The following is a 70520-nucleotide window of genomic DNA, read 5'->3' as shown; positions in this document are numbered from 1 at the left end:
TCGAGGTTTAATATTATAATATTGGTAAGAATTCAACCAGGATACGAGGCCAAGTCGTGCGATCGCCACAGGTTTTGTACAAAAACAATAACATCGTGTACTACGATCACAAAGCGTGAACACTGATCGATCCACCAAGTGACGCAATACTGGAAATTCGATACGGTTGTTATTCAGGTCGTACGGCACATGAAAATTGCGATATCTTTTGTTACCGTTTTATGGCAAACCAAGCGAAAGAATCATACCTAAATAATCGAAAGAGAGGCTTTTTCGAATACGGTGCCTCGCAGGTATTGCCTCTTCTGTGAAAAGGAAGGATCTTAGAAAGACTACGGGATTAGAAATGTCGTTATAAGGAAAGAGGCAGAAACAGAGAAAACGCAGTATTTTATGACCATTACGCGCACAGCAAACTTCATTTCATTTCATGATTTTGATATTCATTGCCAACAGATGACCCCGCGTTAACTCGCACGCAATCGCGTATCTCTCGTGGATTCGTGGGCGCTAATCTGTGTAATTACATTGTGGTGTAATTAATGCGATGACATCCACCCAACACGAGTTTGACTAATGGTCGTGGGTCGTGGGTCGTGGGTGTGGGTGTGGGTGTGGGTAAAAGTCGTGGGTGTGGTTAATACTTAATAATAAAAATAACCATTTAAAATATCAAATATAACAATACATAAATATTATACAACCCTGTCATTCATTAATTTAACTGTACTTTCTTCAGTTACTTTATTTTGTTTATTCAATTTACCCTACTTTACGTCTATTTTTATCTGTTATCTCACTGTCAATGAAATTATTAGTTTCAGTTTCGAGACAGGAAGAGAGATAAATCTTGTAATTACATTAAATTAGTTTCACGACACGATAATTCCGGATCTGTCACAGCGCGATCGCCGACGAGCGTCCATTGGTCGGCTACTCTGGGATTTGATTATTCCCTTTTTCTGCTTTCTAGGGTGGTTGTCAAGGTAAATCCACATAATTTGTTCTCTTGCGGTTTTCAAGCCTCAGACGATAAAACTTTCCCGAGGTAATTTACTTAGGGAAAAAATCGGTCACACTTGCAAATTTGAGTTTCCCTAGGGAAACTGTCAAAAAGTCAAGTTTCCCTAGAACAAAACCCTGTAGTGTGACTACAGCTAATATTGCGTTTACGATCCTCCACTGTCGAGTTACCAGTCTGGCAGAGGTTATGTGTGTGCCTTTTGAGTCAGTCGACTTGTGCACAATCAGTTTTCCTTTGTGTATACAGTGTGTAATTACCAGATTTATCAATCATTCTTTTGTCATCGATGTTTTCAGACGAGATCTCGGAATTTCTGTTATTTGGCCCTGACTTTAGCCGCAAATATAGAATTCACGAGCGCTGTCGCAATTTTAACGTTATAGTACTTCTACTATATGAAATCATTTTTGGTACAATCGTACAAAGCAACTCAGGTGTCTCGTTAACACAGACCTCGAAAACGCAGAACGCAGACCGCAGACCGCAGACCGCACAGCTCGAAAAACGTGTATACAGTGTGTAATTACAAGATTTATCTCTCTTCCCTTTGTTATCAAACGAGATCTCGGAATGCGTCGCGAAACTGAAACTAATTTCATTGACAGTGAGATAACAGATAAAATAGACGTAAAGTAGGGTAAATTGAATAAACAAAATAAATAACTAGAAGAAAGAACAGTTAAATTAATGAATGACAGGGTTGTATAAAATTTATGTATTATTATATTTAATATTTTAAAGGGTTATTTTTATTATTAAGTATTAACCACACCCACGACTTTTACCCACACCCACACCCATGACCCACGACTTGAACCCACGACCCACGACCCACGACCATTAGTCAAACTCACCCAACACCTTCTTCCCCAAACCTCGGCATCAGTTTACGATGCCTGCTGAGAATTTTTTTCTTGAGCAAAGCTCGTCATGCGAACTTGTGGCAAGCACGTACCCTACCCGTTCCAGCGGCAAAAGTTTCCGAATTCCGCTGCATAGATACGAGAGCCGCTCCCTTTTACCACCTATTCTGGCAAAATCGCTTTGTAGGTACGTGTAATCCTTTTGCCCTTACGACGGGATTCAAATATCAAAGCGCATCTGACCAAATAAAAGACTCTCCAGGGGATCGATAGGAAGGTTGGTACCTTCGCCCTAATGTCAAACAACACCGTCTGGGGAGTAGTGCGTGTAATTCGACCGGATGCGCTTCGATATTTTTTTTATTTGGAAAGCTGTTTTGTTGTTTGCTCTAAGAATGTCATTTTCAATGAGAGAATACACATCTCAACGGAAAGACAAGTTCATAAAGCCTGGCCCGTCTCTAAATTTATATAAGAAAGGCACAACTGGATTTTTCACTATTAACTGTTCAAAATGTGACGTGTTGTTGATCCTAATTCGTTTACACCAGATTGTGAGTACCACTTATCTCTGTCAAAAAATGGTAGCTGCAAGAATCAAAAAGATATAATAGAGTTGATGTTAATTTAAACGAGCAAATAGGTAACTGATATAATGTACGTTAATCTGACAAACTCTCAAATACGTGGTGTCTATGATTCGTTTTACATAGTTGAATATTTAGAAATTCCAAAGCCTGGGTTACTCTTTTGTTCAATAGGTATTGTTTCTTGATTGCAATGTTTGGGATAAAAAGAGGAAGAAAAACACCATGTGTTTCTTCTCGAAAGGTATGCTAATGATTCTCGCTGATAATGACGACTGAAAACTTGAAATTATATGAAAAGTCCATCACCCTTTTTCGAAAACTAAATCACATACGGGTCTTCTGACGGTGAGTTTTCCTATAAGCAGGTTTTAATCCAAATTATACTGCACGGTACAAGACGATTTCATTGAATTTCCGCTTTCATAATAATCGATATTAGGCATTTAAACTCTTCCAGGTTAAAGTTCACCTCTTCGCAATCACCAAAACGCATGCACGGTCCTTTACACAGCATCGAAGTGACGAATTTAAAACTATATAAATGGAGAGGCAAAGTTAAACTATCGCTTGAAACTACGTAAAATTGCATCAGAAGAACATAATGGAGCTGCGGCAAGAAATCTATTGTTTCACGTTTTGATTGGATTCAAGAAAATCGAATTGTGTTTGTATTGATAATTTGTTACAATAAATACCAGCTTCATTAAAGCTTAGGGTGGGTGGGCCAAGCGAAATGATAGTAATAGTAATAATAATGATAATAATAATCGTTTTCATATTTTTTCTAAGTGCAACAATGTGTAGTTTCATAGGTTACGTTGTGCGCCCTATGAAACTTCTTTTCTTGGCATGCTGAAGTTTAAAAAACTGCGTCATAATAATAATAATAATAATAATAATAATAACTAATAACAAAATATATATAGCGCCATTTACATTTAGCTCAATGGCGAATGATGAATTTTTCATTGTAACATCGAAGATTTTTAATGCACTCTGTCCAAATATTTATATTTCCGAAGAAAACGTTAATTAACATCATTGTTTTTGAACTGAAGAAAATTAAGTTACCATAAGGGAGGAAAATGATTTCCTAGTCCCCTGCAGGCACAAGGGTTAAAGAACCGTTATCACTTCGAGGCCTGGCCAAGGCTGAAGCAATTCATCGGAAAATATATCCCTGGCGACTGAAGGGAAACAGAATTCAGTAGATAATTGAAGAGTTCACCGCGGTCGAAACTCACTAGATCTTGTTTATTTCTGGTTAATTACGAAAGTTCGACCTTTCAACCCTTACGATTTCGACCTAATTTTGATTTCTCAATTTTTCTGCACAAAGTCACGGGTCGAAACAAGTTGCTCACCAAAATTTCTTTCCCTTATATACCACTTACGTAAAATAAAGTTACGAGGTTAACGACACGTTAATGTGGCACCTTTTTGAAACAGATGTAGATCGTTCAAATATCTCCGTTCACTCCAATTTTTCCAGCTCCGTGTGGATCCCAGCTTGAATGTGATAACCAAAGAACTTGATTGCGATAACCGAAAAACCTCCAGGAAAGAAACAATATTTAATATTGACAGTAACACAATTCAAAACCGACATCGAAGAGGAACATAGAAGATCATTAATCAAAAACAGGTTTAATTTTTTTTTGTAACCTGAAAGTGGAGTCACTTACACACTAAGAGCTAGCAGAGGAAACCTCACGGAACTGAAGCTGAGGTAAGACCTTACAAAGCCGGTCCCTCTAGAACTTTCAGCATAAGCGAGTAATGACAGAAGAAAATTCCACTTTTCGGTTTGAAACGCAACACCTACATTGTACAGGTTTTTTTTCGTAGCATTTCAATGAATCGCTACGTTGAAAGGAAAAAACCTCCATAACAATATTTCCACTAAAGAAATTCTGTATTGGATTTTTCCCTCTCTTTCATTGCTAGTTTTGCACATTGTGATTTTTAAGCGCTACAAAAGTCTCACTGTTGACGTTTTGCTTTTAGGTAATCTGTTTTTTATTTAGGTAAGCATTGTAGACGTGCTACAAAAGATCACCTCGGAAAGTTAGTTCGTAAACAACAACAAAAAAACATCCTAGAACGTGCAATGAAATTTAATGACGCGGTGCGTCTTTCGAAACCTTCTTTAAAGCATAATGGTTCAGGGTAAGAATTTTGGCGAGAACAAATAAGCTTCATGAAACGATACCTGGCTAAATTCCCGGATGGGCGGTGGCGCGGAAGGTAACCACCGATTCAAAACCGTAGCGAGGTTAGTATCAAGTTCCTATTTAGAGTACATCACGTTACGTGTATGTTTATCAAACACTGTAAGAGGACTCAGTCGATGAAGTCAGCGAGGTAGACCCTTGTAAGTTAAAAAGTAGAAAATCATCTCTGCTAGGTTTTTATTTCATTTACGTGAACTGTAGACGACAGTTTATGGTTTTATTTCATCTGCAGTCAGTAAAGGCCGACATTATGACATAAGTGTAATGCGATTTTATCTCGAGGCCCGTCATAGTTAAGTATTTCGATGTGCCGTGCATTGGGCAAGGAGCGTTGTCAATCACAGATATTAAGCCAATCAAATGAGGTCAGATCAAATAGCAACCAAGGTTATAGGCAAGGTCAGTTTCTCTCCTGGTCCTTCTCGCCTTCATTGCCATGGTGTTAACATCCGAACAGGGATTTTCGGTACCGTAGAAGAAATTTTTTCAGGCAAGTCTAACTTTCTTCCTTTCTTGGTTTTTCTCTTCTACTTTTGTTTCTTTTTTACCGTTTGACCTCAGCTGCGCAGGTTTTTCGGCCAACAGTTGGGGTGTAAGAAATGTTTTGACTGCGTGACATGTTGTGTTACAGCTTTAAGAATCGTTACTTTTGCTTTCATGTTGCTAAGTGATTGAACTATCGAATTTTGAATCATGTGACAAGTAGATGGAACGTAGGGCGTAGCTGAGATCTTCTTTCGTTGCTTGTGACATATTCTGAGGTTTCAGAGTATTAAACATGTTGTTTCTACAACGCAAGTCTTCAGTGGTGTCACAGGGAATTGGGGCCAGCAATTAGATTCCTTACAGGGGCATGTCTACCTCCACCCCACGTGTGTTGATTCTTTTATCAAGCAATTAAAGCAGTTCATTACGAATCATTCTGACGATTTTGATCTTTATCATTTTATCTCCTGTCAATCTCGTTGGCAAACCAGTGCGACGTCAAGCAACTTGTTGTCGAAGAACAAGAAACTAAAACAGTTCGAAATGATTTCCCAGAGTTAAAAACCTTTTGGGATGAGCAGCTGTCAATCATAAGCCTAGTCGAGAGCTTAAGTTTCAGTTGATTGCGTAACAAATCGAACACTACCGAAAGCTACCACATACCACATGACTACTGTGTCAAGAGATTCAGTTACAAAAACGCTCAGAATCAATTACTGCTGCACGCTTGCTGTAGGGTCAAATTACATTTCATAGTAGTAGCTTTCAATCAACAATTTAAAGTGTAACACTTCAGTGCTTGAGTCTTCAAATAATATTGAAAGAAAAAATTCAACGCTAAAATTCAAAACCCGGTTCAGTTCAGGAAAAAGCTTCAAGTCTCGTATCGTCATTTCAACGAAAGTGGACGAAACCGAGAAACATTTAAAACTACGGATTAACTATTCTTGGATGCTGTTCAACAAGAACAAAAGTCAATCTAAGGGATGCTTTCGATTCCGCTTCTCTCTTATCTTTCGATTGCGTTCGTTTCTTGGCTCAAGTAATTGTCCTATCGAAATCATATCGTCGTCGCTTGCGGGAAGTTTTCCACACTTAAAAATTTAGCGATTCGAGAGTGATTGAGAGAATGATGGAGGGAAGTACAAATTTCATAAAACAAAGAAACATTTTGAATAAACATCGACGAATTTAACCGCCGACGTGCATACATGGCACATGAAATTTTTGTCGTCCACAAAGTTGACTTATGGACAAAATATTCCAGAAAAACGCAAATTACATAAAGAAATTATTGGAAAATTGCTATTCTAGGTGCAACTAGTCATGATAAGATCCAAGTAATCGTATCGCCAATGTAACGGAGGGGATCTTCCACCAAACACTTCGAGTCTCCGAAATTCGGGATAAAATAAACTCTAAAGAAGATAAAGACTTACTCAGCGCGTCATTTGCATAATAAGACGATCAGAACGTTTGCTTTGCACTCAACGAGGAATAAAGTTGGTTGGATCAGCTTTAAATTCCCTCTGGTGACAGGCGACATGAACCTGGTTATTTCAGGAAGCACATGCGTATTAAAAACGATCCTTCACTATCTTAATAAACTGATTAAACCAAAATCCAAGCGGTCTGTTCCCTTCTGTTTTGATATTGAAATGACAATTTACCATGAATTGTTATCTGGGTGTGAGCAACAAACCGAGATGAAATCATTAGCTAACGAGGCGTTCCACAAACGGGCTGTAATCATATTTCCTTTGGGTGGTATGGCAAAGGTTTGGCCACTTTTATTACGCCGTCAAACGATCTAGGCCACGCGAAAAAAAATGTCAACATTTGCAATCAAATATCGGCTAATTAGCTATGATAGTTTTCTTTTCTTCTGTTTATTCAAGAAAGTGAAGCACCCCCGCTATGGCAAACTTGAATTATTGGACTCTATTTGTGAAAGCTGAAGTCCTCGATCGTCAATTTTGGAATTTTTTTTTTTAACCAGGACCCAAGGCATTCAGTGAAACTCTTTGAAGGGACTGCCATTCTTAAGAGGTGCAAAAGCTGAAAACATCTTTAAACGCACAGCAATCCTTTCTTTTGGGACATCAGAACATCTAGAAAAACAAGTCCAGCTCTCTCCTTAAAAAAAAAACCTAATGCAAAAATAATTGTATCTAACTTGAGATTGTAATGACCTTTGAACGTCATCGTCGTGTTTTTTTTTATTACATAGGTCTCCAGTTATCATGGGAAAGAAATTTCGTCAAAGGCCCTTCAAGATCACTGATTTGTTTGGGAACGATTTCTCTATGTGCAAACAAATGGTCCCACTTCATCTCATCTTGTTGTGGGCGGCACTACAGTTTGAACCAGGTTCTTGTTACCCAAGGCGATTCCATCGACCCGGTAATGTAACATTGGGAGTCATCTTACCACTTCATGTGAAAAACTCAGAGGATAAATGCGGCGAATTTTATCCGCGTGGACTCGGTTTCATCGAGGCGATCACATTTGCAATCGACCGTATCAACAACGACACCAACCTACTCCCCAACGTCACACTAGGATTTGACATTCGAGACTATTGTGATACACCCGTTTTGGCCATGAGCACAGCATATGACTTCGTTAAAAGCAATTACTTGAATGAGTTGCCTGAAATAGGCTTAGATAATCTAACGGATCCCATATCAGCAGTTATTGGCGCCGAGGATTCCAGCAGTAGCACTCTGATTTCGAGTCTTCTTCAAGTGGTTGGTATACCAACAATGAGTCCGTTGTCGACCAGCGAGGAACTTAGTTCTCCTTACTTTAGCGCATTCTTTCGCACCATACCCCCTGACGGAGCGCAGGCAAAAGCCATGGTGGATATTATAGAACATTACGGGTGGACGTACATCGCAGCCGTCGCTATCGACAATTCGTACGGTCGATATGGGTTACGCGCTTTAGAGAGAGAAGCGTACGACCGCAGGACGTTTTGCGTCGCGTTTTCCGAGTACTTTACGTATTCCAGCGACAAAAGGAAAATAAAAACGATCGTGAGGAGGCTCAAAGCGGCCGAAAACATCAAAGTGGTCGTCTTATGGAGCAACTACGAGGCGGCCAAACGGTTTTTAGCAGAAGCGATCACACAAGGATTGGAAGGTCGAACGTTCCTCATTAGCGAGTCCATAGCAGTTTCAGAAGAGGTCCTGGAAGAAAACTCTGCCATCCTCAAGGGAGCTTTGGCAATACAGCCATATTTTTTTGCAGATGAGCCACTAGAGAAGCATCTCAGAGGAATAACAGTAAATGATACCAGATCTAGTGCTAACCCATGGTGGGAAGAGTTTTGGACAAACCACCTTAACTGTTCGTGGAAAACTGGTTCAACAGACGAGTGTAGAGGTGATACAAAGGTAGATCAGCGGGCCTTTTCTCAAATACACACTGCCTATTCTCCTTATGTAACCGACGCTGTGTACGCACTAGCCCATGCCATAGATTCAATGTACAAGTGTAAAGAGGCAAGTGGGCTGTTAGAGAATGGAAAATGTCCAAGCACACACTCTATAATCAAACCTGAAGACATCGTTGTGTATCTCAGGAATGTTTCATTTGATGGAATCACGGGACGGATACAGTTCACCAAAACCGGCGATCCTTTCTCTTCTTCGTACGACATCGTGAACCTTCAGAAACGAGGCTATCGCTACGCAACTGTTGAAGTGGGAACATGGATCGGAAGGAAACGTAATAAACTCACAATAAACAGCACACTAATCAAGTGGAGTGACCCGGAAGACACCGAGAAACCGGTGTCTGTATGCAGCCGAAGCTGTCCTCCAGGAACTAAGCAAACTGCGACTATATCTTGCTGCTGGGAGTGCATAAAATGTCCAGTCGGTAGCATCAGCACGGAGTATAGCTCCCAAAACTGCTCCCAATGTCCAGAGGAACACATGTCAAACGAAGAAAGTACGGCATGTCTTCCCTTACCGGTTATTAACATTAGATGGAGCGACACTTCAGCGGTGATATTCACGTTTCTAACAACGATTGGCCTATTTGGGACGTGCGTGACTTTCACTATTTTCCTGAAGAACCGCAATACCCCATTGGTGAAGGCTTCCAATCGAGAACTGAGCTTCTTCTTGTTGTTCGCCATCGCTTTGTGTTTCGTGTTGACTTTGCTTCATCTCGCACAACCCAGTACGGTTCTTTGTTGCATCGTGTATCCATGGAGATACTTCGTCAACACCGCGTGTGTATCAGTCTTGTTCCTCAAGACAAACCGTCTGGTGCAAGCATTCCAAGCGAAAGTTATCCCAAACTGGTTCAAGCGCTACGTCGTGGACCGCAAACGTCAATTCCTTGTCGTCTCCCTACTCAACATGGTCGAGGTTATCCTCACCGTCTTGTGGCTGGTGATAGATCCCCCACACGAACACCAGGAGGTGCGACCACAAACACACGTCTTCCATACTTGTCTGCCATTCCGCACAAAGGTCGGAATGGTCTTTAGAGCCGTCATGTTCTCGTATTTCATTTTCCTCTCTGTATTAGCCTCCATTTATGCCTTTAAAGCGAGGCATCTTCCCGAGAATTTCAACGAAGCCAGGTACATCGGCTTCGCCATGAACGTTTTACTAATATCCTGGGTCTCATTTTATCCAGTGGATTCGTCCTTGGAGGGATATTACACCACCATAGTTGCATGTGCCACAGCCCTGGTCACTGCATATGGACTTCTGCTGTGTATTTTCGCTCCTAAACTCTTTGTTATTGTTTTGCACCCAGAGCAAAACACACACGAGTTCATGAAAGCCCAAATTGATCAGTTTACGTCAAGCGTTTCGCAAGTTAAAATGACGGTCCAGCCCGCCAGTGGAATTGAAAATGACTCTTGTTGCTCTACGACATGAGCACTGTTGCGGTAAAACAAACCTTTGAAGTATACAAAGTAGATAAAGTGGACTGCAAAGTTTGGTCGTGGCACTTATTGGAGGAGAGCGTAAAATTAATCTTATTAATAAGCAGTTTAAAACAGGGAAGCTGTAGGTTTCTAAGAATTTTGTAAATACTCAACGAAAGAGTCACGATCTTCATTTCCTCTACGGCAAAAGTTTGCTTTACATATCCACAACTATATAGGTGCAACGGCTAAGATCATTCAAGTTCGTAAAGTAGTTTCCCCTCGGCAAACATGGGACAAACTCGTTTGCATTGTTTATGTTTGTTTGTTTGCTTTTACTATGCGATTTTTATTAAGACCGGACGACTGAAAGATAAGTACAGCCAGCGAAGTCATTAAGCTCTCGGTATTTTACCTTTTTGACACCTGAGGGCGACTAGAATCTCATTTTTTACTAAGGTATCACTGCTGAATCAAACAATAGGCTCGTGAGAACAAAGAAAATAACCGCAAACTTAAAAAGCTTTTGATTTTTAACAAAATTCTTCTCATCAGTGCTCTAGGAAATATACAACGAATAATATGGAGAATATACATGCTTATGTTAGGGCCGTAAATGGTCAATAGTATATAGAAAGAGCAGAATCTTCAAATTAAATCAAGAGAAATGAAAAATGGATGTGATAGGTCTAGTATGCAATTGAAATCATCCTTTCGTTTCTTAATGTACTGCACCTTACGGTCGTTTGATTTGAACTTGTTCATTTTCGACCGCAGAGAGTGATTTTCTCACAATGTCGGTGACAGGTTAACTTGGGATTGAATAAGGGGGGGTAAGTTTCTAAAGAGATTGTGGTGCTGTGTCAATGGGAGTAACCAGGTAACTTTGGTTTATCAACTGAGTTGATAAATGTAAATTGGCCACCGTAGAGGGTTTTAAAAGTTGACGTTTCGAGCGTTAGCCCTTTGCCATTCGCTCTGACGAAGGGCTAACGCTCGAAACATCAGCTTTGAAACTTTCTACGGTGGCCAATTTACATTATCAACTGATTTGATAAAACCAAAATTAACTTGGGGTTGATTAACCTTTTTTACACCCTAACATCAATATGCATATTCTCCATACTGTTCTCTATACATTTCCTAAGGTGCTGACAAGAAGAATTTGTTTGACTATTAAGAGCATCTTTAGTTGGTGATCATTTCCTTTATTCTCCTGACCTTAATGTGATTCAGGGGTGATACTGTAAGGAGAATTTAGATGCTAGTCACTTTTAGGGGTTTGAAAGGTTAACATTTGATTGACACTAAGTAAATATACGTCAATAGCCATTAACATTACACGTTATTAATGAGCCAGCACTCCTGATGAACAGCAGTATTCCATGTCAAAAAATAAAAGGAAATTTTACACTATAAAATTGCAATTTGCCGATACCTTCCAGACGCTTTATATGGGAAAGTTAAGACTAAAACGATTTCCAAATAACACCTTTATTTCTCTTTGAAAAAATTCTCTCTGAACGGTAAAATTATTAAATTATTAAAATTATTATTTTATTATTGGACTTCAATACGCTTTTTGTTAATTTTCTCGTGATATTTTCAGTTCGCTTAAGTAGAGGGAGCGATACCAAGAATCTTCATTTTCTAAATGTTTAAAGATACTGCTAAATCCTGCAAGGTTCACGGGGAAACGATTACTAAAGTGTTGTTGGTTTAAGTGGCTTCAGTTCTCAAAATATACTCGAGAATGGGTCAAGACGTTACGTACTCAAAATGTTCAATGCATAGCTGATAAAGTGAAATACTTAGCAGGCATAAGCGTTTTCGAATAACTTCTAAAGGAATTTTAAAACGATATCGTTGGCTTGCTAAAAACCGGACATGTTAGGTTTCATGGGCTGGAATCGAGAAGACAATTGCTTGTAAGATACCAGAATATCTCAGCCTTGTTGCGGATAAAGAAACTGTATGACAGCTACGAGAAAGACAGTCTTTAAAATTAATTATTTTCCTCGAGGAATTAGCCACATGGACTACAAAACATATAGAATTGAGAAGAAATTGGATTCAGTCAAGGTTATTCGAGATCTCTAAGGACATAAGTGACTCAGAAGGTGTTTCGGCGTTACTTTCGCTTTTCTCGCAAAAACTTCAACGACAAAACGAAATCTCAGTTATCAAAATGTTATGGTTTCGTTACAAATCCGGATTATATCCTTAAGTGTAAACATGGTCCGAGTGCTAAAACCAGCAAGCAAGTCGGGAGATTTTATTTCAAATGTCTAAAGAATCATAATAATGAAAAAAAAAAAAAACTTCCTTCATGAAGAAAACTTTTGTTAACTCATTAAGAAGTGGAACCAGAAATGAGTCAATTGCTGTAAAGAACATTCGCAAAAGAGAAAGTAATATTTAAAATGAATGATCACTAAGTCGAAATTATAATTAGCTCAGTAGCAGGTCAAATTCACTCTCAAACCGTTACCTGACAATCACCTTAAGAGAAAACATGGATGAATGAGTCCTTCTTTAGCCCCGCTCACTGCCGCTAATTTGGTTGAAGCCTTATTGTCGCTAATGAGACAGGGCTGGTCAATAACAAACGCAAAAACCACTCACCATTCTTCCTCCAATTTGATCTGTACGATTCTTCTCATTCAGGCAAATATGTTTCTTAAACTGCAGATGACAAATTCCCACTCACTCAAGTCTGGTCTTGTGTGGAACTTGCGCCAAAAGGAGACACTGGCCCACAAGGTTGCCATTGTGGCGACACATGATTAACTCCGTGTCACAATGGCCCGCCATTTTCTTCAATAATCCGAGTTTTTCTTTCCCTTTCACAAAGGAAACTTCAACAAAGCTATGATTTGGTCGTTGAGTAAGAAACAAAAGGTGCGTGGGCCTCACTAAGATAAACACGTGGAAAAGAATCAATTGTCGCTTGTTTTCCGCATAATTGCCTTAACATTAAGTCTGCTTCAATTGGTTTTGTGGCACGCTTCAGGGGAGCTAAAAATTGACGATTTTTCTGTGTTCTTGTCTGCTGGATACTCTATACCTGTAGCTAAAGAAACGTATATTTCCCTTTATCAGCTGGAAATGCTTGAAGACACTAATGTATTTTTCTAATCCTCAAATTTGAGTGCTAATCCCTTCGATGACCTTTAGCGAGAGAGGACAATTTACTGTTTCGTGCGAGGCAAGGCGCAAATTAAATCTGCATTTATGAGGACAATAAGTTACCACTTTTAAGTCTGGTGGGCTGGGAGAAAATGAAATTTGCCTTTAAGGATAGCTTAAATCTCCATTTGCGACAAAAAGCGTGAAATAATTCTTTCATAAATGTCGTTCGAGCGTGTCGCCGTGGCCAAAAAGAAACGTAACGATATTTTTCTACAATTTAAGTGAGTGACAATGAGCCTCGAGAACTCCCGTTTCTTTTATTTTGAAAATTAAATGTTTTTTAATCGCAACCGATACTTCTCGTATCTTAAAAGTAATGTTTTCTCTTTGTTTTGTTTTGTTTCGCTTTCTACGCACCTTCGATCTGAGTTCTCTTGGATGATAGCTAGTGTTCCGAATCCATCTCAAATAAAATGACGGTAATTCAATTAAAAAGCCGTTTGTAACTTTCCTTTTAGCGGTTGGTTTAGTTAATTGTCTTGCTGTGTCAAAGTTGACTTTAATTCAGGAGCAATATGCTTAAGAGAAGTTGTTTTCTCTGCCTTAAAGTTGCTGCCACCTGAAAAGATATTGCCCGCGGCAACAATTGCGTCTTCGTGAATACATCTTATTTACACTCGCATATACATTACACCTTTAATGAAATGAAGAACTAAGAGTCTCTATAAAGAAATTTGATCACGAATAAGCTTCTTTAAGCTAAAAAATTATCCGTTCAACTCTATAAATTATTCTGCCCATAAACGAATGTTTTTCACATATCGTGAATTGGGACACATCAATTATGTACCATGGTATTTTTTGTTCCAAAATTGTAAATACCATTATAAACTGAAAAATTGTAAATAATCAATATTTTTAAGTAATACCGCTCGTGATTTATATATTTTTAAGCTCGTTAAGACCAAATGTACGTTAATCTTTTCATACTGAACTTCAGAATTAACACATAATTTCCAGTTGAATTTCTCGTGGACCCTGTAGTCTACAAGACTGACGTAAAAGCTTGTTCAACTGCCCAGATGTTGTAATAATCTTATATCCTTATGTTTGTCCCTTCGGTAACTTTATCTTGATACAATCGATGTTTTTAATTCCATTTTAACAATAACCTGCCTTAAAACTTCTATAGTTTCTTTATCATAGAGTATTAGAGAATGTTTCCTTGTCTTTTGTCATGATCAGGCTGTACAATTTTGTGCAAAAACAACATGATCACAGACAATCGAGAACTGTATTAGATTACCAACTAAAATTAATAATTGCCAACACTTTGGCTATTTTTCTCGTGGGAAATACTCTTCTGCTCCGTGGTGGAAATTTCCCAACGCATTACGGCAACAATCGAAGTTGCAACGCCGGCTTCTGTAAAGTTGATACATGACAAAGCGAGCCCCTCATTTAACCACACCTTCACAGCTGATGAAAGCTTTCAAAGAAGAAATTTTACACGAATCAAATTAGTTAAACATTCAAATGTGCCAAGAGGACGGAAAGTGGTAGTTCTCTGCGCTAATTATGGCACCTCTGGTCCTTAAGTCTAAAATTGCCGGATGAAAAAAATAATCGTTTTTACTGAAGCTGATCTATTTCGACATTTGCCACCCTGTTTGAACAACACGCTCTCCAAATTCCCACAATCTTCTCCTTTATCCCTGAAGCGACTTGATATGCAACTTACTCGACAACGAATCATTTCAGAATATTTCGATTTAACAATGAGTTTAAAGGACGTGTTTGGAAAAAGCTTTAGAAAAAACATTGAGTCTTTTTGTTCTGGGAGTGAACAAGGCCGCAAAGCTTATGCAAGACCATCAGGTTACCATGACGACAAATGAATTTTGAGAATGATGGATGTATTTGCCCCCGAGAATTGAGTGATTGTTTTGAGTTCTTGATGTGCGCTTGAAAATTTAGCTCTTGTAGTGCCTTTGTTGTTTGTATTTCTCAACCCTTTAATGTTGCCACTTTGCCATAAATTCAGTCATATTTTCACATGAAAAATTGAAGGTTTATTGTGGCTTATGCAGTTTAAGAAGTCCTAAAGAAAAACATTTATGCCTCATGATTTCTCAGAATTCCCACTACACCCCCTAGTGGTTTGGACCATTAGGAAAGAATTCTCTCGTGAGAAAGTTTTGAAGAATTGCCGGTTTCGCTGGGATCAACTCTTCTCTTCCCTTTCCTTGTTACTCTCACCGCTTGGGTACAGATCCCTTGATATGAAACCATTGACTACGTGCAAGGAATAAGTGACTTTAATCTGCAATTAAAGAGTTTTCTTTACGTAACGACTACTATCACAACAAAATCTATGTCAAAGTCAGCTAGTGATAACCATTGCATTACTGTTCGTGTCCAATGAGAGCTTAAACCGCGTGTTACAATCAGAGTCCTCTCTAGATACTTACTCAGCGCCGTCCCAAACACTGTGATATTTAAACCCCATTGCGAAAACGAATTTAGAAATTACCACATCAATAAATAACGAAGATTTACGATTTCTAGCGGAGTCAAATATGCCTTAAATCTACAGCTGGTCAATTCGCTTTCTTGCTAATGTTATCTAACTTACGTATTATAAATTCTTGTGCGATATTACCATAAAAAAGTGTCTCACGAAATAAGAACCTAGCAGCTTTGATCAAAAGAGTTTAACCTTTAATTCAATTTCAAACAACCAACAGTAAACCAGCGTAAAAGACAACAACTTGTCAAATTCTATTTTTTGTATTAATTTACACCTCCAGTTTAGGCATTCCACCTCCGGATTCTATCTTTTTAATGTAGGTGTATATGTCGCGTTAGACATAATTGGATTAATTTCGATTTCAAAGATGTTTTTCTTCTCCCTCACTTTGTTCGAATAATGCCATCTTTTCAGGCAGAATTCACGGAATCTAAGGGAAAAAAATGATCATTCGTTCAGGAAATGCAAGTTTGTGTTGCGTTTCCACGTAGTAATGATAATTTGAAATTGATCACGAACAACAGAGAAAATGAATCCCATTGAGTTGTATTTTTCTAATAGCTTCAACAGCAGTTCAATTTCCTATTTATCCCACGCAAGAGTTAATGATCCTCGACAGTTTTCTGTCGGCAACTAGCCAAAGATTCAATGAACGCATCTTTCATGATATTTCAGTAAAATAAACTTATAGTGAACACGAAGTTTCCTGTATACTACACGGTAGTTAATCAGTAATCTGTACTGGAGTCGTCTCTAACGGACATAAATTTTTCATTAACCTCTACATTAAGTCGATTTTATTTCCATTGCACGGAGGCAAAGGCCGTAAATTGCTTTTAAAGGCCAGATCATCAAAAATTAACCCAGAGATTACAGGTTCATGGAGATTGGACAGTAAAAGCGTTAATTTCGAATGCGTGAACGAGTTTTAGGCGAGTTCATGGTATATTCCATCGTAAAAAAACACAAATTGTAAACATACTTTACTCACTTTTAATTGTGTAAGTTAGATCGTCCGCCTTTTCGTCTCTCTCTGAACTAAAAAAAGATGTCTTTCAACTGCGGTGAAAATGGTTTTTTATGAGGAATGAAATCTCCACGTCGAGAGCAAGTCGGTTTTGTGATGGTCATAGGTTATTTAGAAAAAAAAAACAGGTGGTAAAAACCAGAGTCTACAGCGTAAATAATATTTCGATTTACTGTGCATAATTATACATCGACAACCCATGAAACCGTATTTTCGCTACTGGAGCTCTCTTCAGTATCTTGGTTGCGTTATGTAACTTTACCCCCGTAAATATAACTAAATTCTATTTTGCCAGGATTTCTTCTGTTGTGGAAGCTGTAACTGAAAAATTCTCTTTTGCCTTGTTTCGGATGCAAAAATTCTAATATAAACAACTGGTATAAGAAAAACCCCAAATATCTCGTCTTACATTGTTTTGGTAAGATGAAGTTTAAAAATACTGATATTGCGTTCAAGCACATAACGGGCAGTGCTATTCAAAACTCTACAGTTTTTAAGTTTATAACTTTTATTTATTTTTCAAAAGTTTCTTTTTTTCAGCAAAGCCACTTTTGATTCATTTACAATCTTCATGTCCTGATAAAGGTCAACAAATATATTTTACACACTAGGTACTTTGAGATTTATCTTTGTACAACTTTAAACCAAATGAATTTTCTGTTACATGTTTTTATCGATTGTACACCTTTGAGTTGCTATCCTACTTGATCTCCTCCAATACTGCTTTTTTAAAAAAAAATTTACACTATTTGCACTCTTGTACGCAAAAAAAGGTTTGTGCTGGCCCGAAATCTCTTCCTGTGAGAAAAGCTGATGTAAATGATACTAGGCTTTAAAACAAGAAAGGTCCCCGATCGGGAACTGATAGAAACTAAAGGAAAGAGACTGTAAAAAGAAAGTTCTCATCATTAGAAGTTATCACTAGGAAGAACAACAAATAGTAAGTTGGATTTGGCGTCCACTAAAAAGATCCTTACATAAAACGAATATACAGAGGTTTGCACAGAAGTGAGCACTTCTCCTTGAGTGAAAAAGAAACCATTTTGGTCTCGGCAAAAAGCGGCGTTTTTTTCTGTTCAATGAAAGAGATACTCTTTATTTCTTATGTTAAGTTTTATATCTTACAAGTGGAATGAGAGTTTTGAACGGAATTGTTCTTTGGCACCAGGGAGGATCAAGGATTATTCCAGAACGAGAGATCACGTTCGATGCTAAGCTTCGGAATCGAACATTTTGCGCCAAAAGCCGACGATAATTGCTCGCGATTTTTACTTGCTTCGTGAGAATTGTCATTTCGGATAAAAAGTATTAGGTCACACCAAATGTTCGTTTTCTTCCTTTTGTAGCTGACTGTTTATTCCATGGCATTCGCTGACACTTATGCCGGTGCTTTTCGCTTGTGACGAAGCTTTTTCTTCAGCCTGTTGACGCTTCCATTTAGTCCGGCGATTCTGGAACCAGACCTTAATTTGCGTCTCAGAAAGACTCAGAAAAGACGCTAGTTGCTTGCGTTCTGTTCCTACAATGTAATGGTTCTTTTCAAAAGCGTTCTCCAAATGAAGAAGTTGCGTCGGAGTGAAAGCCGTTCTGATCCTCTTCGGACGGCGACACGCCACAAACCCTAAAAACAAGCGATACAGTGTCAAAAAGAACAAATACTCATTTTCAGATTTCACAGATTCCACGCAGTTTCGTGCTCGCCCTTCCAAAAGCAAATTAGTGTCTTTCGTTAGAGAAAGTGATGGAAAATTATCATTTACCAAAGTTATACAAATTACAACCCTGCTGGAAAATGTTCTCTTATCTTCATCATGAGCCCCGTAGATAACTCATAATTAATCTTACAAGAGTAGCCAAACGTTTTGGAAAAATTTGATATCAGTTTCCAAACTGTGAAGTTGTCGCTTTGAAGACAATAAACTGGATGAGAGTCTTTGCTGTTCAGAACGACGCTGAAGTAGACAGTGGGTGGTAAAAACACTTGAAAAGCAAATCTCGCGGTCACTAACTAATCTCTTAAGAATTCAGATTAGAGCTACAAGGAAAAGAGTCTGACAATATCATCTTACCACTATGCAAAGATCCAGCCGTGTAGCTGCAGTTTAAGTCGTGAACGTAACGATGACTCGAAGCACAGGGATAGAACGAAAATGAACCGGAGTTGTACGCGGAGAGGCTGTGAAGTGGGTGAGAATCAAACCGTACAGCCATCGGGTATTCTGTTTGGGATTTATAGCTCGCGTACGATTGTTGGTTAGATGGCTGAAGAGCTGAGCTTGGCCGGTACATGGAATTAAGGAACGACGACTGTGAACCTTCGTAAGCGTGCATCGTAAGTTAAAGATCTGACTTCGGTATTTTTTGAAGCTGTGGTTGGCGCTCCACCCGAGTTCAAGAAGAGTGACTTCTTTTAAGGAGCAATCCAATTATATATAGCTTACAATTTCATTATTATTACAATACATTGTTCCCATTTTCAATTAATGACTTGGAACTAATTAAAAGTATACGCAGCCAAAAAATAAAAGCTGCCGGATACCTCATTGTAATGAAACTGTGAAATTTGGAAATGAGCTTCGACGTGAAGTTTCCAGCATCGAATAATAAACATTCGCCAATTTACGCAAGAGCAAACATCTCATCACGACCAACAGTCCATATGATCGGCTCATTTGCGAATTCCCTTTTATTGACGTCTTTGCTCTATTAAGCCAATGATAGCTGGAAACAGCTGATGAAAATTTTAAAGAGGGAGAAAATACTTCTTTCGATGAAATAAAATGTAAACACCATATCAAAATTCGGCGCAGTGTTTCCCTCAAATTTTCCACTTAACCAAGTCAAGTACGAGACAGGTCAATCAAGCCAGAGAGAAATTAACCTGTAGTTATGACGTATCCGGGATTTGTAGCGTGCGTAAACGCAATAAAGGTGTCATGATTGTAAGATTGGAAAACGAGGATGAGAATGAGACGAGCAGAAAGTGATTTGTCAAAGAATTGAATTTGATCAGCGATTCGTTTACGTATTGTTTCGCTGGCTTTCATGCACGGTGCGAGAATATTATCAATGAAAACCACCATATGGTTAATCGAAAATAGCTTCATTACAATTTAATAATCTCCCATACGAGCTGTTTGGAAATCTACTAAATAATGAATTTCACTTAAGCACAGAACTTTAGGGCATTAACGAGAAAATACGCCATTGTCGCGCGGGTTGGTTTGTAACTCTGGATATAAAATAAAAAAAATAAAAATAAAAAAAAAAATAAAAAAACGCGGCCCGAGAAATCATCACACCATGCTAAGAGATTGTGCTTGGCTAACTTCGAATTCTTAACCTATTAGCGTTCCACAAAAGACAAGCTTTGTTTGTTTAAACAAAGATGGCCCGTGGCTGATAAAGAGAGACATTCCGTCCTCGCAGTTCATTTATTTAAGCTAAGTAAATTTCAATTAAGAAATATCCGGTAGAGCTTTTGATACTTTGCCATGATAAAATGAAAGTGTTAGAGCAAAATTATTCTGTTTTGTTCTTGCTCACCTTCTTATTCAAGCAGTGCTTTACAAAAAGGAAAGAAATCTTTAAAGTAAAAGAGTATTCTTCACTCATAAAATTTATTAATTTTCTTGGCGTGGCAAGATGCCCCTATATATCTATACATTTTTTAGGGCAGCCTAAGATAATTTCATGTATCGTTTGAATTTATAGGACAGGCAGACTATTTTTGTTTTATACATAACAACAACTTGCTTTATGATTTAAAACATTGAGTTGTATCTTTTATTGAACACTTGTTTTTTTCAAAAACCCATTTAAATAAAATCGTTGAACTTTTCGCACTTTTCGCTTTCAAAATTTAATGAGATTTTAAAACATTTCCCTGTCCTTTAAAAGAAGCTCCGAAGTGATACCCTAATGCTCATGTAACTATTGATTATTTTCCTTTATGCACTTAGGCAGCGAGTAAAACTCTTCTTTAAACTGTAGTCTAAACGATTCTTTCGCCCAAAGTTTCGGTAATTCCGACAGGATAAACACGATTATTACACGGGAGGTCTATACAGAGCTAATATGCGTGCAATACCTGTTATTTTGTCGCACTGCAAATGGAATATGCATTAAGCCATAACTGGGAGCTTTACAGTGAGATCATCACTAGTAAAAATCGGGTAAATTGAGCGAGATGACCCGCTGTCGCGAGTAAAAAGATCCGATTGATTTTACCATAATGGAACTGAACGAAAACAAAACCGGGGGGTATTTGAGCGTATACCCGAGTGAAAAAATGCTTCAGAAAAAGTTGCTGTTCGCGAATCAGTAATAAGAGGTATAACATTCGGTATTATGTTTAGGCGACAAAGTTTTGCTTCAAGTACAAAATCGGTACAAAATCGGTACAAAATCGCGGCAGATTCGGCTTTAACATGAGGTAAAAATTGATTTTAATAATTGTTAATTTTATTCTTTTTTGTTCGCACAGGTGATGGGATTTTATTGCCAATCAATCACTACATCACGTCATGATGCAAGGTTTTTATTTTTCTTTTGTAGAATATTCGCGGGCATTATCTTTGCTTCTCCTTGCCGTAAATGGTTGAGCGATTTTCAATAAAAGATTTATGATACATACGCCTTTCCGTCTTATAGGACATAAGATTTCTATTTTTTTCACTATGGGAAAAGGCCATCTGGACTTAGCTGTTTCACAATCACATCCCCGTACATTTTTCATAAGCTTGTTTATACAAAATACAAACATAGTGCAAACATCGCCATTTGCCCTTAACATCATTGGCAAACGATGTTTAAAGTTTCTTAACGCAGAATAAAAAGGGAATTACATTTTGACGAGTCAATCTGAATGTCGAAATGCGCACTTTTGCATGCATGAAGGATGCTAACGTCAGACCAGAATTTTTGAAAGCTTAAAAGCTTACTTTTTGTGGACAACACTAATTTAAACTGTCTCTAACCGGGTGAAATTTCAGGAAGTGGTATAAAAGCACGAATTGAAATACTGAATTCTCACAGCTGTGATCAAATGAACAGAGACAAAGAACAAGAACGTGTCGCAATTAACTTCTCCAAGAGATAAAATCAAAGTTACTTCTAGTTTTAACCAGCTTACGACGCTCATAGATAATAAACGTAGATAAAACTCGGGCCCATTTGAACGAGCTCCTCCCAACTTAAAAGCCGGTATATGTGCTTTCAGTGTCAACCTGGCTGTAAAGATGCACTGGTTATTTAAAACAACAACACTCGCTTGTTTGAAATCGCCTGCGAAAGATAATTTGATCGACTGAAAAATTCTCATAACTGACACTGAAGGAAAGATATCAGTGTTCTCCACTTTGGAGAACTTAACTTCTCAACATTCACACTTTTATTTATTTGATCAATTCTTTTAATAGTTTCTTTCGAATTTTTAAAATCATTTTAGAAATTATCGATAATTGATCGAATCGATTTATTTTCGCTGCAGCATTTTTAAGAACACTAAATCTCGATTGCTGTAACTTTAGCTATGATCTCGCATGTGGAAAAAAAGGGATGATTGCACTTATATACTTATCAAATTGCGACTCAGAGAGCGACTGTCTGTGTTAAGCTTATACAATCCAACTTTATTCGGTCATCAGTGGAAAGTTGACGGTCGCCTGAAGTCACGTGACTTATGCTTCGGTCCAGCGTTCCCTTAAAACTCGTGCAACAGACAACCAAAAAAACATAAAATAAACACCTCTAAACTCGAGGCAAATTGTCTACTTCTTTAATGCACTGCATTTATTAAATATTTATTCATTTCAGTTTTATCATCACGTCTTAAAGTTCCGGCTGGATATTCTTAATGGAAAATTAAAGTTACTTTCGTTTTAGTAAACCAGCCTTTACAGTATTTTGTTTCGAGGAGTATCATGCAAGCACTCGATTCAACAAAGCGCTGAAATCGATTAAACACATGTTAATATATTTATATTCTTTTTATATTTTAATGTTGTTTTGAAAGAATATTTAAGTCCCTTCTTTAGTTGAAAATCACGGTCGTTCAGAAATACCGGTAAGCTCGAAAAGTGAATTTCGAATTGGCAAGTACTACGAGTTGTAATTATGAACATTTGGAAAATCACAAGATCGAGCGTTTGCAAAACTAACGTTACCACTTGATAACAAGCGTTTATTTTCGCACTCTTTTCGATTGCTCCTAAACGATGCGTTGTTACACAAAATTACAACAATTCTTATATTCCCTAAAAATTATCTATGAATAGCAAGCTAAAATGTTATCCATTAAAACCATGTTAAATGATATTATTGTTAAAAGTTACATTTGTGCGGTGCTCTTTCATATATTGCGGTAATGGCGCCCTGTCGTTTTATACAACTTTAAAGCGCCCAAAATTGGTCGGAGGCTTTCGTACTCACTAAAAAAAGTCGTCCACTGGCGTTAGAATTAACATGTTTTTCTTCCATCCAGATTGCTAATTTAAAATTGAAATCATCCGAGTAAAACTGAAAATTGTTAAGAAAAGGAACACAACCTCAAGCTGCTAAATCTCAAGATATGTTCCCTCTCTTTAATACGGGGGAAAGGATCTTCGACAAAACACTCACATGAACTGATAAAACTATCGAAAGGTCCTTTGATTTGAAAGAACAATCCCCATTTTTTGAAGTTTAGTCTAGTGTTAAATGTCTTGTTATCATTACAATAATTGTGACAGGATAATATAATATCATAATGAAAGTGGCCGCATCTGAGATAGAAACAAGAAAATCTAAAAGAAAGAAGGTTAGCTGTTAAATGTTGCATGCCACCCATTTCTCTCACACTTTTCTTAAGATCTTTGTGCTCGCTTGACGCTTCGTTTTTACAAGATATCTTGCTGTTTTCTCTGTGTTCGTATTGTTTTTTTAGCAGAGAAACCTTCTTTTCTTGTTCAACCAGACTTCTTGCCAGTGGTAAAACAAGCTTCAGTGTTGTCACATACTGTAGAACACGTGAAACCACCAGGGACATTAAAACGCCTTTGTTCCCTAACTGGGTCCTCATCTGAATGAGTCCTTTGTTCCGACGGCCAGTATTGTTAGTATCAGCGTGAAAATGCTGCGTTCAATTGAGTTAAGTGATTTATGAACGAGCTTTTTCACAGGGGCTCTTAACTTGTGTGAGAAATGTAACCGATCTCTCAATGTTGAAATTTGCCTCTGATTATGGCGTTTATTTACAATAAAAAAGAGTAAAACTTTAAGTCGAGAACTGTAAATATATTTATATTCACCTCAGTGCAGGTAACTTCCACGTTTACGAGGGAGTTTTCATGTACCGATCTTTTGTCAGTAGGACAAGATTACGGGTTTGTCAGCGTCGAAGTGGTGGCTGTATTGTTCTAATAATAGCAAACAAAAAGACTCTATAATCGGCAACATTTGGTTGTATTGAACGATCGATTGTTCGACTTCAGCATGATGACAAATGAACTCCCACGGGAATTTCTGTTGCATTCTGACAACAACTAAAGGCAGAGATCAAGTTCAGTCGAAGGTAAAGAGTCAGTAGAGTAGAACGAAAGCGAAATATTATCTGGTAAACATATCTGCTATATATTTCTTCTTCAAAAAATGTTTTTCTTTTAGAAGTGAGGAATGATTCATTTCTACTCTAAAAGGGCTCAGGTAAGTTTTAAGATGATTAAAAGAAACATATACAAGTTTCTTTGCAAGCAAAAGTTATTTCTCAGATATTTTCTTTTCTTCCTAAGGAATTATAATTATTTGTAAGGTGTGGTTAGTTGTGGTGCTTTCGCGGAAAATGGCACACGATGATTTATACACCACTCAGGATCCAATTGGATATTAGGACGGGCTCGTGAATGGAGCCTCACAAGAACCTGATCTTAATTACATTAAGAAGCTTCAAAATCAAACCCAAGCACAATTTGTACCCAAGTGCCCAACAATATCTGTGTATTTTCTAAAAACTGGAAGTTGTAATTCCTTCTAAAGAGGTGTTTCAGTATTTTTACAAAAATGAAAAAATTAAAGGCGAACACATAAAGATTTGATAATAAATATATCCCTATGATTTTTTGCACTCCCTGGAATCTTAAGCAATTGTAGTCAGGAATTAAACGTGACACCTCCTTTGGGGCTCAACCTGGTGCAATGGCAACTCCAGGGGGAGTGTCTGAGGGGATCCGGATTCTCCTTCCCATTAGACCTGTGGGCATTTTACCACGTGTCCAACACCCAAATTGCTGCAAAAACAGTATCGCATGCTGCTACACAGTATGAACTATTTACTGTTTATTTGTCTTGTAGTATTTCTCAAGTTATTTAGAAATAGTTAAAAATGCTGTGTTTCTGAGTTTGTTTGAACCACCCGATCAAAAATTCTTGGATCCGTCCTTGTAAGTACATATGGGGGTTTGCGGGAAAGGATAGCGGGCTCATGTTCCCGATCAGCGGTTGGTAATCGAGCCTCCCCTTGTGACGCAAAAGATCCCATCTGAGCCTCTTTGTCAGTGCTTTGCCATATTTGGCAAGGTGGCGCACAGTTTTAATTGCAATAGCAAGCATTTGTGAATTATTTTAGCAAATTCACGACTTAAGCGTTTTAGTGAGTCAATTTTCTTAAATTGCATTCCCTTTTTAAATGTATTAAATATCTTTACTTATAAAATGGAGAAAAAAGGTCGTCTCTTTCCTCTTTAATAGTCCCTAGTCTTATTACTGCGGACGGAGGCTACGATTCACAAGAACAACTTCGTAAAGGTTCATACTGCAGGGTGCAAAACATGGCTAGAGTCGAATCATAGGAGGTCTCTGCCATAACGAAGGTCGTCCCACAGACCAAACACTCTGACTGCGTTCGGTCTGACAGGTAGACTTCTCTAACTCGGTAATACCACTCCCCCCTCCCCTCCCAACAGAGGCAGGTGGCGCTCGTCACTGCTGACGCTTGCGTGACAAATCCAGCTTTAAAAAATTGCACAAAATTTGTCGATGAATCCTTGAAGGAACGAACACATATTTCCAATTCTTTTTATTTTGTCCACTAATTTTTTTTTTTCATTTATCCCACGTTTGCTATTTGGATTGAGTTTTAAAGTTCGTGTATGTGATGGCCGCAAAGTGCGGCAGCAAAGAATAATCATACCAGTTCGTAAGGATGAACGTATATACTACGATGTCTCTTATGCTGTTATTTGAACCCTTTTTAGACGCAACGTTGTGGCTTAAGTGAAGAGCGAAGAAGTATGAAGACGAGTAAACTCGAATCGTTAATAAAATCCTACTGGCGCTATGTAAACATTCCCGTAGGAGCGTGGAAATGTCACGTCGCGCAGCTGACCTTTGTCATGGCAGGATGCAAATGATGTGCAGTCATTCATATCCTATGAGTAAAATAATGAATTTTCATTAAGTTGCGTTAAAGAAAGTTTCATTTACCTGACATTTCCTCTATTTCCTCCACATTGTGCACTTGCACCGTGGTCAAAACCTCTCCTTTCGTTTAACCTCCGTGCTTAAGAACTCACGATTAAAATGGCTCACACGGACTGTACAACGAGGTGAAATGAAACGCCAAATCGTCTCAAAATTACGAGAAATGTGAAGACTTTCACTTCTGTGGATAGGAAGACCTTCGTTCTAAATTTCAGTTGAAAAATATCGTCAAATTCAACCACCAAAAGTCGCCTGATGCATGTCGACTCAATAATGACTCAATAATGTTGCCACGTTGTGGAGAAAGAGCCCATGGTGATCAGACTAACCTAAACTAAGGGCAGCGGTGTAAGTTTCCCGCCAGAGGAGCAATCCACAGCCTTGGGTCATTTTGGCTCCCTGTCAGCGGTATGGTCATCAAGAAATGACCTCTTTCTTTCCATAAATCATCTTTAATCGTCTTTAAAGAGGCTAGGGTCTCATTGGGGGTTAATTATTATGCCTAAATCTGCTAACACATTTAGAGGAAAGTTGTCAAATTTTAACCGCGAGTTGTAAAAAAAGTAGACCGTAAAAAATTTTTTCCTCTTTGCATAGTGTCATTAGGGTTAGTCGTAAAATGGCCTAAATTGTGACCGTTGGCCGTAGAAGCCATCATCCTATTAAGACCCCCTTTTAACAACTCGGAATTCTTAAAATGTGTAATTTAAGGTCGGGTTACAAAGAAGAACGATAAAAAATATGTCTTTATTCAATAAATTATACATTTAAATGAAAACCTAAATCGTTACTTTTTCAATGTGCCCTTAAAGCCAGATTAAAAATATAAACTTTTCGTTTGAAATAACAAGGACATTTAAGATAGATCTTGTAAAACCAAACCTGACCAAAGTAATAAAATACGACCACTTAGAGCTGAAAAACAAACGTAATATTTGCGAGGCGATGACAACTCAAGTAAATTAAAAATAAGCCAACTGTTTGAAGCTCGGGGAAACACGGGTGACCAAATCACGATCGCTCTGCATTTTGAATCTGATTGGTTGGGAAATAGGTTGAGGTTTCTGGACCATATTACATCTCAAAGTAAAGTAAACCAAAGCAAAATGGGCCGGTTTGCTTTCGACAATCAATTGAAATTTTCTTTTTTTATCACCAAGGTGATTAAGTCATCAATCGGACGATGAAAAGCTTTGGAATGATTCATTTATTTCCTCGCCACATTTGTTGTAGAGATGGGTAAAGTTTGGGTGATAAAAACTAATTTTAAATTAAACTTTAGAATTTTCTGCAATATCAAACAATGTCGTGTTCATCGTCTTCAAGGCCTTCTTCATCTGAGTCCGACACAACTGAAATATAAATTTAGAATCATAAATGAATTGTAATATACAAGCCGACTGACTATTGAACGAAGGGGAAGTTTCTAAAGAAACAATAGTGCTGCGTCAATGGGAGTAACAAGATTATTTGGTTTTATCAACTGAGTTGATAAAGTAAATTGGCAACCGTAAAAAACGGCCGAAGGAACGAATGAACAACCTGGCAAATGACCGACCGAACGATTGTCTGACTGACTGCTCGAACAACCGACCGACGGACAGACTGACCGAGTGACTGACTCAAAAACTGGGACCGACTAACTTGTCCACTGCCCTGATGCAGTGTGATTGACAAACGGTCTAACAAGGGAGACAGAATGTGCGTTTTGTGAGACTGGCTGAATTCTTAAACAGCGGAGAGACAAACTCTGGAATGATACAACAATGATATAAAACAACATCTAAAAATAAGCTTTGAAAAACGTACCCGTGGACATAACGTCTATTTCTCCTAAAACCATTTCAAGCTGATTGACCATCTCTATGGAGTTACGACGCCGTTTGTCCTCTCTATTTTCTTCATCCCTCAGCATTCTAACTTCTTTCTGGGACACACTTTGTCGTCTTATCTTAATTTCAGGTAAAGGTACTTTCTGTTGCGTCCACATGTTTATCATTTTATCAACCAACGCGGCCCGCTTCAAAGCACTTTTCCAAATGTCACGTAACCTTTCCCGAGCTTGTTGTGCGACGCCTGATTGCAGATGCTCCTGTCCTTCCTCGGGTAGCCCATAAGCATGGCGTGACACTTGAGGTGACTCTAACGCGTTTAAACTTAAATAAGATTTTCTATTCCGGCGATCTTTATCGCGCGAATACCTTTCTCTCAGACGTTTAAGTTCTGATCTATTTCTCTTGTCCTCTTCTTCCCTTTTCTTGTACTCTTTCAAACTGTGGTCTATCTCAGAGTGTAGTGTTCTAGACTGCAATAAAATTATACTGTCTTTTAATCTCTGCGCCCTCACTGACTTATCTGTAGAATTGGCATATATTCCTTTTAGCCTCTTGTAAACCATGGCTTCCTTTTCATTCATCGCTACGATTTCGTTCCTCTTGCTCGCAGATGTTAATCCTGTGTTTGCTAGGTGGCTCATAGTTGGGTTTGGTCGCTCGTGATTTGTGCAGCCTTTTGTGTGCACATTAGTTTGTTCTGCACGCATTCTAGCCCATGTCTTAGCCCAAGCCTGTTGTCCCCTATCTGCTGTTTCGGTTCTAATTCCAACTTTCCTGTTCCCTACCCGCACATTGTATTCCATTGGTGGAAGATTTCGTGAGCGTAATTCCGTGGTGGACATTGCGCGTCTGTTGAAGCCCTTTTCTAACGTGGACACTGATGGGAAAAAGACACCGATTTATTGACCACTCTCGTACCCAGATTTTTCACGGCCAAGCGGTTGTAAGGTCCCTACATTTCAGTTACAATTACACGAGATTAGGTACGAGATTAGTCAGGGACCAGTCATTATTCATCGCCTGAAAGGGAGGGAGTGGGGGTGGGGGGGGGGGGAGGAGCAGGGCAGGGGATTTTGGAGGGATCACATGGTTTACAAGGACAACGGTGGGATTCAGTCGACGCCAACAGAGTATAAAGGGGAGACCATTGAGGATCGACTACCAATGAGGTGGGGGAGGTGAGGAAGGTGGGGGTGGGGGGTGGGGCATGAACATTGTGCAGAGCCTTAGTGAGGGGATCAGGTAAATGTTATAGTGAAACAAACCAAAATCCCCCGACCCCTCCTCCCCAAGCGATAGACAATGAGCGGTCCATTGCGACGAAATATATGGGTCGATGGAAGAGTGTTGAAAAATATTATGAATTATACTGTAAGAGTGAAATATTTTCCCACGATAGTCAAGTGAAAATAGCAGAAAGCAGAGTTATCACTAAGCACCAGACCCTTTCTTTCTCTTTAGATTTAATGGTTGGATGCTCTACCAACCGAGCCACAAGAAACCCATCGGTAAGCTTATTTAAAAATGATGTTACTTCCTTAGTACCAATTGAGGAATTCCGTAAATGAATGGCTCTTCTACAGCCCCGCACTAACCCTTTTAGAAAGAAGTTTTTCTTACAAAGCTGTTGAGGTGTGGTACAGCCTATTACGAGATCTACGATCTGTGGCTTCCTTCAATGAATTCAAACGCAGGCTACGTCATCAAAACTTTAAAAGAGACACGGTGTCCTTGAAAAGCAGTCTTAGGGCATGATGGGTTTTATCTTATTTTATTGGCTAGATTAGTTCGGCAGAATTGAGGTTTTATTTGTAAATGAATTATGCTGAAGGAATTTTAACCTTGTATAATCAAAGTTAGCAATTAATTAAGTAAAGTCAGATGCTTCGGTTATATCGGAGTTTTCTTCGTAAGAGTGGAACTGGCTCTAGTCGAAACGTTCCAATTCTACTACGAATAAGACAGCCTTCTTAATTTCAGTTTAAGGACAAATCATGAGGGAGTTTAAAGAGATTCCAGGGCAATTACGAGAAAGAACACAGCGCTATCATTCGAAGACAACCTTTCCCTTTGTAGAAGTCAAGCGCGCTAACCATTTGGTATCGCGTCTCCCGAGAGAAGGTTGACAAAAGTCTTCCTTAAAGGCTCGGGATGAGAAAGCCTGTGTTTATACTTACGTCCAGCGGGTCGTGAATTAGGCCAGCTTCTAGCACCAGTCCCCGGAACTAAAATTGGACGTTGTCTCTGAAATGCCATCCAGGCCTCCTGCGTCTCCCTTCTCTGGTGATTACGAAAGCTAAAAAGAACAACAGTACATGCGGTGACTTGGTTATCATTCACTCCCACGGATTCACTCTTACTACACTTGGATCAAAAATTAGAGCATTATTTTATTCTGTGACACACTCTGCTGCGTCTCGAGTGCCACTCTTTGGTTCTTACAACATTTTGATGACATCTGTGAACTGAACAGACACACGGCAACGCGAAATACACTTGTTATTTAAACTCCAAATACCTACTACTTGCTCGCAGGCATTTGCACAAAGAGTGAAAACGTTAGAACTAACTTTGAGAAACTTTTTCGGCATTTTTCTCGGGAGTGATGATTTGAGAATTGGAGGAGAAGAGAGCAAAGTTTATTTCATTTTTGCGGTTTTTCTGCGGTAATGCTTGAACTTATCGATAATAATTTTACACAACCGAAGTACTTACCGTCAAATTCGTTTTGTTTAAATATCTAATTGTTGCATACATTAAGTGTGAGAAAAATGAAAAAAAATTGCTCTGAAACAAGGAAGTATCTCGCAAACATACATGTTCTACAGTATGTTGCGTTTACGATTTATTTCAAAATTATAACTAGTGTTTCGATTGACATGTCGGCCTTAAGTACAAGTTTTCTTGTCAGGAACATGTCAAGATGCAAGTGGAATTAAAGAAATTTCTGGTAAAAATTTAAGTTTCGCTCGGAGCAACTAAGTCAGCGGAAGTTCGCTACATGCAGGTTAAACAATTTTTTACATCCCAAAACATGGAATAATTTATCATACTTCGGAAACAGCTACATAGCGAACGGGAAACAGAGTGGGGGAAAATGATTGTAAAGGAAGTCTTTTCTCAAACATTAATCACAACCTGCGGAAATGTTGTGAAAATTTAATTTATTCAAACGATAATTGTCTTGGAAACATTGATCAGATGGAGAGAAAATTGACAATCGAATGTCCCCATTGCGTCAACTCTTCGCACTCAGTCGGAAATTTACAGAAGCTTTGTCGCCTCGGTGTATATTTACTGGCTCTTAAGAGATTTATTGCTCTGCTGTTGGCAAACACATTTTTGCGCGGAATGAATATTTCCCTCGTTTCTAACTATAAGTGTAACTCCGTTATAACTAGCAAGTAATTTTTGATATATCAACAACGAATAAACTGATTACATCATTGCATTGTTAGCGCTTTGATGGACACAGCAGAATAAATACACCATTTCTTCAACAGTTCAAAATATAAGAACTTCTCATATTCATTGTATCTCATTTATCACTTTCACGGGTTTATTACGAATCAACTTAACGGCCTGCTCCCAGTTGGCTTGTTAGCACAATTGGTAGAGCGCTGCACTAGTATCGCAGAAGTCAGTGGTTCGAGTCCCGTACAGGCCTGATTTTTTTCAGGTCTGATTTTCGCCATTGTATAAATAGCGCTATCTACTGCGAGGATCGTGCATCATACGTATCTAATACCGCAGTTCAAAATATAAGAACTTCTTATATTCATTGTATCTCATTTATCACTTTCACGGGTTTATTACGAATCAACTTAACGGCCTGCTCCCAGTTGGCTTGTTAGCTCAATTGGTAGAGCGCTGCACTAGTATCGCAGAGGTCAGTGGTTCGAGTCCCGTACAGGCCTGATTTTTTTCAGGTCTGATTTTCGCTATGGTATAAATAGCGCTATCTACTGCGAGGATCGTGCATCACACGTATTTCTTCAACGTTGCTTTTTGTTTATACTCCCGAAGCGCAAACATTTTCTTAACTGTAATCAGGCAGTACTTAATGGCGGAAGACAGCTAAACTAGATGATCAAAGATGGAATGCTATCAGTCTTCGACAAGCTTAATTTACACTATACGTCGTTTCTATTTTAAGTTCAACGAAGAAGTCAGCGACACTTCAGCTGGCTTACATAACCATTTAGCAGCTGAAAAAAAGGCTAAATTACTTACGTTTAGTTTCTTCACGATGTGTTACCAACATAGCGAGTTGCATCTTTGTATATTTTCTCTTGTTTCCCATCGGCGTAGCCTGAAAGGTTTCAGCTTGAGGAAGCTATACTTTGTTTAACGTTTCAGTAAACGTGCGGCCAATATTTATTACGACAAGTGCATTGAATTGGACATGCAAATTAGGAATTAGCGAAAACCATACAAATAATTGTAGTATCATTGACCAACTGGGAGCAGGCCATTAAGTTAATTCGTAATAAACCCGTGAAAGTGATAAATCAGATACAATGAAATATATGAAGTTCATATATTTTGAACTGCGGTATTAGATACATATGGTGCACGATCCTCGCAGTAGATAGCGCTATTTAAGCAACAGCGAAAATCAGACCTGAGAAAAATCAGGCCTGTACGGGATTCGAACCACTGACCTCTCCGATACTTGTGCAGCGCTCTACCGATTGAGCTAACAAGTGAACTGAGAGCAGGCCGTTAAGTTGATTCGTAATAAACCCGTGATGATAAAGCGGTAGAGCGCTGGTAGAGCGCTGCACTAGTATCGCAGAGGTCAGTGGTTCGAATCCCGTACAGGCCTGATTTTTTTCAGGTCTGATTTTTTCGCTATTGCATAAATAGCGCTATCTACTGCGAAGGATCGTGCATCATACGTATTTAATACCGAAGTTTAAAATATATGAACTTCATATATTCATTGTATACTTCGAATTGTTTAAAACGCCGTCACTGAACAAAGAGCATTCTATACGTACAGCGAAAAGTGGTATCAGCATCTTTTACCGGAGAATGCTAAGTTGATATCTTTAGGATTTCAGACATAATTAGAGGAGCAAATAGCTTTTGATCCCTCAGGCTTAATACGGTCTACTTCGCGCGAACAAATTCAATGACAAATTACCTTCGCAAGTCTTTGACAACAGCGTAAGAGAGCTTTTGTCCAAAATCTGTTTGCCAACAAAGAGTAGGACAATTCACTCATGGAAACGAAAAAAGATTTAGTTCGCGTTTTGAAGTACTTGTATTTTTCATTTTAAGAAGGCGTGTGGAAACGAAGACCAATTTTCGTCATGCGGCCTTCGACCTAGTAATTGCAAATTTCTAGAAGAAAAATGAAATTCACTTTTCATCCCCAAGGGGTGACGATGCTGGTGTAGAGCCAGTTCCAAATCTCTTAGCCTTCAATTCTTTCTTCCAAACCTTGGTAGCATGTACCAAGGTTTGGAAACGAAATGAAACGAAACTAAAAGAAAAAAAAGAGCATAATTTACTTTACGCATGATCAAGGGTGGTCAAGTCGCTGGACGTACAAGAATTTGATGTCAGCTCGCTTTGACTCAAAAACACTCTTTAAAAGAAAAGGAAATTCTCTTAAAATTTGGCTCTGTTGCGATCTACGTGACTTAACGTCAGAAATTTCGACTGAAACTAGGCGAAAACTCTCTTGCTGATTATCAAGCCCAACGATTACTTTGGTATATAAGCAGTGTTTTGTTTATGCTATGAAAGATATTTTCAAGTATTTATCAGTCGAAGAAAGAAAGAGCATAATTTCAATCATAACTTTGTTCTCAGGATACAAAACCTTTTCCTATCGCTCACCTTTCTCCATGAACTTGCCATGTCGTCAAGCGGCTTTCTGACCAGTACGCCATTGATATACAGAGGTTGTTCAGTTGCAAAAACATCCCCGGCTCCGTGAAAAACACTTTGCTTAATCTTGCAATCGGATTAAAATATTTCGCTACACTGATTGACTAGACTTTGACTGATTGACTGTACGCCATATACAGAGGTTATTGAGTTTCAAAAACATCCCCGGGCCCGTGAAAAACACTTTGCATAATCTTGCAATCGGATTAAAATATTTCGCTACACTGATTGACTAGACTTTGTTTCATCTTTGTCTGGCGCTTCTATTAACGAATTGCCACAAGATAACATGTTATTTTGGGATTAAGCCCTGACAAACAGTGACATGCAACGACTAGAATATTTTTGTCCTCCCTTTACTCACAATGAAGGTACTTACTGATATTTATCCCTTTACAACCTAACATCAATACGCATATTCTCCATACTGTTCTCTATACATTCCTAAGGTGCTGACAAGGGAGAATTTTGTTAAACAATCTAGAGCTTCTTAAATTGGTGATCATTTCCTTTATTCTCCTGACCTTAATGTGTGATTTAGGGGTGATATTGTAAGGAGAAATAGATACTAGATACTCTTAAAGGGATAAAACCGTCTATCTGCCATACAAACCGATTTTTATTGACGCGACCTTTAATTCGTGATTTTATAAGAATAATTTTAGTTTTGTAAGAAATAGAACCTGAACTTAACAAACAATTACAGCATTATACCCCTTTTCTAGCGTTTTAGTTCACACCTTTGATGTTTGGTGTCACGTTTTAATTAGTACTCGCTGTAAATATTTTATTCATCTACTTGTCTGTTATATAATTACTCACGTTCTGTTACTCATTGATTGAAGATGGCATCACAGGCGGCCCAAGCTCTCTTTGAGAACCACACAAGGAACACAATTTGTATATCGATTGATAAGGATTTGTATGGGATTTTCTACAAGATATCCATAAAGATAGTTAAAAGGGAAAATATTAAATAAAAATGGCTTGCCTTATTCCATACGTGTGTTGTTTGCTCCTGGTGTCATTATTTTACCGATTTCACTTGATTTAATCGTTTTTTTTTTTAATCCTGGTCTTCTCTTCTTAAAGAGAAGACAAGGCCGAACACTTCTGTCTAGACAGCCTCCCGAACGAAATAAAAAATCCCGAGCTAAAATGTACCCACGGCCACAAATCCCCCGCAGAATTCAAGGGCAAAGGTTGACCCTTTCATTTCGATTCTCTCATGTTTCTCTCCGAAACATCTCTCAAAAAAGTTGTCTATTTCTTACAATATTTATCATACTTAGCTATTACTACGACCTAATGGAAATAATTTTAGTCTACAAAAATCGACTTTGAGTCGCAAACTTTGAAAGGCTTACCATCCAAAAAGATATATTTCCCCCCAAAACGTAGTTTATCCACAGGCAGCCCAAGCTCACTACTAGAAAGGCGGACGTGACTCTTACTGTGTGGCGCAACGTTTTATATTTATAAAGGTTTGTATGGGATGTTATCGGTTTGCCTTAAAAGAGAGAAAAAAATGTCTTGTTTTGAGATAAAATGGGCTTACCTTATTGCCTTGTTGTTTTCTTTGTTGATTCCTAGCGTCTCAGGCCATTTTGAAGCGTTTTCGGCGAGTTAGCGCTATATTGGTGTTCAAACTTAGCGTTTGAACACCAACATAGCGCTAACTCACCGAAAACGCTCGTGCATTTAAAATTTTAACGAGGGGATTATCCAAAGCCATTCCTAAGGAATTCATTTTTTAAGCATATTATTTGTAGCTTACAATGGATTTGGAAGAATATTTTCAAAACATCTGACGGCAAAGGTGTAAGTGCAATTTGAAACTGAGAATTCTTTTACACAGCAAGAAAGGCAATATGATCTCGTGAGGGACCGGTCATTATTTATCCCGGGGGAAACGGGGTCGGAGGATTTTTAATGTATCACATGGTTTCAGGGGAATCAGATGGGGGATCAGTAATCACCAACGGAGTGTGAAGGGGCGGTTAAGAATGTCGTAAAGCCTTCAAGGTGGGGGATCAGGTTCATTTTATCGTGACACAACCAAAATCCACCTAACCCGCGTCCCCCCTTCCCCCAGGAGATGAATTATTACCAGTTCCTAGGAGAATATTCTCTTACCAGTCCCTAAGTCGCGCAAACTTTTTGCGAACATACTGGGAATATCAGATGAAATGAATTATCGGAAACAATTCTCGGAAATTTCGTTTTAAGGCTGACTGTTTTTCGGAAATTAGATACCTACACAATTTGCAGAGCCTACAGTCCAGTTTACGGTGGAACAATGACGAAATTCATTCATAAAGAAACTTGCTGTTAACACTGATTTTACTGGTCGTGTGGTTAAGGAGCACTCGTCGTTAAAAATTCTTTCCGGACTAACAGCTGCTAGCATGTACTAAGCATCGATACTAAAAGGTAAACACTCCTTCCTGTTCGTTAACTCTCTTCCGAGAACAGAATATCATGGTTACGGTGTTATTACTTCAACAACAGCAAATCGACAGCGAAACGTTGACTTATTAGATTATTGATCCAAAGTATGGTGTTCAGATTTCTAAAAAGATCTTCAATATGTTGTCATTAAAAGTAACATTACTGTAGATCTCAAGGAAAATCAACTGACCGATGTAATCACAATAAAGTCTTTAAAAAATTCAGAGGTTGCCGAAATTAGACGAATCCTTCACAAATCCATAAACAAGAAAAATTGATTCGAGCAGAAACTTCGCAATCATCTGACTTGTTCTACTAACAGCCGCGTTAGGTCTGGGGGTCAATTTTTTGCTAAAACTTAACCCAGTGAAAAAATGAGACTGTTTTGCGAACAAAGAAGAACAGACATTTGCCGGAAAGCTAATAAAAAGGACAACAGGAAGAACTTGGCTTCCGGCTCATGGAAGAAACTTCTGTGGAGTTAAAGCGATAAAGGAAATGAACTCTCGAAAAGCCAAGGCCTTGAGATTGTGCTCAGGTCCGAAATTAACGAAGCAAGTAATCTTGTGTTGTTAGTTAAACTGTGAAAGGAATTAGGAACCATTTACAATATGCAGAATTAAACTTGAATAATGTTACAGAAGAAAAACAAACATTCTCTGTCCACACAACTCAATTAAAGCGAATTGTGCGCACCTTTTATTCCCGATTTTCATTTTTTTTTTATCTTACTTCAGCTTTATACCACTTTTTCGAGTATGTTCTCAAAACTGTGCAAATCTCAAAAACTGAGATCGATAAGTGATCGATATGTAGTTACGAAAACACATTGAAAACAGCCGTTTTGGGACTAAATTTAGAACAAATAACCCACGCATGTACCATTGTGTTGAAACGACCATCCCTTTACTTACGAAATGATTACATGTAAACGGTGTACTTAGTGAGCAACGGTTGTCATAAAATTAGCTGAAAGCTACGAACACGTTGAGATTCCCTTTGCATGAAGTGCGCTTTGATGACGCTTTCAGCTCATAAAAAAATCTGATTTATCATGCTGAGGACCTGATGCAATTTTGTTAATTATCAACACAGACAATTCAAAAGATCTAAAAAGGCTGGCGTACTATATAAGATACGAATGAAAAAAGGCTGACAGTTTCGAAAGAAACTGTTTGGGGCTGCGTCGGTGGGAGTAACGAAATAATTTGGATATATCAACAAAGTTGAAATGGTAAATTGGCCACCGTAATGATTACAAAAGCTGACGTTTCGAGCGTTAGCCCTTCGTCGGAGCGAATGACGAAGGGCTAACGCTCGAAACGTCAGCTTTTGTAATCATTACGGTGGCCAATTTACCATTTCAACTTTGTTGATATATCCATCCTATATAAGATACGGTTGTGCGTCAGTCCGGAGCTGTTAACAGCTCTACAAACTTGACAATGTCAACCGTTACTGTTTGAAAGAAACCAATCTACTTACTTGGGACGAATCGTCACGGCAGTCTGAGATATTCTTGGCCTATGATTTTCTTGCGACATATCTGTAGAGTTTGGTAAACGTGAACCGTCCAATGCGAAGTTAAAATTGCTTGCTTATGACAAGCAAGAGACAAATCGTCTCCCGTTTTTGCCTTCGACACTTACACATAAAAAAAGGAACCCTCGTTGTTTTCCCACGCTGTTTTTACCAGTCTTGAAATGCGACACGGTGATTTAGTGTGAATGCCCTCGAGCTACCGCAGGTCTTATCAGCTAATTGCGGTCTTCGCAAGAATGAATCAAATGATATACTTTTTCCGTGGGGTCATACACTCGATTGTATACATCGTTACCGAGGCAACAGTGAAAAAAAAAAAACAAGAAATACGTTAACTCTCAGGGTAGTATGCTCCTGCAAACTTTAAAGAAGAATTTCAGCGCATTTTTATTATTTTTTTTGTTTTTATTGCAAAATACACTTCATCGCGATCAAAATTGAATCGCAGTTGCAATTTGACACTGACTAACATTTCAGGTCGCAACACATGGACTTCCTCTGAAACTCAAAGCATGTGATTTTGACCAGTCTACAACGGCAGCGAAAGCTTGTTTATATCTCTATTGTTTGAATTTTTCGAAGGTAGCAACACGTCAAGCGCTGTAAGTGTTACAAAGGTTGACGACAGGTTTCCTTTTAACGAAAAAAAAATTGTGCTTTGCTTTGGTTTCTAATTTCTTCGAAGTAGTTTTAGTAAGTTTTATACTTGTTTTTTCTCCTTTTTCATGGGACCTTTAGGGCCTGAGCAAAAAAGGTTACAATAATAATCAGTAGTCAAGTATTCAGTCTAAAATTATCCTAAAGCGATCCTCCGGAAAAATTCCGAAAACTATCTTAACTATATTGAAACCGCAGAATCCACGGCACATCCTTAAACAATCAGCTATAAAGGCAAAGGCCACATTTAAAGATCAAAAGGGAGTAATAAATCGGATTTAATGACATTATTTTCATATCCAAGACAACGAGGGAAAAATGCAGGCCACGATTAGTTCTCTGGCATAATCAGCGCACTGTGCAAATGTTTGGACGGAGAACAAAAGCTTACATGCCATCCTAAGCTTTACTTAGAAAGAAAACTTTGTCAGTTTTGATCGCATTGTACATAAATTTACACCGAGTTTCAAGAAAGCAAGGAGACAAAAGGCGTTGTGTTTACATGAAAAATACATTGTTCAATTGGAAAACGATGCAAATCGGAAGTCGGAATTAAAAGAAGACGAGGGCGTCCACTCAAAAATGGATGAAAGGGTCGTATTACGATTAAATCTCCTAGCTGACAGGTTTTCAGTAATATTTTCATCATTTTTGCACGCAAATCAGTCGGTTAGCTCAAACCGCCTCCCGGTTAGCTCGATGGATAGAGCGCTGGACCGTCGTTGTGCGGGATGTCGAGGGTTCGAGTACCGGCCGGACCAACACTCAGGGTCTTAAAATAATTGAGAAGAATTTGATACCTTCCTATAACATCAGGAAATGGTTAGATATTCTAGTCTTCTCGGATAGGGACGATTAAATGGAGGTTCCGTCTCCTGCAGGGTTGGGGTAGGAGACGTTAATTTTTCACACACGAGATTACTGCGTGATGGATGTCCTCCCCTGGGGTGGGGTAGGTGGGATATTGGGCGCACTTAATTTGGAGCCTCGCTCTGTTGTGCGACCTTCACCACACTCTGGTGAAAGTGATTAAATAAAAGGGAGGGGGCTTAGCGAAAGATCAAAGTCTTCAACACTTAATAGAGACATAAAGATTGAACGAGTGATCAATATTCTTTTCCGTTTTATCGGAGGAGAAAAATACATGAGCTTTCTCATGTACAACTATACTTAGGTAGAAAGACTTGAAACGTAGAAGTGGTTCAGATATACATCGGTGAAACAGGAAGATGACTAGGTGATCGATTCCGAGAACACCTTCGCGACGTAGAAAGGAATGACAAAGACGCATCCAAACTAGTCGCTAAACACTTTAATCTACCTTATCATATAAGGGGCAAAATTACTGAATTGTGATTAGTCAAGACAGAGGGCATTTTTTCTTAATTTTTGTAATTGCCCCGGGCAAAATTACTTGAAAATGATTGGCTGAAAATCGCTTAGCAACGGCTGTCAAGGTAAAGAAATTTCTGTTTGTTTTGTAACAATGGCGTCCCGTTTTGCGCGAGATCAGTTAGAAAACATTTTGCCCCTTATATTATAAACAAGTAATCACATGGTTCCTCGTAAAATTAAGGATTAATATCACTTGTGTTTTCGGAAGTTGCAGAAATTGCCCGAGTCGCGCAGCGACTCGGGCAATTTCAGCAACTTCCGAAAACACACTTGATCTTAATCCTATAGAATCCAGATTTTTAAATGCGCGAGAACGCGCGCGGAAATTGCTAAACTCACGAAAGCTATTGCATGAAAACAAGTCCGGTGACCCCTTCTTTTTATTGTTCCAATATGATAATAACGTCGAAAGGAATCATCAGAAAAAAAAAATAGAAAATTCTACGGAAGGAAATTTGCGATGTCTGAAAATTGCCTTTTTCCTAGATTTTCTGAAATTCCGCTCCGTAGAAGTTTTTAATTAAAAATCTTTGTGCATTTTCCTTTTCAAGTGCCAAAAGCAATCACTGAAAAAAATCATGGAGTCACCGGGTTAGTTTTCGAATTATCTAAGCCACAAGCTAAAAAATGCGTCTGAATAAGCCTATGAAAGCGTTGCCATGGAAACTGCTAGTGACGAAATGACACCTAGTTTTGGATAACCAATGATTATATAATTCAACCCCGTAAAAGTGTTCAACTGGCCTTGGTCAGTCTTTCTGTTGTATTCTTTCAAAGTTACAAACCATCAAAAAGGCGAAAACCGGTACGAGCCACCTTAAAACTCGGAGTACAAGGTTTGGGGAAAAGAACTTTTAATATCAACCTAACTGACCTCTCGTCTTCATTCTGCATTACGTCATCAAACGTTTCCTTCTCCTGGTACGTCTGCGCGCTGTGTTTCGTACGTTCTCAGTTGTTATTCTACAGAAGCTGTAAAAAAAATAGTCACAAAAGACATACTTTATTTGAGAAGCGATTTTATTGAAAATATCGGATTTTAACGTAGTCAAATTTTCGATTGAATGAATTCGAATGATTAATGTTCGCGTTTAACTTACAAAGTCATCTAAGAAAAAAATTCCAGTCATCGGTGACCGGTCCCTTTTAATCACGAGGGGAGGGGGGGAAGGTTCGGAGGATTCTGGGAAATCGCGTGGTTTTCAGAGGGAACGGGGGCTAAGTCGTCGTTAACAGGATATAAAAGGGGGACTTACCCCCCATTCGCTTTAACAAAAAGCTAACGCTCGAAAAGAAAACTCAACGGAGGTCAATTGTGCAGTTCCAGAAAATATCCATACCCCTTACAGAAGGGTTTTTCTTTTTAATCCCCCATTCCCTCGGAATTTCCGTTCCAGGGGGTTTATGAAGAACCCCCATCCCCTAAGGAATTTCTAGAATTTTTTTACTCTCATCTTCGAACCTCTCGGAAGCTCCAAGTAGTCAGTATACGCGGAAAATTTTCGCATTACCAACTTAGTCGATAAAACCAAATTATCTTATTTTACCCGTCTCACCATGCAACACCACAGTTTATTTTAGAAACTTACCGCCTTTCTGTATTTGTTAAGTCAGTGTCAGCTATTCGAAAGATCCGACGATGTTTCTCAGTTACATTTGTTCACCTTTTCACGGAATGCGTTTCTCGATCGATTAAAACAATTTCTCACAGAAACCATAATCAACAGAATTATTTGAAATGCCTTGAAGAATTTGAATAATACTGCTTACCTCCACCACAAAGTATCGACTTCTATATTCCAGTAATACATGCAGTCAAATCACTTTTTATTCCTGAAGCTTAAAAAATTTATTTGGGTATTTGTTCTTTACAAAGAAAAATAAACCTTACATTCCAACCAAGCTGTATTTTCAGCGTGTAGCGTTTGTCTGAATTTTGTTTTCGCTGACTTGACAACGGCGAATCCTTGATGTTAGACGGAATTCTGTCAGGAAGCTTTGTAGCAAAGTACAACACAAAAACGGAGGCTTTAGAAGAAATTCGACCAATACACCAATAAAACTAGTTAGACTCGAGTAAAATCCGTTGTTCGCTGCAAAGATTTGTTGCGCAACCACTCTAAATTTTACTGCATTGGTATTTCGACCACTTAAAAGTTGTTTACGCCGATGGCTATTTTCAGTTTGGAACCTTAAAGTGGATTTTAAGATTACAGCAACTTAATCCAATGATTTGCACTCGATCTCTGTCACTAACTGCGGACATTCTTGGACATGGGTAGAAATTGTGACGATGCATGTGTGTCGTAGATATAGTTGTTGTTGTTGTTGTTTTTTTCTTTTTTTTTCTCATTTCTGCTAGGCATTCTAGATTACTTGTCAACCTGCCAATGAATTTTTCCAAATACGACAAAAATCACTTACGCTAAATATTTTTATAAACTAGACGGCAGGACGATGTTTTTCGAGGTGCTATGCAATTGTAAATTCTACGACAGATTCAGTTAGGGTTACTAGAAGTTGAACGCCGATTACTTTTAGAAAAACAAATCTGGAAAACTGACAATGAAGGCGATTTTATGGCAAGATGTCGTTTTAAACGAGGATGATGTTTTGGTGGAGTTTTGGAAGTGGAATCATTTGGAAGTGCCTATATTACGGGAAAAATAATTCAACGCGCATACAACGAAAACCTAAAATTATTATTTGAAAACTTTGCATTGGAAATTTTGTTTTAAGGCAATCATCGGTTCAAAAAATTTGTTGAGGAAAGGAGTCAAGTGATATGTTGTTATTTTTTACAAGTTATGAACCTCACAAAATTTTCAGACCCCTTGCCTTTAGAACATGAAACAAAATGAAACAGTCGCCAAATCACTGTTTACCCGACAGTTGTCGACAGTTTTTCGTAAGCGGCAAGATTATGATCGTATTAAGATGTACCATATTGACATAAATTGTCCTGTTGACTGATTCTATCCATTGAAAACTCATGTTTCTTCCTGATAAAAAAATATTTCAGATAATTACTTGCAGTTGGCGAAAAGAACAAGTCAACAAGCGCCGAATACTGCAAGGTCGCATATTAGTCGTTGGAATTTGTTATTTTCATATTTTCTTCAAGAAATGCCACAAATAAGTCTACACAGCACGTTTAATTTTACGTATCTGAAGCATTCCTATCGTTCTGTTAAATAGCAACATCGCTTCCGATTGTAATGTGCCGAATAAAAAAAGAAAACAGTTCGTTTGTAGAAGAAGGCGATAACGTGTAGAGAACATCGAATTCAAATGAAGTGTTGGTGCTGTACTTACAAGTTGCTAAGAACGCGCCAAAAATCCGAGGAGCCTTGCGTCCATTTACGGTAACCGCTGAACGAGGGTCAGTGAAAACAATTGTCTGCAAACTCTTCACAGTTTTTTAGTTTGACTAATTGTTAGGCAAGGTTGACTTAAACACAACTCGAAGTCAGATGTTGCGTTGCAAATGGCACTCGATCGTAAATGATTTCACAACAATCGAATTAAGCACCGTAGGTTGCCGTGTCAACAACGCGTGAACCACGAAAGATCAGCTTTCGCAATTTCGTCCGATTGACGAGTGAATTACATTTTTCATTAAGTGAAAGGTCATATCAAGGTCCCTTGGCTTCATGCCAAAATTAAAGGAGCTTACAGTCAAAGTTAAAAAGACGTCAAAGAGACAAAATCAAGAAGGGCAGTAGAACTTGGGCATAACATGTGTTACAAACAAATTCCTATGTTCAACAGAAGTGGTCTTGCCCCCCCCCCGTGGGGGGTATGGAAAGGAATACTTGGATACATTTTTTCTGGGTATGTCCTGCTGGCCACTCACAAACCCATCCCCATCCTCCGAAAAAGTGAAAAACACCGCAGGAAAGATAATCTGGAAAAACGTAAACTTTGTTGAAGGAAAACTAAATTCACACGCTACTATACGCGATAGTGCTGCAGCAGAGCTAAGTAGGAAAGAGCTGAAAAAGCTATTAAGAAGTTTTTCCATTGTATTTTAATTCTGTTTGATTGTTTGATAGCTTTATCGTTAATTAATTGAACATCCTCGGGCGGTCCGAAGCATTTCTATTTGTAACACTTACCAAACACAAACAATTTAAAGTTACTTAGGAAAAAAAATTAACCACGAGTCAAAGCATCTCAAACGACACCGAACGAAATTATTTTTCACGAACTTCTCGCTGTAAGTGAATCTTCACATTTTGAACTAAGAATTTTGTCTATTGATTCACTGAAAAAAGCTTAGCTTTCCTCTAGATTGAAATGCGATAAATTCCCACTCAGTATTACTGAAAAATCTCGGAAAAAATTGAACAAAATTGGCGTGCACAATCACGTAGAACCATAAGGGAAACAGGAAACCGAGTGTTAGGGCGTGGCCCTCTTCTCGATTCACTACTTGTTAGGACGTAGTCGTGTTTGATTCCTTTAAAAGAAAACTTTAGCTGACCCAAAACGCGGTGGGCTTGGCATATTCCATAGCTTCGGATTGGTCACTTTGCAATCTGTATCCGGGTGTTGAGGTATAATGGCCCGGATGTACTCACTGAACTGAGCCAGCGGACATGGAGACCTGCGGCAGTACGGGATAACACGTTCTTGCCCTTGGTAGAGCAGCCTCACGGCATAATCCGTGTCTTTTGAACTAGTAGTTTCCAGTAACTCCAACTGAATCATGGAGGCGTATGGGCTCCAATTGCCGTCGCTTGCGTTGAAGGCTGTCATGAAGGGCATAACTGAAGGAGATGAACACCATTAGAACCGACTGTTACCCGAGCAATCGAACGTAACCCGAGTCTCCCGAACAGTCTCCCGAACAGTCTCCCGAACAGTTTCCCGGAGGAGATGCACTGACTTGACTCTAACCCCTTGAATCTGATCCTCGCATGACTTTTTTTCGTGCCTCCGAACCGAACGTAAGCCGGGAGCTCGCCACAGCATCGAAATCATTCGACCGTGATACGATCTCAGCCCGATGATGTCAACACCGCGAAGGAACCCTCGTCTTCAAATAACACCATAGAATGAGCCGAAGACCCGATCTCTTTCGAACTTTTCTGGAACCGTACACCCCGCAATTCAATCAGTTCAAATGTACCTCCTTCCGAGCCGAGGAAATTTTTCTCCTCAACTACTTCACATATTACAATTTTGTTTTTTCTTGCACGAAATAAGTCTACTATACCTGTATAGTCGTGGCCAGAGTAAAGATAAAACTTTCTAGCTTTACTTTCTTCCAGAGCTTCTTGCATCGCCTAACGAACAATAAAGTTTTGCTTAGATATATTACAGTGTTCTGTGCACAGTGCTCTTAACTTGAGTGGTCCGAGTTTAAGTACTGGTCGTTTGGTTTATGTTGTCTTCTTAAGCAAAAAACGCAACATTGCACCGGGTTATCACCCAATACTATTCATGTATTCCACCAAATTATCAGGAAGAACTACTGTGACATTAAAATAAATCATATTACCAGGAATGGGCGAAAAGACTTCTCTTCAGGGCGAAACGACTTCCCTTCCTGGAGAAAAGACTTCCATTCCGGACGAAACAAATTCCCTTCAGGGCGAGATCACCCAAGGGCGAAACATGAGCAGCTTCTCTTCTAAACGAGCGGCTACCTTAATTCTAACTACAAGGCAGCAAAGGCTTCCTCTTCACAAATTCCCGACACGCTCCCTTACCATCCAAATCTCGCTGATCAGAAATCCAATGCCAACTTTGGCGTGGTCCTGTATTGTAGGATATTCAAAGGTGGCATACCACATGTACTCCACTTCACTGGCAACGCGCTCCACAAGGTCTGACGATACAGTGGGTGGGATAGGGAACCCGTGACAAATGTGGACAAAAAGGCAGTCTGCAATGTGGTTCAAACCCTCTGGGGCTGTAAAGAAGAAAAGAAACAAAAAGCATGTCAAGAAGAAAAGAAACAAAAAGCATGTCAAGAAGAAAAGAAACAAAAAGCATATCAAGAAGATAGTGTCCACACTCGAGCCGGAGCTGGACTTCCCATCGAAATTAACCTTGAGCCGACGACTCAGACAGCAAACTTCCGTCAAAAGGACTATTTATTAATATACCAAGCCCTGGCCTTCAAGCACCTTTCTCAGACCCCTCAATTTCACTGGTATACAGCTTTAAATTAAACTTTTAACTATAATTTTCGGGAGTTTTCGTCCGTGATCCGGTTCGCACTGTCCGCACTCAACTTCCAGTATATCAGATTCAAAAATCAAGCAGTTATTCAAGTTTAAGAAATGGAGAGCTTGGGGAGCAAACCCGGAAAAAGTGGGGGGGAATTACTTAGGTCAATTCTTGCTGGGTATGTGCCAGTCTCCTAGAACACCAACCCCATCTTTTCCCTTTTGGGCAAATGAAATTTTCGCCATCCAAACTCAATCACTTTCTGTTAGTGCATCTAGCGAAAATAGCGTTTGAAGTTAATATTTACTTCACCCCAAAATGTGCGATACCATTCTGGTAAAAAGACCCAAGCCCATCTATTAAAGTCAACCCAGTCGTGAAAACGCCACCCCATCCTCGGAAGTACCCCCCCCCTCCCCGGAGCAAATTAAAGAGGAATTAAAATCTGTGTTCTGTATGAATTCACCATGGAAGACCGTGTTGATTCAGTTGGAGCTAACTTGTTTTCCCCCTAAAGGTGAAGTAAAAAAGAGTGCAAACCCAAAGGGTGTGGCCTGGCTTATGGGAAAAATCTTCACTATATAACATGCTGAATCATTTTAAACTTACTCAGTTTGTACGTGAGACCAAGTGCCTTCTCAACTTCGGCCAGTAGAGGTTCAGTTTTTTCATTGTAATGCTGTTTCCATGATTCAGATGCAAAGAATTCTTTCTGATATTGATTTAACTTGGGGCAAAGACTGAAAGGGCAAACAATTCTAGTAAGCTTCAAGGGTGGTGTAATTCAGTGTTCCAACCCTACAACGAAATCTGTAAAAACCCAGGTAGACTACACATGGCACAAGGGAAAGACTACAAAGGGAACATGGTGAGCGGGGTGGGTTAAATACAGAAAAACCCAGCAAGGAGAAATATCATTTCACTCATTGTCCAGTTCAGCTGAAAACAACATTCCCACTTGACTCTGAGAATGCACATTCAATATCCAAATGAATAAAGGCTGACAGTTTCAAAAGAAACTGTTTGGGGCTGCGTCGGTGGGGGTAACGAAATAATTTGGATATGTCAACAAAGTTGAAATGGTTAATTGGCCACCGTAACGATTACAAAAGCTGACGTTTTGAGCGTTAGCCCTTCGTCGGAGCGAAACGTCAGCTTTTGTAATCGTTACGGTGGCCAATTTACCATTTCAACTTTGTTGATATATCCAAAACATATTCAATATCACCCACACCAGTCTCTTTCATTCCATGATCCCCATCAAAAGAGACCACATCCTGAGAAAAACAACTTTTATTCATTACAGCATTCCATATAAGGACCACACCCTTCCCCTCACCCTAAGACCATGCAATCAGCTTAACTCCCACAAGTGATTGACATGTAACTTCTCCCTAAAATAATCATACATAATCCATCAAAGAGGAAGTGAGAATACACGTACTCAACCTTATTAGGTAGAAATTATTATTTTGATCTGACTACAAATTCTTGTAACCAATTCACAAGGGAATGTGGAGCAGTTAGAGGAGAGAATTAACCAGCAGATCTTGGAAATTAAAAAGTTAAAAGAACTGTTGTGTAATGAATCAATTCTTTTTTTAATCACTTGTACACCACTCACTTGGGATTTGGTTCCATATCATCAAAATCTTTGTCCATCACATTAATGTCTACCACTTGAGATTTCCCTGACGATGGAGCTGAGGGTGGAAACATACCTAAAGCCAGAGCTTGAGCAGACTGTGGAGAAAATATATTTCCTTAATTAAGCTCATGTTTTAACCATTTTATGCTCTAAAGTGACTAGCATCTTATTTCTTCTTGCAATATCAACATCAATCAAACATTAAGGTCACAAATATCGACTAATAATATAGAACTGACCTGTCTTGTTCTTGACATATCTGTAAAAATTGTTGAAAAAAGAAACGAAAAATCAACATGAAAAAGAAGTGTACAGCAACAGAATTTCTTGCTTTCTCCAGTAAACATTGATACTTTACAAACACATTTCAAGGCTTCTAAATCTCAGACAACTGTACCCTATGTCACAGCATAAAAAGCCATGTTAGCTGAACCTCTTATTTATCTGCCTTTGACCTTCCCAAAATTTTTTTTTAATCAAAAACAAAACTGCAATAATTAAAACTACTTTTCAAATACCCACCATCTGTTCGGAAAAACACTTCATGACTGGAGTAGTTGGGGGAAAGGAACCCAGTGTCAACGTACACTTGGCGCAAATTCCGTCCATTGACTTCCTCCTGTTTGTATCCTTTAAAAGTGAGATGACCCAAGCCACAGTCACCTTTCATGTCATTCCGACCAGGCATGTAAACTGAAAGGAATTGAAAAAACATACATCAAAATATTATCATTTCTTCAAGGACTTCTTTTTCTTTTGGTCATTTACAGGAAAAAAAACTCTTTTCTGAACATGGGAACCTTCCATTCAAAATGAAATAACTTTGACTGCTCAGTTTTGAGCATAAATAAAGTTTAAGCCTAGAATTTTTTCCATATTTTAACAATGAAATAATTTCTTAAAAATTACTGCCTCCCAGTAAACTCATTGGATAGAGTGCTGGACTGTTGTTCAGGAGGTCGAGGGTTTAAGCCCCAGCCAGACCAACACTCAATGTCTTAAAATAATTGAGAAGAATGTGCTACCTTTCTATAACATCAAGAAATGGTTAGATATTCTAGTCTTCTTGGATAGGGACAACTAAATGGAGGTCCCGTCTCCTGCAGGGTTAGGGGTAGGAGACGTTAATTTCCCACACACGAGATTACTGTGTGATGGATGTCCTCCCCTGCGGTGGGATGGGTGGGTTTCCACATTTGCATTTAAACGAGCTATTGCTCATATGCGATATGCGGTTAAATAAAATTACTTACTTAAATAAAATTACTTGCTTACTTAGTTACATGCATTAATAATGCCTGTTTTAAATGAATATTGCATAAACTTTAATGTATAAAAAATAAATCGCCATGCTCATTTCTGGGAGGTTGGAAATTAACCCTTAGACCCCTGCGGTAGACCAGAATCTAATTTCTCCTTACAACACCACCCTAGATTCTCACATCAACCTTTTCACTACCAAGATCTCATTAGTGATTCTCATGACCATCTATTATACAATTCTTTTGATGTTAGTTTGGAGAATTTGGTATTGGATCAACTGATAATCCCCTGATTTTCTTTTTTTTTTCTTATTTTCATTACTTGTCTGCTTGATAGTGTATTGATATTGTAAGGAGAAATTCTGTCTTGATCACTCATAGGAGTGAGAGGGTTAAGGTCATGAGAACAAAGGAAATGTTCATTAACAAAAGAAACTCTTGATTATAAAGGAAAATTCCTTACTTGACAAGGGAATTCCACATTAAATTGCACACGAAAACCGATATCGCACGAATCGCTTCGCGATTCGTGCGATATTGGTTTTCAAGTGCAATTTAATGCGGAATTCACGAGTGAAGTAATGGATTTTCCTTGAATCACACAACTGAATAAAAATGAGAAAATAAAGGAAACAGCAATACTTAAAATTGTTTTGTTTACGTAGATGCAAAACAATATCACTTAGCCTCGTTTTCAACTTGCAATTCCATGCTAAATACCTTGCTTCGTTAACCAATCAGAATGTGAGATTTTACTCAATGATGCGATTCTGAGATAAATTCTCTTTGTTGCCACTTTACAAAATATATAGTAAACTTTATTGAGAATATGCATACTCGAGGCTGTGCTTAAGACAAATTGAAGAGAGCCCAGTGCTCAGTACTGTGAAATCCAGGGTGCCCAGCATATACTTTTTATGAAAAAACTAAGATTCCTGGGTTGCCCAAGAACAAATGTAAGGTGCCAGGGGCCACCAGGCGCTGCTAGACCACAGCCCTGATACTAATGTTAGACGTCTGTCAATTGTTAGCGAGCAATGAAAAATAACATTGAATTTACATTCCCAGACATACCCAACAAACTTTTTGATTTAGCAGAAAAAAAGTGCAGTGAAAGTTGATCACCTTGGAAAAATGTGGAATTGAAACATGAATTACATTCAAATTAAAAACAAGAAATAGCTTTAGCATCTACCATCTCTGTATATCCTGTCCACTGTTATATCATGGATATCATGTTTGATGACGGGCAGAGAAGCAGATGTCAACAGGCAGTCCCACACGGCTGTGTCATTAGCCCAACAGGGAGCAGCATTCGCTCTTGTCCTGTCCCCATGTCTGTGGTAAAAAAAAAGATTATAGAACTCAAAAATACTGGATAAATCAACCTTCAAAAACATTTAAAAAAAAAAAAACCCAAAAGATTAAAATCAACACTGAAGAGAGGGGTAAAGGAGAGGGGGGGGGGGGCAGATCTTGTGCATATTTCACAGACATGAAAAAGTAGAAATAATGCATCACAAATAATCAATTAAACAACTTTAAGGCTCAAAAAATGGAAAAAGTGTAGTCAGGAGATGTCACGAATTTTATGGAAATTGGTTGCCTCTGACAGAAATAACAACAGTCAGAGGCAACCAATTTCCAAACAACTTCAAGGCTCACATATTGCAAAACCAAAAAATTCACAGTTCATGGGTTTTAATTTCATATTTTCACTGGTCATGAAATTTAAAAAACTTGGTCCTGTAACATGCAATGACACCTTTCTCCACTTCACTGAAAAATTCCTTAAGTAAACCATTCCCAGCCCCTTGAAAAACAAGCGTTAGAATCCACCTAATATTAATTTAACTGACAGGAGTGCTATGTGAGCATTTTCAGGACCTCACATGCCAGTCACAGCCAGGAAAACTAGGTGGCCTAGAATACTCTTTTCATTACCGTTATATGCAACAGACCTTTCCTAAACAATAGGTTTTGCAACATAAATTTGACGCATGCACTAAAATCAGGGCAACTTAGTTACATCAAACCCAAAAGGATAACAATGAATTTTGAAGAAATGTTACTGTGATATAGAAACTATATTTTGAATCTAAGTTCTGTCGAGTTCATTGCTTCAGCCGACGACATTTTGTCGCCAGGACTGTCTCAAAAACGAACATCGACTTGCAAAATCTATTTTTAGATCCTGAGGAAATGGTTCTCAACATAAAAAAATAAATAAAAGACACATCGCACAGCAAATGAATCAGCCTTCTACGGAAAGATTTCCTCATTATTCCCATGCTATTTAAAAGCATCCAAGAACTGTATGCAAATTAAAGTCTGGGACTGTGCAGGAATCTTGCCCCTTCTTATTGCAAATTTTGTGACAAACATAGCAATTAAGTTAAAGCGAAAGAATTCAAGCTTGTATGTGAGTCTTCAAAAGTGAACCGATAATGATCGGTAAGGAAATTAAAGATGTTAAAGGAAAATTTTCCCGTTCAGCGGGACACTTGGAGAAGCAAAACACGCACTTTTAAAAACGTATGTTCCAAATTCAAATTTTGAAAAAAATTAGGGACCGGAGGAAAAAGCTTAATGCAAATCTTGTGAAAGATTTGAAAAATTAGGGGAAGGAAAAAAAATGTTTGTACCCGTTTGTGAAGTTTATAAACTCACCTGATAATCACGTGTACTTGTTTGAGGGTATATTCTTCTCCATTGTCTCCCCTTTGCAGTGGGATGTATTTATAAGAATCATTTCCACAATATGGTAAAGTTGCCCAACTTAGAGCGCAATGGCTAAAGAAACAGCAAAATGCCAAGAAAACTCTCGCAGCTGAATTCGCAGCCATGTTTCACCATCTTCCCTTGCGTGACTCTCCTTTCTCTGCTTAGGGTGTAGAAGAATGGGGCGAGTAAGAGTAAGTTATTGCCCAGTCTCTCGGGCTCTTGAGATTACATGGCCAAACTTGTTTAGGTGTTACCGGAGACGCTACTGTACAATCATTTTGAGATGTTTTTCATCTATTGTAATATCAGAGCAAGAGCTGAAAAAAAAATATGACATCTTCGGATCTAGTGGGCATAATTTTTTGATTCTCTCTCTTCAAAGAAAACATTTTTCCTCTAAGTCTTCATGATGCCCCGATCACACTTTTACGACATTACTCCAAGGTAAAACTTTATTTTTTTCACGTACCATCCTGAGATGAGTGTGAGATGTTTATCGTCTTCTTTAGTAATCCGAAACAAACAATAACTAGCATTGGGAAACAGTGTGATCACGTGCTAATTCCGAGTAACAATGGAAGCGATTCGAATTGAAGAAGTCGTCACCAACTGTTGAATGACCGAAGATGTTCCGAAACAAACAAGAGCCGAGAGCGAAGAATATCGGGTAAAACTCGACAGACTGTTGTAGGCTAAGAGGTTGTTCGTATTCTCTTGCTGCTCATGTTGTCTCACCATGTCTGCAGTATTTTTTTTGCTTTGATATACCGCTGTAGTCACTCTGAGTTGGCTCTACGACCCTTAAATCGAAAAGCGTCTGACCCGTAGAGCGCGCTCGAGCGTGGTTACAAGAGGTTACAAGTAGTCTCGTTCCCATACCTTCCACGGCCAAACGGTCGTAAGCACAGTTGCACGGTAGGATCCGGGCACGAGATTAGGTTACAGGGTGTAGCTTTTAATTGCGTCTCTGATGTAACATCTTTTTTGAACGTTCCACAAAATTATGATTATCACCTCAAGCCTTTTTCCTACAAGAAACATAGCATAGCAGTAGAAGATTGTTTGCTTTGGACAAAATTTGATGAAAACTCTTCAAGAGTGGTCCTTGAAGCGATCCAAGGATTTTTTATTGCTCTCATTGTCTTGCAAATGTTAACGAAATTTGTTTATTCAAAACGACATCAAAACAGTTAGCTGGACAAAATCCTTTCTCCCTCAAACGACACTCGTGTAGAGTGTCCTGTTAACTTTGTAGTCATCTCTGTAAAACAGGATAAATTAAGTTTACCGTACTTCAACACGCAAAGAATTATTATCTGCGTTACAACTTGCACACGCTGTCAAATCTTTTGACCTCATGCCTTCGGTTATTTTCAGAGCTATGAGAAAATCCTAAAATGGGGTATTTTTCTCACAGCGAAAAAGTGGAACTATTTGTGCGACGTAGATTTCGAGCTTACTAAGCATAACATAACATTAATTGACCAAATTAGGCTCTCTTTTCAAACTTTTGCCCATAACAGGCCGGCGATGATTCAGTTAAGGAAACGCTCTTGTAAAATACCAAACAACTGCATATTGATTAAATAAAAGTGGGCGGTTTTCTTATCTGCAAGTTCCTTTTAAAAGGGCGCAGAAATCATTGAAACATGATGGATGCATAGAAGCTCTTTGGCGGTGAGTGTTGGGTAGATTTGTCCATCACTGATTTCTTGCAAAAAAGAGTCATGATGTTTGGAAAGTCAAAACTTGGTGTAAAAATTGGAAGTAGATCAAAACGTTGACTGAAATAACAGAATAAAACTAAACGCAAAAGCAGCCGAGCTTCGTTTACAAATAAAAAACAGATATCTCTCCCGCTAATACAGTGGTTAATATTCTTGCAGTCACTCATGCCGATCTGTCATGTCGGAAATTGTTTCATTCTAGATAACCTTCTTTGGATCGTGGAGATAAGGCCGTAATGTTATCCTTTAGTTTAAGGACTCCTGGATTAGAAGACTTATCGTGTTGTTGCATGCGGCCTGGTGCTCGTGGGCTGAGAAAATTTGCCGAGACAAATATGTAGGTGTGTCTAGAGAGCATAGCTTGGATAAACTTCGGTAAAAATGCAAGGGAGAATTGTTCGTGTACGGGTTTATTTTCCACTTTTGAGTGGTAGGAAACAGACTCTCAGGTGGAGGACAGTGAAATGGAATGTGCTAGAAAACGCAATGGAATATGAACAAGGATACTGATTGGCAAAAGAATATATATATATTACATGGCCACATTCCCTAGATATTTAGATCACTATCGGCTTTGAGTTCATCGGGGGCAAGTCAGCTCTAGAGATAAAAACTTTGAAATCTTAAATATTCGTCATATGTTTACAATAAGGATAATGAAAATTTGTTTCCCTGGTCGAATACAGCTGTAATATCGATCTAAACAAAGTTCAATTCGTGTTGTTTCGCTTGAGAGTTTCTCGATTTTTGCAAAGAGACAGCAATTGCTTTGGAGATAGTTCCAAAAGCTGTGTGTTAACTGGCGAAAATATAGCGGCCGACAAGCCACAAAAAAGTAATTGGAGATAAAATAAACAAATATGTTTCGATTTATTACCTGTTAGCAACACCGAGAGAAATTTTCTGGCTGGCAAATTGAACTGATTATTTTGACGTGACTGAGTCCTAATAATGGCAAAGACTTACCCACCGAGTTTTTCACAAACACGTTGGGGAACGCCCCAACAAAATCCACCGGTAGATTTAAATGTATGTATACTTATTGCGAAGAAAAAAAAAGATATACAGTAGCTAATGAATTGTCTTGTAAACTTCTTTATTTGTGGAATAAACATTTATGTTATAAATAACATGGAAATTGCGGTTTAACCGAGATCACGCAAATCCAATGACTCTTGAGAAGCATTTCCCGCGCGCAAAGCTGCGGTGAACGCATCATTGGTTTTGGGTTTTGAATCTAACTACAGAATACCTTTGAAATATGTACAATTGGCACATAAGCATAGATTTACCAAGTTTTTAAGACCCCTTGAGGGAAGCGCTTATGAGAGATTGTAATTGTCGTTGTTCAATCGCCCTCACTAACCCGTGATACGGACATTTATTGAACTATATAATTAGTTATCATTAGAGCATATTATCCGGGAAGTCCATTCGAAGTACAAGCTGTTTCTAAGGACTATCGCATCAGTGAAACCAGTGTTAATCTTTTCACCTTAAAAAGTCGTTAATAACTCCAAAGACTTTGACATTTCTTGAAAACATTAGAGGCCTATATGGTCATTACGAAAGTTGTTACAGATGTTCTAGAGCGTGAGTCAGCTAATCGGCCTATATAGCTTCCTCTAGTTGATTTAGTGCCCAATAAACTCTTCTATCTAACACTAAGAAAATATATACACTGAAGAGAGAGAGGAAGTAGTGTACTTCAATTTGGCACAAAACAATATGCTCAGAAAATAGTAGTATCGCAGTCAGTGGTCAGCGTTCCGAATGGATGGAAAAGACATTAGCGCGGCGCTACCAACCTCTTTGGTATTAAATTAATTTTCCTTCTAGCCTTCAGCGCGTTTCTGCTTATCTTGTAAATTGCTCCAAAGAACAAATTGATTCTAATTATGCTTTCTAGAGGTATTATCGTAATCGCTGGGGAAAAGCGTGTCCGTTTCGGGTCCAAAATGTCGTGTCGTTATTTGCCATTTTCGCACATGATGTTCCCCTTTGCGCTTTTTGCTTTTCCCCAGCTTCTCGAGTTCTTCGTCTCGCTTGAATTTTATTCTTCGGTTCTGGAACCAAACTTTGACCTGCGCCTCAGACAAGTCCAATTCTTTGGCGATTCTCTGTCGTTCTTCTCCGACGATGTAATGATTACCTACGAAGCGTTTTTCCAGTCGTTTGAGTTGCTCTGCCGAGAAAGTTGTTCGTGCCCGTTTCTTCTTTGGTGGATACAAACCTGATTCATCCATGTCGGCATATTCAGGATAAGAATAAAAGTCTCCTTTTGAAGAAAACAAAAGATAAAAATACGGTTGTTAAAAGAGAGAGGGTATCAGAGTTTTCGTTGAAACTATTTTTTATTAGTTTGCGTTACGCAAGTATCCACATTCCACTGAAATGAAATTTAATTTAGTTCGTGCGGTGCGTTTCTCATCATTTACGTGTATATTTTTTTCCTTTTGGTACTCTAAAGTTAAGCGCTGTCTTATCTCAAGCCAGGAAACAAGTTGTTTATTTACCTCTTCCGGTCAGGAATTATTCTACAAATTCGTTTGTTGCGTTTCGTGAAGGCAGATTGATAAAATTGCAAAACTCCTACACTAACAAAAGTTTGAACCGCATGGAAAATTACATGTTGTCGAGAAAACTACTGAAACGCTTGTTTTCTGTTTTACTGCCAGGCAACTTCATCGCAGAGCAGATCCATGCTAATAATTGCCCTTGGTTGTTAAAAGAAAATGGAATTCATCAAAAGAGTAGATATATTCTTGGGCTATTTCTGATCTGTTTGAGACCCACATCGGCGACAAGTTAAATCTGTGTCCCATTTTGTAAACTAGTTCAAATTATGAAACTGTAAGTGAGCCGTATAATTGGTAAGGAGGAAGATATCCCTTGATATTAAGGAATACAGACCGAAGATTTCGTGTCTGATAACCTGATAAAACATGATCCGAAAATCGGTTTTCGATGTCGACCCTCTCTAAACAAATTTTAGTTTTCGATCTTCTCAGCTTAATATTGTTTTGAAGGGTAGTAAAGTGACTTCATTTCATTTCTTTTCACGATAATTGCTCAATTCGAAAGCTTGCTACTTTGATGAAGTTATCAATCAGTTTTTTAACGATTCAATTCTTGCGCACGCTGGCGAGATTCAACAGCCGGCTATCACTGTTTAAATATTCAATCTAGCAATTCCTGTTTGACGCTAGTTTACGGTTGTCTTGTCGGCCATGTCGCCAGCGGCTCACTAACGTATACATCAATAGCAGGGTTTATTGGAGGTTAAACGAATCCTTTTGCTGTCCTACGATCGCAAGATAGCCGCGACAGCCGATTCGCTTGCGAGTGCTGATGTGGCTACTGAAATTTGTGCTCAAATACTATGTTACGCTGCGCGTGCCATTTCTAACGGCTAATTTACACCAGTAGTGTTTGACTAGGGGTGTCCTAAGTGTGAATCGAAAATAAACAAACAGACTGCTTGGGCTATGCAAATACACTAAGAAGTTTTAAAAACACATAAATAAAAAATACGACAACTATTAACGAGCATTTCGAGTTCGAATGAATTGATAAGTTCTTAAAGCACGTCAAATGAAACCAAGATGTCTCTCTGAGCCGTGCGTTTGATCAACTCAAAACAGGTTTTCTCGACACGCGCTCGTTCGTAATCGAGTAGAAAAGCACAACGTTGTTTTTACCTGGGCGAGGGTGTCCGAGGTACGGCAGATTCTGTCTCTGATGCCAGGAAGGCATCCATGGAAGAGGCAAGCTTTGGTTGTTGGGCATATCAGGCATATAGCTCGGGTAGTTCATCTCGTTGGAGTACAGGACCTCTTGCAAGACTCGCGCAGACGGGACGAGTGAGTTGGACGCATGGGGTTGACACATCGAGAACGGTGGCCTTGGAGAACTTGTGTTCATCCCGTAGTTTGGCTCTTCAAATCGCGGCGGAACCAGCGTGGGAATGCTCATTCCGTGGTTTGTTTGCAGCATAATCTTGAACAGTTCCACTACAAATACTATATACCGACGTCAATATAAAGGAACTGCAGTTCTGTTTTGTTGCAGATGCACTGTGATGAATCCTGTGGATCTCCTGATGTATCGATAATTTCTGGCTTTTAGCTCCTTATCTTGACCATCACTCGGTCTGGAGTGCATTTAAGTCCAAGGGGGTTTTTACAGAGAGAGAAAGCACCGCATTGGATGATCAGATCCTCACGTCCTGCAATGTGTCATCGTCATGTCTTGATGAACGAGGCATAAAGTTGCTGCTCAAGATGTGTTGTTCCGCGGCTTGAAAACTTAATTAGCAGATCGCATTTCGTCTCGCATGGTGTGGCGTGGCAGCATCTGAAGGCCTACATAATTGCAGTTAAGAGATAAGATAAGACAGCGCTCTTTGTTTCCCTTCATCTACGACAGTTTGCTTAGGGATTTAATCGGCAAAGATATTAGACAAGTGTTTATTTTTCGCGGTCGTGGGAAAGCGGTAGGATGCTGTTACTTCGTATGCCGAAGCGTGCGAAATAGTTCAACACGTAAGAGCATGATAACTACTGCTAAACGAGTGTCACGCGTTTGATCAGACCACCAACTTAGAGTTGAAAATTGGAAAGCCGAGAAAACTATAAACCAGATCGACATTTGCTTGCGTTATTTTTTTTACAACCAAACCAAAATCACCGGCTTCTTAAAGAATCTTCTCGTCTTTTCAAGGGTCAACAAGCAGTTTAGAGTCATTTAAGTCAAGAAATCGGCTCAAAGCCAATCTCATTTCATGCCATCTTGTCGTTCGTGATACGTTCGGTAAGTACTGACAGACCTGTATATCCAATCCTATTTCGAGATCGAGACGACTCAAGTCGATGGTTATCGAAAACTGCTCGACTCCTTTGCACAACATCTTTCAACGTCTTTCCGCCTTCATTCTCCCTGATCGATTTTGACCGCAACAAATCGCTTTGGGGAAAAATGCACCACTTCTGTCGGCCAGTCTCAAGAGTTTTAAACCGCTAGTGATAAATGGCCAGCTCTGAAACGGAAATCGTTCGACTACGGTTTGTTCAGAAATTATTTGGCAGTCTAATAAATCGTGGCTGTCGGTTTTGCACAGAGGAAATTGGTGTCTATTTTATCTTTTGTTAATGGATCAACGTTGAAAAGTTACGTCTGATTCCCTGACCACACTAATGTGTTTTTAAAAGTGTATGTTTTCGTCTCCAGAAAAGTGATGCAAAATGTTTTCACCCACACAAGCGTTTTCCTTGTGCTGTCAACTGTCCACAAATTTTGGACCGTTTAGCGTTTTGATTTGAAAATTAATACAAGCTGAAGCATTTTTGTATGACATTTTCGCAAAAGGCCGGCAAAAAGCATGTGAAAGCGACTGTATGTTCTTAAAATCATAAGCTTTCAGCTCAGTGTCCCGGCCACAAAGCAAACGGAGTGTTTTTGAAACGATGCGTTTTCAAAACACTCCATATTTCAAACAGCTTGCCAAATTCTCCCCTTCATCAGCGTTTTCGGACGTTTTAGTGTGTTTGCTAGGCCAAAATGCATCAAAAAATGTTTCCAACGTCCGATTCAGTAGTAGGGATGGAGCCTAAAAGCTTTCTAAATAAAAAATTCCGTTTTCATGGAAACCTTTCCAAGGCTTAATGCTAATATACCGTTGTACAGGGGTTTCTTTAAGCTGTAGCCACTGACAGATATCAGTGTCTATTTTAAGTTAGTGCAAAGAGATTGTATACTTTGTAAAACTGTCTTCAATCGAATGAACTACAACTCCAACACGATCACCTATTGCAGTCTAATCTCCGTAGGGCTACAAGAAACTTATGTTTCTTCCGATACCTGTTGGTTCAAAATTCTTTTGCTGAGGCTTTGATTTATCATGCCGGATAGCGGGGAAATTGGAGTTTAGTTGGAGTTCTTGAAGTCGTGGCTGAGTTTTGTACTTTCAATTCTTTCCTCACATTTTATTAGTTTGATTTGACTGTTCAAGTACATACAAGAATGAGAGAGGATGAAAAGATACTGTACAGCCACGGAAATCATTTGTCATATTTATTCACGAACGAATTGTTGTTCATGTGTGTGTGTACGCGTGTTTTATTTTTTTCCTTAAATTTAGAGGCAAGAGAACTTCACAAAAGGCCGTCAAGGTGTTCTTGAAGTCCCCTGCACTGCTAAAACGAGTCTCTTTCTTGAGTTTCATAGATTGCAAAATGACGATTTATAAATTTATTTTGCCTAAACATCTGATACTGTTTAAAAAAATTGACCTTAAAATGCAAGTCATCTTACTGCAAGCGACCAACATGTAAATTTCATTTATATGTACGGCTGGTATCTCTCTTTCACACTTGTAATCTTTGTACTGTTAAATCAACGAAAAGTTTTTATTGTACAAGTGGGTATACTTCACTCAGTTTTCGACAGGAAGTAGTCTGTTTTAGAAAGATAAGTTCTCTTACTAGGCGAAAGAGAACCCACTGCTTTAAGTATTAATCGCCAAGTGGTGGACGAGATTGCGAATGCTTAGAAAAGCTCTGCTTTAACACCTTTATCCCTGTACAAGTGTACTCGGTCTCTCCCCAAAGCCATTGATAATTTCTAAAAGCTTCAATGCGAGATATACATGTGTTCTTGCCGCAATGCAGTTCGTAATCATTTTAATTGGCCACGTTCAACTGGTAAAATTGTCACCTGAACAAACTTTGACGCAAAACAATATTTCGTGACCACCTCTGAGAAAATCTTCGAAGTATTCGTGATGCCGAGAAAATAATGGTTATAATCAAAACCTTCCCCTTTATGGAAGGGACCACCAGCGCTGCACTTTTTTATTTATAAGTGCGTCAGCCTCGATTTGAAAACAAAGGAAGTATAGCGGTTTTGTTGCCAGTATCTTCAATACAAGCTTTTGATTACATTTGCAATCAATTCATATTTATAACTGATACATGAAACATTAATTACTATGGTATATTACTCAATACGGCCGATAAATGCTTTCAGAAAAAAAATTATATCGACAATCAGATTGTAAACTGTATCACAAAAATGTTCCAGCTTCTCTTTGAAAGAGGAACCATATGTTATGGAAGGCCTTCGATAAAAGAAAAGAGATCGAAACAAAACAAATAAATAAACTGCGTGGAAAGCGTAACAAAACAAATGATCCGTGACTTGGAGAGTAATGTTTTCAGTTTGGATAACTATTATGTCAAACTTTTCTTTTTATCAACGGTATCTGGAATCAATTTAGACCAATTTTGTTTTGAACATTGAAAACAATGAGTTTTTAACTGTCTCTCTATCGTGTCTAAAGCGTGAGCTATTATTACTTGAAGTCTGCGGTTTCCGGTTTGTGACGGTCATCCGCCCTACCTTGTTATTTTTTGCATCGTTGGTTTTTTTCCCTACCTTTTTAGTCGTTATTAGGGACCGGTCATTATTTATTCCTGGGAGGGGAGGGCCTGAGGAGTTTGGTTTGTCACGATTTAAATTATCTGATCCCCCCAATAAGGCTTTACAACTGATAATGATCTCTCCACCCCCTCAGTGGCAGTCAATTGACAGCTGTCAATATTCTATAGTCCCACCTTTGTACTCTGTTGGGGATGACTGTCTTCCCCTCCGGACCTCTGATCCCCTGAAAAACATGTAATCCCCCTCCTAAATCCGCCTCCCCCCCCCCCCCACCGCAATCCAGATCTAGGCGATATACAATGACTGGTCCCTCAGTGAAAGTTGCATATATTGTGGGGACGAAAATGCCTTCTTAACAAGAATTAAACTAACTCCTGTTTGCCATTCTCGAAAAAAGCAATTCGAGTGCCAAATTTCCGAATTAAAGTATTTCAAGTGACTAGGCGCTGATGTGCCCGGCAAAACGACTCAGTAAACAGATGTCGAGTTATACAGTTGATTAATTATGATTTTTGCTTAATTTTTCGGTGTCAGAACTACCCCGTGGGTGATGTAAAAGACAAATTGTTAATTTAAGCAATTTTTTGTTGCTTGAACCGCCAACATTCCCTTTTTGACCTTCGTGGGCTTTAACACGCAAGGTTTTGCTGCGCTCACGCGGGATGTTCGTCAAGCGCGAGATCCGCGACAGAAAGGATTCCAAAGAATGCATGAAATCTCTTAAATCTCGAGTCCAATCGATGGTCACCGTTTTTGTTTTCAAGGGGAACAGAGAGGAGATCAGTCGTCGCCAACAGGATATGAAATGGGGAGCTGAAGAAAATTAACTTGCAATAACTGCCAGTGAGGAAGATCATAAGAACACTACTACGTATGATGCACGATCCTCGCAGTAGATAGCGCTATTTAAGCAATAGCGAAAATCAGACCTGAAAAAAATCAGGCCTGTACGGGATTCGAACCACTGACCTCTGCGATACTAGTGCAGCGCTCTACCAATTGAGCTAACAAGCCAACTAGGAGCAGGCCGTTAAGTTGATTCGTAATAAACCCGTGAAAGTGATAAATAAGATACAATGAAATATATGAAGTTCATATATTTTGAACTGCGGTATTAGATACGTATGATGCACGATCCTCGCAGTAGGTAGCGCTAAGAACACTACTATTAAACTGCTATTATTCGAAGGAAAATTGGTCAACTATTGTTTCTTGAAATCTTTTTAAACGGTTGACGCTGATGGTAAAAGTTCTCCATGAAATTTACAAATGGTCTAGATTTACCTGTTCAAAATGCTTTTTGCATTGTGTGTTTAAGTTTTCCTTCTGAATTCTTTAAGAAGCATGGGAACTGAGCCTTAAGATGTAAGGTAATTCAAAAGGCCACATGAAAAGTTGTACGCCCACCCACTTCTTGTATTGGAAAATTTCCTCTTACTTATTTGTAATTTTTCCCCAAACAGCTTTATGCGGTCTTTGGCAGTAGAGGATAGTTTGATCGACTTCGTTGCTGTAGCTTTCTTGCATAAATCGAACGGTTCTACCTTTTTCTTTCCTTTGTCCCCGATCCCCATCACATAACGGAAAGCCCGGTCACTCCCACAATTTTTCTTACTTTCCTACATTGAATTTCGAGAAATCTTCGCTTATTTTCGCTATTACAACCCAACCAGCCAATCAGACGCGTGTAGTTTTTTTTTCAAGTATATCATCATCTAAAGAAATCAATGAAAAGCAATGGTTGTAGGTCTAAGTGGAATACAATTCGGGGAGTAATCATATTGGTCGAGTGCGACATAGATTGTTTCTTATTTCAGTTTTCCCGGTAGCCAGCTTTTGTAAAGTAACAAAAACATCCTGAATTCTGTAAAGATAACTTGCCTCCATTTCATCCGAACCAAAACAGATATCACGGAAGAATTTGATTATTGTCACTTAAGGTTGTAAACGAAGCAAGCACGTACATGGACGATAAAGAAAGTGACCTTTGACCCACAAAGTGACTAGGTACGCATTTTAGTTTTAAAAAAGATAACTAGACCCATATCTGCGTGAACTAGGGCTTTAAAGCTCGAGGAAAATTACGAGTAAACGCCATGTTTTTAGTCGACCGTAAACGGTAGTTTCTAGCTCATTTATCCTCCATCTTGAATCACAAAATAATTTTTTTGAACTTTGTAACCTTGCCTATAATAAATTATGCAATTGCGTTACACAATCGCTCTGAAAATTTGCAAGTAAAATGATTGACGAATTTAGTCAATGTTGCTCGCGTTTTACCTAAGACGCAATCACATTCACTCAACCAGAACTAAGATATGAAGCGAGGGAAAAAGAGAAAAGAGTGCTTTTAACCTTGGAAATTCCCTATCCTCTTTTAAAAGAATGGCACGAAATTGTACAAGAAAAAAACATGCTGTTGCGTGACTATCAGAAGGAAGTTTTTTCGCATACATGAGCCTCCGTTCCAAACCGCTGACTGTCACGGATTTCTGGCCATGCCAGGGTTTTTCTCTTTATCTGAACTCAGTTGAAATTTACAATAGTTTGATACGTGTCTGACTCTTACAAAGACACATGGGACTATTACAAGAAAACATTGATAAATACCGACCTGCTCTAAACTTCAATTTAATTATCCTTTGACTGATACACCCTCACAGAACAATTCAACAAATATTTCTTCTCATGTTGTGTAACTTTATAGTTAGCGTGACTCACCCTTCAGCCCAAAGGACCTTCAGATACAGAGGTTGTTTACGACTTCTGCCTATCTTAGATCACTTCCTTGTTTTAGTGTTTAAATGACGAGAGAAATTATCCCTCGAAATTAAACGTTCAGGGATCGAAACTACAGAAGACAGTATAAATCTTTGGTTGACTTCAAACATGGTAGGCATGTATTTTATAGCAAGCTAAAAGTTTTAAAAAGTGTATTTATCTTGTGAACATCTCTTGCCTTTCGCCGGCGAGTCTGTGGAAGTATTTAATACAACTGATCTGTTCTTTTCTTGATTAATTTCTTTTAGAAACTTTCATCGACTCTTGTAGCCTGTCTCCTATTTTTCTGCGTCTCACGAGCAATTGCTTCAGTGGTAAGCGTTTATTCTGTGTTCTACACAGAAAAAAAAACGGAATGATAAGTTTGGTTTATGTTTTGCTGTCATGTGACAAAAATCTCTCCATTCTTAGCAGAAGACTCGTTTAAATGGCGACCAACTAGGAACTAGAGTTAACCGTCGCTTTTGCTATTACGAATCTTCTTTGGAAATGAGAGTGCTAAACGCTTTGGGGGAACTGCAAGTTAATCTTTCTAATTTTTCAGATTCCAAACGGGAAAACAATGGATGACAGAATTTTTCCAAAGGAATATAATCCTCGCCCAGAGAGGAGTGAAACAAAGCAAAGAGAGACAAACGAGGGAAGAGATTTGGAGTATTTCCATGTTCCAGCTGATAACCAAGGAACTACCACCGCTGACTATTTGGTGGATTTCAAAACTGTAAGTTGGCTCAGTCTTGAAAGAACTATAAAACGCTTTGTAAATTTATTTTTCGTTTTCCTGAAATCTTTGTCAACTTTTTGACTGCTAGATAAGTTCACCGAAGTATATTTTATAATACGTTTTAGAACGAGTTCCTTCGGCGCGTTGACAGGGACGGTATTTGCTATCTTGGACAACTGCCGGACAAATTGCCAAAAGGAAGTGACCTACAGACTGCATTACGTGAGGTAAGTCAATAAAAATAAGCATACCGTATATCATGATAAGTCTTGGCAACATCACAACTTCGAGCACATAAAGAAAGATCTACAGTATTTGGGTTTTCAAACATCTGATCATAGAAGCTAAGTTAAACGTTTTTTAATAATTATGTGGCGAATATTCACTTCTTTGCCCTGTCGTATCTAAACATTCTTAGGTTTTTGATGCTCGTCCTTCTCGAGAAAATCAAGATTTAGTAGGAGACTACTGGTTCGTGACAGACAAAGTCGATAAGGCTCATGTTAAAGAGCAAGTCCAAAGGTTCTGTAATCCGGGTTTCCCAATCTATCGTGTAAAAAAAGTTGAGCTAGTTTCCGCTGATGCAGTTGATGGTGACGGAAGAAGTAATCGTAAAGGTAACTTTATTATTTCAAAACATCTGTGTTTTGTTTATCGCGATTATTATGACTAGGGGATTCATCGTTTGTCTCGTGACAAATAACGACTATGAATTGAACAACAAGTTAGTAAAGAGACAAGCGAGCATTGATACAAGTAAAGTTCTGTTGTTTAGTTTTGTAACCTTTTTTTTAAGAAGGTCACAAAAATAAAATAATAACAAATCTAGACCCACATTTTTGGTTCTAAGAGTCACATTTGGAAGTCGCGTAGTAAAAATGGGCGCTACATAATCAAACTTTTTTAACGCAGACTATATTGTTATTTAACATAAGAAACCGACCTTACTGTAGACATACTTTATAACATGGAAAAAAGACTTTATTTGTATGGGTACGAAATGACCAAACTGACTGGGTACAAATGGTCCTAGCTGCGCACGAAACGACTGGGTACGAAACGACCGTGGAGATACGAAACGTCCGGTAAGCAAATCAGCATTGCGTTTGAAAAGCAATGTAAAAAAACAAACAAACAAACAAAGAAACAAAGATCAGACAAAAACCTATGTTGTCACAACGCCTTATTATTTCCAAAATTTTTCCCCCAAGATAAAATTTTAATGAAATAAGTAACATAATCATCAAATTTGTCATTTACAAAATGTAAAATCGTGCGGATAACTTTTTCTTTAATACGTTTTATGCATTTTTATGTAGGAGAAGCTTTCGTCTTCCATAACTGAGCGCTGTCAAGTAGATTAAAGAAAAGTAGTCAAGTTAAGCATGCACCTCATATGCAAACCAGTCTCAGGATGTTCTGTATACTTACTTTCAACAGTCAGAGGTACCTCCTTCGCTTCAGTAGGTTTGAGGTCTCCACCTCTTTGCTCAAAACCTGTTTCCATTGATTGTCATCCTAACAACTGGTTGTATGACTTGAAGATCCGTGGTCGGCACTGCACATGGTGGTTAACATGCACCCAAGGCCGCCACAGCGTTGATTGCGGTGACACAAAGTGGGATGGCTCTTATGACTCTATAATCTGCTACCAAATTCGCTGCCCATGAAGGATGGAAACTTTCTTGGATAATTGTTTTTAAATGATGCCTCTTACGAAAAACGTTTAACTAATTTCTGACTCTGGAAGAAGCACAGATTCGCTTTCTGGTCTCCAATTCGCCGCCTCGATAACTTTTGTTTGTTTGTTTCCTTGTTTGTTTCAAATTTGAAAGTTTAGAAGAATTTAACCAACTGTCCTACCTCGACTTTTTAAGGACCTGCATGCACAGTCTGTTCAAACAAACCAGCCAGGAAAGTAGGTCTTTCCTAAGCTTAGTTTGTTTGACTGTTACTCATGTAAACCGCATTCTTAGCAATCTTTCAAGGGTCAAGCAGAAAATTAAAAGTTAAGTTTTTGCGAAACTGTCACGAGGGCTCAAGATCTAATTACTTAAAATAGATAAACGACACGCACACCCATATAAGGAACTTTTGGAATTTTGACCCTAAGCATACGTTTCAGATGTTTGCTCACCTAGGCGCTTAGAACGCAGCGGTCGACATCCGCGCATTTGCCGGCAAATCTTGTATTGAATAAGTGGAGTGCTTTCTCGTTGTGATCTCACGTTAGGAAGTGAGAATACGTTCGTAAGTTTAATCAGTTTGAAATGTAAGTCCTAGTGGGTTATAATCTTTCATAACTTTGAAGAATGTGGGATGTAGTGATGTTACTAATGGCTATAGAAAGTCCAATATGTACTGAGAATAATAAAAAAAATCGTCTTTGTTTAACTCTTTTTTTTTAGAAGTGTTTGAAGAAGGTCAGAGAGGGAAAATAATGTAAACGAGATTGGCTAGTCATAGATAACGGTCTGATAAGAAATTCTTTGCCTTGCTTATGTTGATTAGAGGAGAATTTAGTGATTTTTCCGTGTGGTTTTTTAAGCATATCTATTCGCTATTTTTGGTATTCTAGCCGTTCTCAGGTCATTCGAGTTCTTTCGTTTTAGGGCTATAAAAAAAGCCACAAGTAATTTTGAATAATCAGCTTAAATTGTACTGCTGCATCTCGGTACTTTTCTTGTTCAATTCCAGTGAAATTTAGGTAAATATAAGTGTTAATCGTCTTTCTGGAAAAGGTTGGTTCTCATGGTAGTTGGCAGCCGAGTTTAAACTCGTAATTTTAATTTCCTTCCATACGATAGTTTCTACACCAAACTTGCATAGATAAGCAGAAACTTTTAATTACTTTTCCACTCTTATTTTCTTAGCTGCGCTACTGCAATTAAGATAGATATATTTTCTATGCCAGAGCTGTAAATTCTCACGTAAGTTTCCTATTTTTAATGACCTCGAGTTTATTGCATCCGTCCTTTTAATTTGAAATTCTTTCGTCGTAGAAACAGGTGGGAATATTTAAGTAGTTTTCGTTTAACTCAAAGAGATCTTTACCGCTTCTTTTGTTGTGCTGTTTAAATATGGTCGATTTGGATGACAATAGCGCTTCACACCAGTTAGTTGATTAGCAGCTACCTTGTACAGTTTTGATGATCCCAAACTTGAGTACGCTGGAGGTCATATCGCTTGTTGGCCTGACCTAGATTAAAGTTTACTGTGGAACCAAACGCTGTCTCACCTTGACGTTCGTATAAGCTCGCTCGAAGTAGATCTCCGTGTACCAAGAAATCGTGACGAGTTTCTGTTCTCGCTGCCGAGTGGTCTCTACCGAGTTATATTCCCCGAGTTATTGTTGTGCCGTCCGCGAAGGTTCAGTTTTCCCAGTTTGGGCGCGAAAGTCTATCGTCACATTATGACCTCCAGGGTCCAGTTATTCGAAAGTTCTTCAAACGGCAGATAACGCTATTTAAAAGTTAAATCCCCATCCAGCCGGTAAGCACGTGTTTCACTATCCATCGAATGGAGATTTACCCTTCGAACAGCAGGGGCCAGGAGAATATGCCTTGCATCATGCACTTGTCTGTGTCACTTTGTGTTATTCTTAGAGAGAACAACCCCCTGAGATAAAGGGTTTATTAAAGGAAAGAAACACTAGAAATAGAAGATTAGTTTTTAGATAAAAGCCCGTGGTATTTGATTTCGACATGGGGCAGAACGGGTGGACATCATGAATTGTTCATAACCAAATTTGAAAGCGACCTTGCTTTAAGGAGCCCTTAATTAGAGAAGAATGGGCCAAAATTGGCCAACTGGGCTTCGTAAAATTCATTTTTCTGAGGTTTGGAAGTTTTTGCTTGTAAAACGACGCACGGCTTTTTGAAGATTAAAGGTGTACCTACAATTTGCGCTTAAAATGAACAATTTTTACGAAGTAGAAGTATTATCATTTTGAACTTGAAATACACCAAATTCGGGTATTTTTAGTATGGAAGTCATTTTCCAGAGCGATTTTCTGAAAAGCCTTATTACCTATGAACAATCAACGCGCGGCAAATAAAAAATTAATCTTTACTTTCCTAGAATGGATAAATGAAGGAGAGTAGAAGACTTTTTCAAAACTCTATAATAAGCACAAGTGCATGCAATCGATCCCAAGAAATCTGACGTACCGTTATTTGAAGTAGACATAATTAAACAAACCACTTATTTAGGTTGACCCTATATCCAGCAAAGTAGATATTTCGGTTGAATGTTCTGAAACGCAATACTGCAATCTAGATCCGCTCTCCGGTCTTCAAGGGTAAAAAAATCTTGCTTCCTTTGAAACAGAGATAAAGGAGAGTGTAGGGAGATCAGATTCATTGAAGGAAAGTAAGGAGGGAGCACGAATAATCAAGTTATTGGAGTTTTTCGGCAGGCGTATGGAACATAACTCGAATCATTTCAACAGGTGTTTCACTGTGCTGTGTGAGATCCCTTAAGAAATACAGCACTTCAGGATTTCTTTTTATCGCTTCGAACTGACATCACTTGTGGTCGATTAAATCCATATCTCATTGGTTAAGTTTTTGGACAAGGTGATAATTCACTTTCTGACTGACTCCGTGACAGCAAAATTCGGGCACTTAAGCTCCCGGTAACGACTTCTGCCAGTTCTACTGTTTTTACTGTCCAGGGGACTTAATGGAACAATATCTAGAGTGTTGAGAGAAAAGACACCTGAGCATTTTTTTTCGTACCCCTTTTCATCTTCTCTGGAGGTATAGAATGTCTTCGGAACAATTCCTCTTGGGTATGAAAGATCAGAAATACTTTCACAACGATCTAACTGAATTTGCGACGATTTTTCTCCGAAGAAACTGCACAGTTATTCCTCATCGTAAATGAGATATATCTCCAATAAGTTCAATTTTCCTGAGTTCTATCCAGGGGGGGTACTTGATTTTTTTTTTTCAGTTTTACTCAGAATGTGAAACCTTGTTTGTTAAACGTGTAAGGAGGGGGGCATTGGGGCCTCTGGGAAACCGCAAAAACCGGAGGAAAAAACCTCCAGAACCGAAAAACCCACGAAAAAAGGAAGCAAAACCGAAAACCGCATGCAAACCTGACAAAACCGCTACATTTTCACCTTTAAAGGGGTCAAAAAGGAAAAACCGGAAACCGCATCAGAGTTTTTATGAAAACCGAATGCAAAAACACGTAAAATCCGCAAACCTTTCTGAACATCAAAACCGAAAAAACCGAACCTTTTTGGCCCAAAAACCGAAAAACCGATCCAAAAAACAGTCAAAACCGCCAAACCGAAATTTCCAAAGCCCCCCTCTGTAAGCTGTCTCTTTCAAGCCATCACGGACTGTTTTAACTGTCAAGTAACTTCTAAATAAAGTTCCTGAAAAATACAAGGAATGATACAGCTGTAACTAGATTAAAAGAGAGTGAAAAAATAAAAAATATTCAAATTCAAGTTTTCGCGATGAACTTTTCTCAAATGGATCCGAAAATAGAAATGCTCTGTTGTTCATAAGGCGTGTTTGTTTGGTGATTTTGTTTCAAGAGAGTGTTTGTCCGGCCCCTCATTACTGCCGGAGCTGTTAATTGAAGAGATACAGGACTCATCGTCGATTATCTGGCACAAAGGACATAAGAACGACTCGAACGTAATTAAAACTGGAGAAAGAAACAAAATTCATACTTGCGAAAAAACTTTTAAGAACTTCTATGCTGGTAGGATTATCAGAATTTTAAAACCTATTCAGAGACTTGGGAAGCGTTGAAATTTCTGTCAGTCTTTACCGTCAAGAGCTTATAGGTAGAAAGAAATTTTCCCGCCAGCGAACTCACATTTCAAGAAATTGCAGGAAGTCGCTTCGGTTTACGACCAGACCTAAAAGAAGGGAACGTCGACTGATATCGTTCGTCATGACTTTTGTGATCGGAAGAAAGAATGCAGAGAAGATCTCAGCTGTAATTAAACAAAAAGCAACTTCGGAGGAAGTCCCAGGAACAGTCGCACGAAA

The 70520-nt window shown here is 38.7% G+C and overlaps 6 protein-coding genes across 15 annotated transcripts; 2 read left to right on the top strand and 4 right to left on the bottom strand.

The window, feature by feature from the left end:
- Window positions 1-4394: 4394 nt before the first annotated feature.
- LOC111319565 (extracellular calcium-sensing receptor) lies at window positions 4395-11656 on the top strand. Its single transcript, XM_088724406.1, is given in 3 exon segments — window positions 4395-5201; window positions 7428-10097; window positions 10099-11656. Coding segments are annotated over 2 exon segments (2688 nt in total). The 5' UTR covers window positions 4395-5201; window positions 7428-7440; the 3' UTR covers window positions 10130-11656.
- A 5614-nt stretch (window positions 11657-17270) lies between these two features.
- On the bottom strand, window positions 17271-19405 carry LOC111337048 (homeobox protein EMX1). The gene is made up of 2 exons (XM_022943272.2): window positions 18850-19405; window positions 17271-18401 (listed from the first exon to the last, which is right to left on the bottom strand). The coding sequence occupies exons 1-2, from the start codon at window positions 19109-19111 to the stop codon at window positions 18094-18096; spliced, it is 570 nt and encodes a 189-aa protein (XP_022799007.1). The 5' UTR covers window positions 19112-19405; the 3' UTR covers window positions 17271-18093.
- A 7559-nt stretch (window positions 19406-26964) lies between these two features.
- On the bottom strand, window positions 26965-43888 carry LOC111337047 (uncharacterized). 8 transcript variants are annotated; one of them, XM_088763590.1, is made up of 5 exons: window positions 41788-43888; window positions 40892-40989; window positions 30249-30367; window positions 28046-28948; window positions 26965-27588 (listed from the first exon to the last, which is right to left on the bottom strand). In XM_088763590.1, the coding sequence occupies exons 2-5, from the start codon at window positions 40909-40911 to the stop codon at window positions 27533-27535; spliced, it is 1098 nt and encodes a 365-aa protein (XP_088619716.1). In that variant the 5' UTR covers window positions 40912-40989; window positions 41788-43888; the 3' UTR covers window positions 26965-27532. The 8 variants fall into 8 exon arrangements, with proteins under 8 accessions (XP_088619716.1, XP_088619722.1, XP_022799005.2 ...); XM_088763596.1 differs by having other exon boundaries at window positions 43333-43888; XM_022943270.2 differs by having other exon boundaries at window positions 40892-43888.
- A 134-nt stretch (window positions 43889-44022) lies between these two features.
- LOC111337046 (counting factor 60) lies at window positions 44023-52000 on the bottom strand. Its single transcript, XM_022943267.2, has 9 exons — window positions 51778-52000; window positions 50303-50445; window positions 48368-48538; window positions 48085-48104; window positions 47822-47940; window positions 46807-46937; window positions 45735-45937; window positions 45239-45308; window positions 44023-44789 (listed from the first exon to the last, which is right to left on the bottom strand). The coding sequence occupies exons 1-9, from the start codon at window positions 51951-51953 to the stop codon at window positions 44482-44484; spliced, it is 1341 nt and encodes a 446-aa protein (XP_022799002.2). The 5' UTR covers window positions 51954-52000; the 3' UTR covers window positions 44023-44481.
- A 2625-nt stretch (window positions 52001-54625) lies between these two features.
- LOC111337032 (homeobox protein EMX2) lies at window positions 54626-58429 on the bottom strand. Of its 2 annotated transcripts, none has more exons than XM_088763569.1 (2): window positions 57260-58429; window positions 54626-55833 (listed from the first exon to the last, which is right to left on the bottom strand). In XM_088763569.1, exons 1-2 carry the CDS (start codon window positions 57552-57554, stop codon window positions 55451-55453), a joined length of 678 nt encoding a protein of 225 aa, XP_088619695.1. In that variant the 5' UTR covers window positions 57555-58429; the 3' UTR covers window positions 54626-55450. The 2 variants fall into 2 exon arrangements, with proteins under 2 accessions (XP_088619695.1, XP_022798990.2); XM_022943255.2 differs by having other exon boundaries at window positions 54626-55836; window positions 57260-58412.
- A 5219-nt stretch (window positions 58430-63648) lies between these two features.
- On the top strand, window positions 63649-66897 carry LOC111337031 (uncharacterized). Of its 2 annotated transcripts, none has more exons than XM_088763561.1 (5): window positions 63649-63890; window positions 64028-64093; window positions 64324-64500; window positions 64629-65120; window positions 65944-66897. In XM_088763561.1, exons 1-4 carry the CDS (start codon window positions 63888-63890, stop codon window positions 64740-64742), a joined length of 360 nt encoding a protein of 119 aa, XP_088619687.1. In that variant the 5' UTR covers window positions 63649-63887; the 3' UTR covers window positions 64743-65120; window positions 65944-66897. The 2 variants fall into 2 exon arrangements, with proteins under 2 accessions (XP_088619687.1, XP_088619680.1); XM_088763554.1 differs by having other exon boundaries at window positions 65823-65948.
- The last annotated feature ends 3623 nt before the right edge of the window (window positions 66898-70520 follow it).

The sequence above is a fragment of the Stylophora pistillata genome, chromosome 1 (assembly GCF_964205215.1).
Source record: "Stylophora pistillata chromosome 1, jaStyPist1.2, whole genome shotgun sequence".
Lineage (NCBI taxonomy): Eukaryota > Metazoa > Cnidaria > Anthozoa > Scleractinia > Pocilloporidae > Stylophora > Stylophora pistillata.
Note: the sequence above shows the minus strand (reverse complement) of the source record. Positions and strands in the feature narration are given on the sequence as shown.

What these genes read in the sequence shown, in the direction of transcription:
- LOC111337048 (XM_022943272.2), bottom strand. Translation starts at nt 19,111, where the DNA reads ATGCACGCTTACGAAGGTTCACAGTCGTCGTTCCTTAATTCCATGTAC. An exon ending in GGCTGGATCTTTGCATAGTG is followed by an intron (nt 18,402 to 18,849) that starts GTAAGATGATAT and finishes GCTTGTTTTTAG; the next exon opens with GGTTTGTGGCGTGTCGCCGT.
- LOC111337047 (XM_088763580.1), bottom strand. Translation starts at nt 34,007, where the DNA reads ATGTTTTTGCAACTGAACAACCTCTGTATATCAATGGCGTACTGGTCA. An exon ending in TAATTCACGACCCGCTGGAC is followed by an intron (nt 28,949 to 30,248) that starts GTAAGTATAAAC and finishes TTTTCCCATCAG; the next exon opens with TGTCCACGTTAGAAAAGGGC. An exon ending in AATAGACGTTATGTCCACGG is followed by an intron (nt 27,589 to 28,045) that starts GTACGTTTTTCA and finishes TTTATATTTCAG; the next exon opens with TTGTGTCGGACTCAGATGAA.
- LOC111337046 (XM_022943267.2), bottom strand. Translation starts at nt 51,953, where the DNA reads ATGGCTGCGAATTCAGCTGCGAGAGTTTTCTTGGCATTTTGCTGTTTC. An exon ending in CAAGTACACGTGATTATCAG is followed by an intron (nt 50,446 to 51,777) that starts GTGAGTTTATAA and finishes TTTTTACCACAG; the next exon opens with ACATGGGGACAGGACAAGAG. An exon ending in GATATGGAACCAAATCCCAA is followed by an intron (nt 46,938 to 47,821) that starts GTGAGTGGTGTA and finishes TTGCCCTTTCAG; the next exon opens with TCTTTGCCCCAAGTTAAATC.
- LOC111337032 (XM_022943255.2), bottom strand. Translation starts at nt 57,554, where the DNA reads ATGCTGCAAACAAACCACGGAATGAGCATTCCCACGCTGGTTCCGCCG. An exon ending in CCTCGGACACCCTCGCCCAG is followed by an intron (nt 55,837 to 57,259) that starts GTAAAAACAACG and finishes TTTCTTCAAAAG; the next exon opens with GAGACTTTTATTCTTATCCT.
- LOC111337031 (XM_088763561.1), top strand. An exon ending in CACGAGCAATTGCTTCAGTG is followed by an intron (nt 64,094 to 64,323) that starts GTAAGCGTTTAT and finishes CTAATTTTTCAG; the next exon opens with ATTCCAAACGGGAAAACAAT. An exon ending in ATTTGGTGGATTTCAAAACT is followed by an intron (nt 64,501 to 64,628) that starts GTAAGTTGGCTC and finishes AATACGTTTTAG; the next exon opens with AACGAGTTCCTTCGGCGCGT.